Consider the following 61,013-nt stretch of genomic DNA (forward strand, 5'->3'; position numbering starts at 1 on the left):
TGGTTTCAACTCTGTCATGGTATTTTATAATAATGTGTATTTTATTTGCTGTACTCCTTTTGCTATAAGATGTGCATTCTTTACTCTATTTATTTAAAAAATTGGGGGGGAACTTCCGGTCAAGATGGAGGAATAGAATGTAGAAGGTGATTTTGATTTAACTAAATTGATTTAATGAAAATAAATTGAGGATGGAGAAAATTTGGGGGGGGGGTGTTTAGGAAGGCTCATGTGTTTGTTCTGGTGGTTCCCTTCGCACTTATGCCTTTTTCTTCTGCAGTGTCTAATCTGCTATTAATCCCATCCAATGTATATTTCATCTCTAGAATTTCCATGTCTATCTTTTTTCTATCTTCCCTTCCTCTACTTCATACATTCAATCTTTTCCTTCTTGAACATAATAGAGTTATATTGTTTGTTTTGTCTATTAATTCTATCATCTTGTCATTTCTGAGTGTGTTTCTATTGATTTATTTTTCTCCTCACTATGGATCATATTTTCCTGCTCGTTTGCATGCTCAATAATTTTTTATTAAATACTAGAATTTTTTATTAAATATTGTATCTTGTTGAGTACTAGATATTTTTGTATTCTTATAAATACTGTTGAACTTTGTTGTGGGATGAAGTTATGTAGAAAGAGTTTAATCATTTTGAATCTTTTTTTATGTTAATTAGGTGGGACCAGATTAGTCTAAGGATAATATTATTCAATTAGTGACGCAATAACCTCCTCAGGAAATAGTTGGGTTAAATATTCAGTGCAAACAAGTCCTCCACATCTTGCTTTATCTATTAAGTGATTGAAAATCATGAGCTTCACTGAAAATAAATACTACACAAGATCTAAGGCCTAGAAAATGGCTCTCAGCATAAGCATAAGCTGAAGCAGGCGATGAGAAATCTTTAAATATCCTTGATTCTAAGTGAAATTACAGCCAAATAAATTTTCAGTGAGGAAAAAAAAAAAAAAAAACTTTAGGAAAGTTATTTTTTTCATTGAAGTAAAATTTATATAACAGAATTAACTACTTTAAAGAATACGATAAAAGGCATTTAGGAAATTCACAATATTGTACAACCAAAAAAATCGTTTTATTTTCACAGACCTTAAGACTCAGAATTATTCACCAAGTTTTAATACATGATTTCTATAGACTCCGGTCATTTCAGCTAAAAAAGGCCAAACATCAAATAGCTATTAAACAATGACAACTCTGTCTTTTCTGATGCCAACAGAGACATCCAAATCCCTTCAGCTAAAAAGTCACCAGAGATCAAAGGGGTCCTAATGTTACTGCCAAGAAAAACGTGTACTCTCTTCACACAATTTAATAAATCTGATGCCCAGTGACCTATAGGGTGGATAATGTTTCACATGCTTTTCAAGAGAGAACAGTCAGAATGTCCAGAGTGAATCTGATAGGTGTTAGTGACATTAGCGATAATGATTCCATGCTGATGTTTGTATTTTTGGTACTGTGTAATCTCCTCTTGCAATTCCTCCATCAACTAGCAACTTCAACTACAAGACCCAAATATCTGGAAAAGGTGACCAAATGATATCTTATTCTCCAGTTAATTTGAACATAGACACTCTGGAACACTTAAGAATTTCACCTATTGAAGGAGCACCGTTGCCCACTTCTCCTATGGTGGCACTCTCATCGTGCCTCCCCTTGACAGAAACTGACAGGAAGTCAGCTGGTGAGAGAGCCTAGGACTCCCAGATCCCACACCCAGAGAGAGTTTACAAATGCTCAGCCTCAACATGACAGAACCAAGTAGAAAAGACTGCAGATTTGAGAGACAATCGGCCACTAACTGGCACAGCCCACCCCTACCACTAGTCATCATCTGTGCCCTTCCATACACATTTTAACATCCATTCGACAATAATAAACCCCATGCTTCCACCTTACAAGATGCATGTATACCTTGTAAAATAGAGATACTCTCACTTTCTCCATGAAAAGAGGAGATTTAAAGTCCCATCAGCCATTCTATCCCACTCTGGCTGATACTAATTTCTGCCTGTTTTTGTGGGGGCACACACACAAAAAAATGTTTCCTCCCACCTTCTAAATCCTTCTAGCTGGGTTAATAATCAAATTAACATGGAACAAATTAACAGGAGAAAATGTCCAAAATTGATTACGGATATACATGTAGGTGCCATAAAAATATGAGACCGTAAGATGACTTGAGTAGTTGAGGTTTATATGCCATTTTGGGCAAAGGAGAAGGGTGACAGGGGTCTGGGATTTCAAAGGGAAAGTATGCAATTTATAGATAGATAAAAAAGAGCAAACATATGGTAAACAAATTCTTGCAGGGCCACCAACAAACAATGGGACACAGAAATTCAACAAAGAGGCTTTGCTAGATTTCTCTTTGTCTGCCACATTTAGTTTATATTATGATGCTAAGTTGATGCTCTCTTCCTTTAAGAAGGTTTTTCTATCTGAATTCCTTTAGGTAGGTAAGGGGGAAGGTCAAAGTTTCTTTCTGAGTCTTTTGTTTCTTACTAACCAGCCTAAAATTAACACCTCAAAAGGCATATTTTTGGGGTGTCAAAAATTTGGTCCCCCTCATTCTGTAACCCAAAGACCACTTATATAGTTAATCACCACCAGCAATCCTCATGTAAAATGAAGGAGAAAAGAAAATTTTAGTTAACACAGATGACTATATAAACAAACAAGGAAGTGAATGTAATAACCGAATAACCACTGCAGTCCTTGTTATATACCAGGTCACAAGGCCACAGGTGATATCCATAACTTCCTTCTTCCATCATCCGTTTCATGTTTCTTTTCATCTCAGTCAGCAGTTCAGGTGAGGTTCACTACCCAGAGTGACCCAAACCTTCTTTCTTGAAAGGTCTTGTTCCTTAGCAGGCGTACCTTTATTAGTCCCTATAGCTTTCCATTACATTTTACTAAGAGGTGTTCCAAACACCTTCATGTTCCAGGAGCCCTTCTCCTCTGGATAGTCAAGATTAATCACCCCCAGATGACAACCTACCTGTTGGTTCAAGGGTATGAAGAGCCCTTATGGTCAAATGCCAGTCCCCTATAATAAACCTGCCCACCAGGTGGATGGCTGATCTCTTTGGGAGTGGCGCCACATTAGGGACTAAGCATTGGCATGTTTTTGGCAGATCCAGCACGCAATAGTCACAGTAGTGGGACCAGGCTTGTGAGAGGAAGTAGTACAAGTTGTTGAGTGCATGTATTACCTACATTCCCACCTGCATTGGACAAAGATGGGGTGATGGGGAAAAACGGCCTCCTGACATGCACAGAATAGGGCATTTTGTACTTCCGATGATTAGGGGCCTCCTCTGCTCCTTGGTGAGCATTTACATGAGATATAAATATCTTCCCAATTTGCCCATTCCAGGCTATCTATCCACCTTCTCCCTTCCCAGACCTCCTTGTCACCAGCCTTTTCTTTTCCAGTCTATCTAGGCAAGCCATTAACTATTGTCTATGAATCAATATAGAATGTCTCTCCATCCAGGCAGTTCTGCCCAGGATTTCCCTTCCTTGTTGTCTTTCAGGGTCCCTTCTGATTGATGCCACAGTGCTGCAGCTATCTACTTCCAGCTGACGGCAGCATATATAAACTAAACCCAAGCTTGTTTGTGTTTTCCCTCAGTGAACTGGTCGTAGAAAACTCCCCATTAGGATGGGTTATGTGGGCTGTAACATAGCATCTCAGAACGCTTAGAGTCTTTCTTATCAAGATCCTGGTCAATTTTTCATCTTAGTACGCTGTTTCCCTGAAAATAAGACCTAGCCGGACAATCAGCTCTAATGCGTAATTTTTGCCCCAAAAGACGCATTACAGCTGATTTTCCGGCCCAGCCAGGTTTTATTTTTGGGGAAACACGGTACTTGCACCATTGTGCTTGGTAATTGATTCTACTTCAAAGAAGAAAAAGAGAAATGAAGCAGATTCAGGAATCATATCTTCACAGCAGCCGAAAGAAGGGATCTGATTCAGGAATTTCCTTAAAACACCTAGAGCTTACCTGAGAAATCGTGAGAACCCAAATGAGCTTCAAGAAAATCAAGAGACCATCGAATCTGAAGAAAATTAGTCTCTTTCCCCTCCCTAATTCATTTATTGATTAAAAATTTTTTTTCAGCTTGTTTATTCATCTATTCTAACATTTGCAACAAATGTTGACTGACATTTATTGATTGTCTACTTTATGCCAAGCACAGAGTGGATTCAAAGTGAACAAAACAGAGCCCATGCCCTCATGGAGCCTCTATCACAGTCACATTATTATGAGAATTAATGAGTGTTTAGAATAGGCCTGGCACATATTAAATAGGGAGGAAATGTTCATTCTTCTTACATTCTATTTTCTACCCATAACTTCTCACAGAAAGAGAAAAATTGAGAAGGGAAAGGAGCTTTAGGGGCAGGTAATCCAACATCTTCAAGTTACAGACATGGAAATGGAGGTCCAGAGAAGGTCCCACAGGACATAAGTGGTGAGGCCCAAGTCACAGTCCGAGACCAAGGCGAGCCTTTGGAAGAGTGATTTGAGAGATCCCAGTCCAGCATTACTGAGTGAGACAACTGAGTATGTACCAACCCCACTGCTCCCTAATTATAACTCTGGGCAGGTTCTGTTTCCTCATGAGGAGGAGGATCATGAGAGGTTCATTTAAGACACTGAATGTCACAGTGCTTTTAAAGGGAAAGGTGCGGTCCACTTGTGAGGGGATAAACTTTAGTGTTTCTTTGCTGTCCCTTTCTGGTTTTGTTTTTAAGGGACTCTCCTGAAAGATGGAATGCAATGCAACCAGTGGAAACCACCTCTGCTTATTAACTTAAGTAAAGGAAAGTCTTAGAAGGCTTTGAGGTTGGCCATAGACTTGAGAGAAAGCCAAAGTTCCTGGCTCCTTAAGGATGGAGACAGAGGTTCCAGAGGTCTGCTGCAGGAGCCACAGGAGGATCTCTTGAGTCTTAACTTCTGAATGAATGCTTTCAACCATTTCCAGTTCAGGTTCTGGGAGAGAGCCCCCCCTTCAGTCTGACTTGAGTTACTTGCCAATCCTTGAGCAAGGGAGAGGAAGCACCTTGAGTGACTCCCATCAAGACTGTATCCAGTGTAGAAGGCTACTTCCACAAAACTGAGTGGTGGTGCTCCTGGCAGAAGAACAGAAGCACCCAACAGATGTCCACTACACTTAGCTCAGTGTCCTGCTCACAAGACTATGCTCCCCAGTCAAATCTTAATTCACTGAGACTGTCCCTTTGTCTCCTTATCTGTTAAATGGAGAAGAGGAAACATGTATGTGATGATTAATAGAAGTGTCAACTTGAATGGACTAAGGGATGCCCAGATAGCTGGTTAAAACTATTTGTGAGTGTGTCTCTGAGAGTATTTCTGGAAGAGATTATTAACATTTGAATCGGCAGACTGAGTAAAGAAGGTTGCCCTTACCAATTCAGATGGGCATCATCCCATCCATTAAAGGCCTCTTAAAAGAATAAGACACTCAGGGCAGTCCAACTGTTGTTCACAATCTTAGCTGTAGAGGGTGCAGCTTACTGGCCCATGTGGGAATTGAACCGGCAACCTCGGTGTTAGGAGCACAGCACTCCAACCACCTGAGCCACCTGGGGAGGCGGAAGAAGGTGGCGGGGAGAGAATAAGTTAGAGGAAGGGTGAAATTTCTCTCTTTGCTTGAGCTGGGACATCCATCTTCTCCTGCCCTCTAACTTTGGTGCTCCTGGTTCTCAGACCTTTGGACTCAGACCAGCACTTATACCATTGGCCCACCCAATTCTCAGTCTTTTGGACTCAGATTGGGACCATCAGCTCCTGGAACAAAGAACAAAATATATATTTCTTATTATGTCCCATTCAGCCTCTTCAGTGGCTAGAGCAATGCTGTGGAAACTCTCACCTACCATCAGTCCCTCTTGGCCTCTGGGCTCTGAGTCAAAAAGGTTCTTCATCAGTCCAGGTTCTTCAAGAAGCTGACTCCAAGATGAGATGAATGGTGCAAGAATTTTATTATGCCTGTGAGAGGGGAGGGAGCTGAGTAAAGGTTGGGAGTAACATTAGACCCCACGCAAGTTTGATCCCAAGTGAAGGAAAGAGGGAAGAAAGACTGGCTGGAGGTTCCTAGACCTCTGTGTGATATAAGGAACGTCCTACAAGACCAATGGAGAGCCCTCAACAAAGTCAGTCATCAGAAGAAGTGGTCCATGTCTCCAGGAATTGCCTTAGCATTTCTGACTAAAGCACCTGTCACTGGCTAGGAGCAGACCAGCAGTGGTGGTCAATTAGACCCCTGTAGTTTGAGGTCTGTGAGATGCATTCTATGGCCACAAGTTCACGGTCATCTATCCCTAAAGGAGTATTCTGCCCAGAAATACGAACTTGTGAGAATTTAGGTCTGTTGACTATAAATGTTCATATAATATCTAAATGATGATTAATTTTGTCTTCTACCTTCCTTGTAGGTATCTTTTTTTTTTTTTTTTTTTTTCCAGAAAAGCCCATTTCCTCCGCTACTAAAACATTGGATACTTCTAATTGAAGAGAGCTGTACAGTGCATACTTCTTGTCTTAATGGCCTACATCTGGGCCATGGGGGCAGCAGCTGGACACTGAGGCAAGAAGCAGCTGGCGGCGCTTGGGGCGCGGTAGGAAACCGGGTGCATAGCTGGTGGGGATTGGAGGGGGGGCTGCTGTCCACCCCGCCCCGCCCTCCACCAACAGGAAGCAGAAACCCAGTAGTGGCCACCACCTAAAGCTGTGGAAAACTGTAGAGAAACAGGAAATGGCTGTTCCACTCACATCCCGCTGCCCCTCCCCCCTCGGAGGCTCAGGGCAGGGCACTCCCCTGCCATTTTCAATGTCTCTTCTCCATTCTCTTGCCCTTCCCAACCACTGCTCCTTCTTCCCCCAAGGTTAAACCTAGGTTCCCAAAGGTTAAACCACGTTCCCCCAAGGAGAACCTTGCTAAAGGTAGGTTCTCTCCCTTCTCCCTTCAAGTCCGTGGTGTCCCCTGCTGAGCATCTCAATCCTCTGGCCCCCTAATCATCTCTGCACAGTCACCTCTCAAATTAGGAGGGCTAGACCTCACCTCTCTCTCAAGTTGCTGACCTACATTGTCTGTGCACATTTCTACTTGGATGACTTGCCAAGCACCTCCACTCAATTCAAGCCAATTCATCACCTTCTCACCAAACCAGTTCTTCCTGCTGCCTCCTCTACTTTGGCTTGGCACCGTCATCCTTACAAGTACCTTTCTTTCCCTCGTTCATACCTGAGCAGTTTTTTTCCCCTCAAACTTTTATTTTAAGTGTGTTTTTCCAGGACCCATCAGCTCCAAGTCAAGTAGTTGTTTCACTCTAGTTGTGGAGGGCGCAGCTCACACTGCGGGGGTCAAACCGGCGACCCTGGTGTTACGAGCATCTCACTGTAACCAACTGAGCTAATTGGACGCCCCTTGAGCAGTTTTTAAGACCTGTAAATGTTGCCTCAATCACAGCTCTTTATACATCATCATTCCTTTCAGGTCTCACTGCTACCACCCTGGTTCAGTCCTTCATTATTGGTTTGTTATTATTTAAATAACATCCTAATTAATCTCCCTCACTCCAGTCTCTTCCTCTTCAGATGCCTGCTCCTCAAAGATATGAGGTTAATTTTTTAAATCAAAGTAGAACCATATCACTTCCTGATCCAAAAATGTCAAAGGGTTCCTATTGTCCACCAAGTGGAGGGTAAACTCCATGGTATTGAATCCGAGTCCTTTATAATATGGCCTGTAATACTTTCTGACCTTACCTCACTCTAACTTCTACATCCCATTTTTCATTCAAAGTTCACTACTTACTGGTCTCTGAACACAACCACTTTCCCACTTCCAAAGCTTTACTTATACTGTGTCCTACCTCAAATGTCTTATCTTTTCATCCTACCCACTCCATCAAAATATTGACCATCGTTCATAACTCAATTAAACAATGGGTAGAGGACCTGAATAGACTTTTTCCCAAGAAAATGTACAAAGGACCAACAAACATATGAAAAGGTGTTCAAGATCACTAATCATCAGGAAAATGCAAATCAAAACCACAGTATGATATCACCTTACTCCTGTTAGAATGACTATTATGAAAAAGGTAAGTATTGGCAAGGGTATAAAAAGAACACTGCTGGTGGGAATATAAACTGGCGCAGCCACTATTGAAATCAATATGGAAGTTCCTCAAAAAATTAAAAATAGAACTACGATATGATCCAGCAATCCCATTTCTGGTTATTTATCCAAAGGAAAGGAAATCAGTGTCTTAAAAAGGTGTCTGTACCCATGTTCACTGCAGCACTATTCACAATAGCCAACATATGGAAACAACCTAAGTGTCTGTCAATTGAAGAATAAAGAAAATGTGAGATATATATATTTTAGCCATAAAAAAAAAAAGAAAATCCTGCCACTTGTGACGACATGAATGAATCTGGAGGACATTATGCTAAATGAAATAAGCCAGACACCGAAAGAAAAATACTGTATGTAAAATATAAAAAAGTTGACCTCGCCCAAGCAGAGAGTAAAACAGTGGGTTGCTATGGGCTGGGGGTGGGGAAAATAGGAAGGTGGTGGTCAAAGGGTACAAACTTTCAGTTATAAGATGAATAAGTTCTGGGGATCTAATGTACAGCAAGGTGTACAGATCTAATAAGACTGTGTCATATACTTGAAATTTGCTAAGAAAGTAGATCTTAAGTGTTCTCACCACACACACACAAAAGGTAATTCTATTAGGTGATTGATGTGTTAACTTGATTGTGATAATTATTTCACAATGAATAAGTATATCAAATCATCACATTGTATACCTTAAATATATACAATTTATTTTTTCTCCCTAAAAAAAAAAAGACCACAACCATCATTCAAAGTTTGGTTTAAATTCATTGCTTCCATGAAGCATTGCCAGATTTTTCCACTTGGAAGCTCTCTCATTATTTGGAGCTTCTTACAGTACTTACTACAATTTATCTAGAAACAAGTCAGAAATCTGAACACCTCATCTCTGGTCCTCAGTTGCAAGTAACCTTATGCCAAACTTACCTTTGTATCCCCTCATACAGTGCTTCACACAGCAAGACCTGGTCCACGTCATTTAGCCCACTGCTCAGTCCGGCTGAATTGTTTTCTTTTCATATCAAGATTTTTTAATTTTTAATTTTTATTTTGTTCTTTTATATCAAAGACTTTTTCGATAAACAGTAGATTGATTTATACTCTGGCACAAGCTGCTTATCTCATGGCATACCATTAAAAAACAGTTCATTGACTGGTACCAGACCACAGACCACACTTCAAGTAGTACTTGAACACAGAAACTTTCAATAGATATTTTAAATGAGTAAGTACCCTGGGCATGGGGCAGTCTTACCCTTCTCTATTAAGTCATTACCAATGAGCTTATTAACTAACTAGTTCCCAGTTATTGTCACCTGCTAGGCCCTATCAATAATTCCCTACCAGTCTATATTAGTTTCCTAGAGCTACTGTACAGGTTTTATGAAGTAGGGCAATTAAGTTTGCAAATTTGTTGCAACGATGTCGCTCACCTTTTTTGCTATCAGAGGGATTATTCGTTATGAATTTGTACCAACTGGACAGTTAACCAAGTTTACTATTTGGAAGTGCTGAAAGGCTGCATGAAAAAGTTGGACGACCTGAACTTTTCACCAACACTTCATGGCTCTTGCATCACGACAAAGCACCAGCTCACACGGCACTGCCTGTGAGGGACTTTTTAGCCAGTAAACAAATAACTATTGGAACACCCTCCCTACTCACCTGATCTGGCCCCCAATGAGTTCTTTCTTTACCCAAAGATAAAGGAAATATTGAAAGGAAGACATTTTGATGACATTCAGGACATCAAGAGTAATATGACGACAGCTCTGATGGCCATTCCAGAAAGAGTTCCAAAATGGCTCTGAAGTGTGGACTAGGCGGCTGCGATGGTGCATAGCTTCCCAAGGCGAGTACTTTGAAGGTGACCATAGTGATATTCAGCAATGAGGGATGTAGCACTTTTTCTAGGATGAGTTCACGAACTTGATTGTCCAACCTTGTAGTCATCATTTTCCCCCCATACATGTATTTATTAGTTTCAGGTGTACAAAACAATGTAATAATTAGACATTTACACCCCTCACAAAGTGATAACCCTCCTCCCCCAATCTATTACCCCTCAGACATCATACATAGCTGTTATAATTCCATTGACTCTATTCCCCACGCTGTACTCCACATCCCGTGACTCTCTATATATTTAATTATAGTTGATATTCAGTATTATTCAGCTTCACCTTCAGGTGTGCACTGTAGTGGTCAGGCTCCTACACCGTCCATGAAGTCGTCTCCCTAATAAGACAAGTGCCCATCTGACCCCCTACAAAATCTTTACAACATTATTGATTATATTCCCCCAACTGTCTTTCATACCCCATGGCAGTCATCATTCCTTAATGCTAGCAGTGTTCAGAAGACTGAAGAGGTAGTGAGTAGGTGTAAAAAAAAAAAAAAAAAGCTAGGCTACTGTGTAAAGTGGTGCCTAGGCCTGGGTATAATTATAGTTTGATTCAAGAGCTGGAAAAGATGTTTGATGATATTCTAGTTCACGGCCTAATGACTGACATTACCAAATTACCCCCTTCCATGTTTCGGCACCATATTTATGGGCTCTTTCATGAACATTTATTTCAAATAGTGATTGAAAAGTTAAGAGAGGCCTCAAGGCACTCCTAACCCATAGTAGAGCCTGGTCCACTCTGGAGCCACTGTAGGCCTAGATTTAGACTAAGATGATCCTAGAGAGAGTTCTTCACAGGAATCAACTTGGATTTTCTAGTTTGAATCGAGTCCGGTAGACAGTCAGCCTGGGGCAGGTGCTTCTGGGAACTCGTAGATCCATCCGGGAGGTCAAATGGGCAATGCCTTTAATACACACTCACCAGGGACCCTACCCCGGTGTCTTGCCTGCACTCCTCCCTCAGCACGCACTTACACACCCCAGACAGAACTCAAAAGCTTTTGCAGACCTAACAACCCAGGTTTTGTTTAAGCTTGTAATGTTTATTTTATGACCAATAAAATCATACAAGTACATTCAAGAAAATGTCTAAAATAGGGAAAAGAATTTTTTAAATTCATAGTGAAATGAAATTACATTTAAGAAAGTTCTTATTTCCTCAGAGTATTACCACACCAAGGTTATTCCACTATGTACAATTACATGTTGTCCATTCAAGTTCTTTTTCAGACATACTTGTGCGAAGGTGAGTATATGTGTGCTTTTAATTTTTAATAACTTATAATTAATTCATTCATTCATCAGTGCTTATTTGGGCATACAAATCTAAAAGCCACAGTTTCTGCCATCAGAAACGTCCTTTGCCTAGGATAAGGGGTTTTAAGCTTCTTTAGAATCTTTTTTTCAATCTCAATGGAATTTGAATGTGCATATAGTCCACATATAGTTCAAATAAGTGATTTTAGTAGAACCTAATTTCATCATTTCAAATTGGTAATATGTATTGTGAAATACTAATTTGTTTGTTCCCCTCTCTCTGCCCACATCATTCCACACCCCTCCCCAATTCAAGCAAGTACATGGCTTCATGTTTCTTTGCCTCAGGAAGTTTTGCAAAGTGGATACCAGAAGCTGTTCCACCCTTTGAAGGGGTCCTTAACGAAAGAGGAACCTGAAGGCTTCTTAGAAATGTGAATTCATGGGCCCCACCCAGCTTCTGGAATCAGAATCTCTGAGGGTGAGGCCCAGGAAACTCTTTTAACAAGCTCTTCAAGTGATGAGTACACACATTAAAGTGTGAGAACCCCCGGGTTAGAGGAGCATTACAGAGGCAGAGGGGTGAGTGGTGCGCCTGTCAGGATGAGGAAGAGAGGAAGCCAGTCCCAGGGGCAGGCAAGTCTTCAGGGCCACACAGGAGGGGCTGCGGAGATCTCAGGAAAGGGGGTCCTGGGAGTCTCTTCCTGCCCCCAGGTCCGGCAAGGAAGCAATGTGTAAAGGGACTTCAAGGCACCACTCGATGACAGTGATGGGTCATTGTGTCCAGTGGGAGCCACGCCCCAGGCCCAGCCCTAGATTCTGGACCCCACTGGAGCCTACCACATTTTGAGGGACCCCAGTGCTGACTGACACACCCATCATGGGACAGAGCTCACAGTCTGCTTTACTTTTATTTAAAACCAAAACCAAAAACAAAAAAGCCACCACCCAAAGGAAGAAAGAACTGGAGGATTCTTGCATACCTGAGATTGCAAAAAATTGGAAACTGGGATTCTTCCCCACCACATGCACCATAAAGTCAACAAATGAGACAAAGAACCATTTCAGTGAATACAAAAATTTTAATTAGGGATTATGAATGACACTTCAGTCTTCTATCAGCCTCAACCGCTACGGTATTTCTTTATTAGGGATTTTTTTGTGCACTATGAAGGAAGTCTTCAATCACACTGATAGCTAGCACTGGGTTCATTTGTACAGTGTCATTTGAGTAGGCCTAATGCAGAATTACAACTTCTCTAATTAATATCATTTTGAAAAAGTTAACATATGTGTAGCGGTACCGAGGTCGTACCTCCAGACCGTCTGATTCAACGAGTCTGAGGTAGGACCTGGGTCAAACCCTGTTAGGGCTTCCATGACCATAGTTAGGCATTGGCTCAGCCCTGGGCGCACATTTGCAACACCCAAGGTCCTTTTAAATAATATCTAGGCCTGGCTCCACTCCAGACCACTTATCACAATCTCTAAAGGAAGTGGGCCTTGGGTTGTTTTTTTGTCTTTTGTTTTTAATTAAGAGACTTTATTTCTTAGTGCAGTTTTATGTTTACAGAAAAATTGAATAGAAAGTACAAAGAGTTCCCATATACTCCCTCCCCGACCCTCCATCCCTCAGACTCCCCTACTATTAATATCTTGCACTGGTGTGGTCTATCTATTACAACTCCTAAACACTGATGAATTGATGAATATTGGTACGTTATTATTAACTAAAGTCCATAGTTTACATTAGGGTTCATGCTTTGTGTTACACAGTTTCATGTTCTGCCAAATGCAGTGTCATGTATACACCATTGTAGATACACAATGGTTTCAGCCTTGCTATTTTTAAAAAAACACCACGGGAGATTCATAGGTACAGCCAAGTTGAGAACCGCTGACTCAACAATTATCAAGGACCAGGAACAAAATAACTGAGAACTTTTCCATGTTTGTTATTTTTTAAAAATTCCTCAACTGGTTCCCAGTAATGATCAACAGCAAAGTAAAAAGGGACCAGGGGGGTCAATTTGAATAAAAAGCAATAAAATGATGCATACCCAAATAAAACCATTCTGATATTATTTGCTGGTCAGATCGGCAAAGGTCTAAAAGTTTGCTAACACACTACATTGGAGGGTACTCTCTGACACTACTGGTGGAATGGAATTTGGTACAATTTCGGTGGGGGAGCATTTTGGCAATCTCTACCAAAATTACAAATGCACTAACCTTTGCAACCATCAATTCTACTTCTAGAAATCTATACTATAGATAAATGTATAAGGGGCATATATGCAAGGCTTTTTATTGCAGAATTGTTTGTAATGGCAAAAGATTAATAATAACCTAAATGTTTATTAATTGGGGACCGGATAAATAGATGATGGAAGAGTCACACAAGACACTATATAGGCTAAGAAAGGATGCTCTTTATGAACCATTAATACAAAGATCTTCAACAAATAAATAAGTGAAATATGCAAGGTACAAAAGAGTGTGTAATATTCTACTATTTGTGGAAAAAAAGGAGAGATGAAAAGTAAATATACAAATTAACTTGTTGTATAATTATATAATTATGATCCTATTGGAACAATCTACAAGAAACTAGTAACACTGTTTGCCTCGATGTGGGGTAGCTAAGACAAGGATTGCAAAGAGTATACTGTATTTGTACCCTCTGTATTTTGAATCATGAGAATGTATTATATTTAAAAGAATTTTTTTATGTGCCTGTCCTTGGATCCAACAATTTTACTTTTTTTTTTCTTACGATTTTATTGGGTAAGGGGAACAGGACTTTATTGGGGAACAGTGTTCCAGGATTTTTTCCAAGTCAAGTTGTTGTCCTTTCAATCATAGTTGTGGAAGATGCAGTTCAGCTCCAGGTCCAGTTGCCTTTGTTAGTTGCAGGGGGCGCAGCCCACCATCCCTTGTGGGACTCGAGGAGACAAACCAGCAACCTTGAGGTTGAGAGGACCCGCTCTAACCAACTGAGCCATCCGGGAGCTCAGCGGCAGCTCAGCTCAAGGTGCCCTGTTCAATCTTAGTTGCAGGGGGCACAGCCCACCATCCCTTTGGTGGGAGTCAAACCGGCAACCTTGTAGTTGAGAGCCCACTGGCCCATATAGGAATCCAACGGGCAGCCTTCGGCGTTAGGAGCTCGGAGCTCCAACCACCTGAGCCACCAGACGGGCCCCAACAATTTCACTTTTAAGAACTGATCTTTTGGGGGAAGAATGAAATGATTGTGCAAATTTTCATAAATATTATCAATTTTAAATATTATAATGTGGTATAAATTATAAATATTACAAATTTTGTAAAATTTTCCATAAGTTTTCATTTATAATATGGAAAAATAAGAAACAACTCATATGTCCAAAAACAGGAACTGATTATAAAAACATGCAACTTTGAAATGATGAAATATCACGTTGCCATTTATATGATCTGGGAGAAGTACATTTGTGGTATAGAAAAATGTTCATGAGACTTTAATGAGTTTTTAAAAAGCAGATAAACAAATAACGTGCATTGTATTTTTTCATTTAAAAAATATTTATTGGGACATAGCAAAAAGACTGGAATGTGGTTTACCAACATTTGACAGTATTTCTTTGGTATAATTATGGCATTTTTATTTCCTTTCAATTTATCTTTATCTTCTGATCTTTTTTTCTTTTACAATGAGCATGTGTTATTTATATAATTTTTTTTTAAGCCAGGGGACAGATTGTAGTCTTTAATAAAAGCATTTCCTACTCAAAAAACAAAAAGTTCTCTAGAGAAAAGGCTGGTGCTCCACTGACTTCAGAAAGCAAGGAAGATATCTAAGAGGTCCATCAATGGGAGAATTTGGGCTTTAAAAAGAATGACAACAAAGGACTGCATCTTAGGAGGGAGTTAGGGATTCATTATTCTGAAAACTGATAAATAAAAGAATTAAACATTTAACCTGGGTCTTCTATACAAATTGTACCTTGGGGTAATCACTATTTGGTGAAGGGTAGTTTGTCTTTATGGAAGTATTCCGGCTAATAAATGAAGAAGCAATGATAGAATTAGAATATTACCATTTGCAAATCCTTCATGAAATAATAGATTTAGGTAATGATCATTAATGGCCACTAACACTACAAAAAAGAAAGACATCCCAACTATGATGTATCTCCAGATGGAAGTACCCAGCACCACCTCTTAAGTATTCTTGCCCAAGAACCCAAGATGGATCTGATCAGACCTCTTGACCTAACTACCTGTTCACAGGAAATACAGGGGACAGAGGAATATGCTAAACTGTCACCAGCCAATGTAATCCGCCAATTACAGAATGTGGGAAATTATACAGGACAAATCATCCAATTTATTCAAAAAGAAATAGAAAAGACAAAAAACTTATTAATAAAGGACAATTGAGAGACATGCTGACCAAATGTAATGTATGAATGTTTGAGCCTTGATCGAAAAAAACTAACTGTAAAATACCATTCGGGAGACAATTGGGAAATTTGTATGTTGACTGGATATTCAATGATATCAAAGAACTATGGAGAATTTTTAAAAATTGTGCTAATATTGTTTTTACTTTTAGAGGTACATATGAAAATGTTTCAAATAAAATGATATAACGTGGTGGGCAGAAAAACAGTTTTCTTTCTATCCTTCTAAATTCTCCTGGCTGGACTAATAAATTAACATGAGACAGATTAACAGGAAAAAATGACCAAATCTATTATGTATGTACATATGAGGTTCCTTAAGAATATGAGACCCAGGACACACTGGGCAGTTGACATATACATGCCTCTCTGGTCAAAGGAGCGGGAGGCAGGGGCTTGGGATTTCAACAGGACAGTAGGCAATTCATAGGTAGATGAGGAAGGGCAAACATGGTAAACAAACGGTTGCCAGGCCACCCAGAAACAGTGGGACACAGAAGGGAGTCTAACAAAGAGCCGTGCTTGCATTCTCCCTGTCTGCCTCACCTAATTCTTTCATACTAAGGGTTCCCTTCCTGAAGCAGGATTTTCTATCTGAATTCCTGTAGGCAGGTAAAGGGTGGGGGGAGTCAAAAGTTCCTTTCTGAGTCTTTTGTTTCTTAAAAATAACCAGCTTAAAATAATCAATGTTCCAAAAAGGCATACCTGGGGGTGGCAAACTCTGTTTTCCCTCAATGTCTGGGATTTCCTTCAAAATAATCCAAAAAGGGCAAGTGGAAGTCACTGAATGTATACTAAAAGGAAACTAGCCATGAGTTGGTCATTGTTGAATCTGTGATAAGTGCTTATACTAGTCTCTCCACTTTGGGAAATATTTGCAATTTTCCATAAAAAAAACTATTAAAAGATAATGACATCTGCCTCACTCCTATCCCCCTGCATAAAGAATGTGGTGGGGTGAGGCCTGTCAGCTTTTCTTCTGAAATAGTAGGGAAGGGGAATTGAAGAGATTGAGTGGCACATGGCAGCTAATATGGGGATGAAGGCCCTCAGGGTTTGAGTCACTGGTGACAGCTTTGGATGATGGATCCAGCTGAGGCCTGGAGCTGGTAATGAAAAATAAAAACGAAAAGCTGGGGTGGGACTCAACAGATATAAGGCTTGTTCTATTAGCCTGCTGCACTTCTCTGAGCAACAAGCTTGTCAACATCATGTGTTCTTAACTCTGAAACAGTAAAAAGAGCGATTTGCTCATTTAACAAACACACATGACACTGCTAGCTGAAGCAGGCTTATGAAAACAGCAAAGACACAATTCTGGCCGTCAGGAAACTCACAGTATCATAAGAAGGCTAAAAACCGTATTTGGAACGCAGTACTGCTGGTACACATCAGAGAAGCACCCAAGTTTGCCTTTTGGAACCAGGGAAGGTTTCATAAAATAGCTTTTGAGTTAAAATTTCAGGACTAAGTTTGTGTTTGCCAGGATAAGAGCCAGGAGCAGAAGGATTTCAGGAAGAAGGAAATGAATTTGCAAAACAGTTTCATACTGTAAAAGGCTTGCTCTGGGAACTACAAGTATTTGCTTTGTTAGAGCACAAGGTGGGGGTCCTAGGACCTGTTCCCTAGCCTTCCAGGACCACCATACTTTATCTTTCTTATTCTAGGCCAAGGACAGGGGAAGGTTTTAAGCCCGGGATCCTTTCAGCCTTCTAAAACTAGTTTCCTGATAGGAAAGGGAGAGGACATTCCAACTTCAAGGAAAACTTATGGTAACAAACAGGGAAAGTGAGGGTTTAAGGCCCAACAAAACTACCTGGTGTGAATGGCAACAATTTACTTCTTACAATTATAGGTCCTTGTACAATGAAGAAAGACGAACCAGAAATTTTCTTAACTTCCTGCAGCAGTAAGGCTTTGTGTCCAGGGCAGGTTTATAGGGACTGTCTATTACCCGTATTTACTTCCAAACAAATCCTTCTCTCTTTTTATTTATTTATTGCTGTACAATTTGAGTTTGATGCACTTATTTCAAAACTACAGATCATACATAAAATATATAATAAAAAGGGTGTGAGTATACTACTTGAGAGAAGCCATAAGGAATCAATTAAGATTACAAAATTGTAAAAACATATCTGGAAAACGTAAGTAGCTTTGGATTTTTAAATGTTTCAGACAGCAAGGCCTTTGCCACGTGCCTTGCACAGTAGGAAATTCTTCGTGAACATCCACTGAGTGGTTTTACACAATCGTGTTCCCACGCCTCGCGGAGAACCTACCTTCCCGTTTCTCGGGCGGTCACTTCCCCTGGCTTCGAAGGGGCCAGGCCATGGGTCCAAAGTGGCGCAAGCATCGCGTGGGCTACCCGCCACCAGCTCTTCGGTTCGCGGGCTCTTGGGGTCCCGGGACCGCCCAGCTGCGGGTCCACGGGAAACCGTCTCAAGCACTTAAGGGGGAGGAGCCCGCCCGCACCTCGTCAGGGGTTGGACGGAGGAGGGGCCAGGGGCCCCGCCCCTCCTCCGTCCCGCCCCCTTCGCGCCGCCAGGTGCGCGTGCGCAGCTATCGCGTCGCGCTCTTTCCGGGCTCTGAGGCGAGCGGTCGCTTCTTCACCTTCCTCCGCGTTCTCACACGCGCGCGCCCTCAGGTCCCCGGGAGTCACCGGACCCCAGCCCGCCCTGCTCCTCATCAGCCCGGCGGAGGGGCCATGGCGCGGCGGCGGCGACGGCCTGAGGCCGGCTGCGGGGCCCGCGGCGCCCTGGCGCTGCTGGCGTTGGCCCTGTGCGCGCCCGGGTCTCGGGGCCGGGCGCTCGAGTGGTACTCGGCCGTGGTGAGCACCGAGTACGTGGACCCGCGGACGAACCGGACGGTGTGGAGCGTCTCGGAGAGCGGCCGATTCGGCGACAGCTCGCCCAAGGAGGGCGCGCTGGGCCTGGTGGGCGTCCCGCACACGGCGGACCGCGACCCCGAGGGCTGCGCGACCGACACGCGCTTCCTTGTGTCCCCGCCCTGGGTCGCTCTGGTGGCGCGCGGGGGCTGCACCTTCAAGGAGAAGGTGTTGGTGGCAGCGCGGAGGAACGCCTCGGCCGTGGTGATCTACAACGAGGAGCGCTACGGGAACCTCACCTCGCCCATGTCCCACGCGGGTGAGCCGGGGCCCCGGACGGTGGAGTAGTGGGGTCTTTGCAGCGCGGTCATGGCCGACGGCCTTCTCGTCCTCCACTGGACCTTCTCCTGGTGGTCCCTGGCGGTCCAGAACTATCAGGGAAACACTAGATTTGCTCGGTGTGCCCTCTGGGGAGCTGCTGTTAGGAGGGCGTCCCGCCTACCGAAAAGATTAGATCTTCGCCTTGGGCCGTTTAGGTGAAGGGAGGTGCCCTCCAAAGGAGAGAACGAGAGATATTAAAACCCACGGAAGGAGCGGTTGTGGTCGTAACCTGGAAAGTCTTATGATAGCTCATCATGGGTTCGTTTGTACTCAGCGTCTCTCAGTCAGGTGGGGTAGGAACCCAAGTTCTTAACCAGCACGCTCCAGGGTCCGGCTGTCCCTTCACCAGAGTCAAGTGGTGGCTTGGTGGCACTATGGTTTCTTGACTTCCATAAAACATGTGTGAATATTCTAAACTGCGAATCAGAAAATTTGGATTTAACTCCTCAGTCAGAAAGCCTGTATTTAAATTCAGGTATGTTGCCTCACTAAATATAAAGGTTATAATGCTGGCTCCGCTGCCAATCAGATTCGTTTAGTCTGGAGTTTAGATGAAATTTTTAAAGCTGTGTTCAAGAAAAGATCTTGCTTTGGGCGAGGTGAGCCTTCCTACCTACACGTATTCCAAGGCAACAGGTTACATTTTCAAGCAGTGATGGTAGTTTAAAAGTCTTGTTTTGTAGGATAGCATCCTCAGAACTGAATTCTGAGTGCTGTACGATGAGCACACAGCAGAGAATGTATTTCTGTTCTGCGTTCTAAGCTCATGACTCATTCTAAACTTACTGTTATTAAAATCTCTCTTTAAAGTGCCTGCGGTTGCAAGTCAGACACCCTTTTTCCTGTACTTTTGTTTTTCATTCTGTTTTGGCTTCCTGAATGTTAGTTCGGAACCCAACAGTGAAACGAGGACAGAAAAGTGACTTTGAATTTGACTTATTTCATCAGAGTGATCGGAACGGAAGTCAGTTGAGAGGTGAGGAAGTGGAGGACTGTTAGAACACTTCTTCCAAGAAGGTTGACTGGCCGGGTTTGGAGGTGCTGAGAATCCGGCAGAAACTAGGGCCCGGGAGGATGGGACGGACTGGTGGCACATATTTGAAATTGGATGGGAATGATATGGAGAGATCTCGGAGAGAAGAGGCAACTGAAAGAGTCAGGCCTTTGAGAAGGCAGGTGGCAGTGTCCAGGATACTTATGGAGGGACTGGCCTCAGATAGTAGAGGGAAAATTCCCCAGTTGCAACTGAAAGGAAGTGGATTTGGAGAGGAAGTGGAACATGTCCATGTGATAACAGTCGTGCAGTTATTCCAATGATTACAAATCTACCTAATTGTCATGTCAACCCAAGCCATGTTTCCACAAAATTCTCATGAAAATCCTGTCAGATTTCACATAGCATTCCAGATGCATCTTATTGCTAGTCTTCCCCAAGTTTGGTAGTTCTGTCCAAGAAAAGAGGTTGGTGTGTCAGGATTCTCTGATTCTGGGTCCTTGCAATCACTTGTCTACAACATCTTAATGTAGACCTTTTCTTTCCAGTAGCAGGCCTACAATTTTCTAAATCTGTTCACTGATTTTTTTGATAATGACGCTAACATCTCCCCAGGCTCACAGCGCTTATTCTGACCGTGGTTCGGCAACCTTTCTTGCTTATGTTATTGACATATAGAGTTTATCCAGGCCCAGAAAAACACCTCATTGGTGTTTATTTTAAATCCTCTCATTGCGAGCTTCTGTTCCCATTATCAGTGTCTATTCTAGCTTTTTTACCGTGAGAAAAATTCTTTCTGAGAATAAAGACAAAAGTAACCACCATTTTTTAAAAATGTGTAAAAATTGTCCAGTGCGTAGGCACTGTGCTCGGTATTCTCCATACAACAGCTCGTGTTATCCTCCTAACAGTAACAGCCCTTTTAAGTGAGTACTTTACCTCCATTTTACCAGTGAGGAAACTGACGCTCCAAGAATGTAAATGACTAGCTCAAGGTAACAAGTGATGTACAGGCCAGAGCATTGTTTGTTGTGGGAGGGGCTGTCCTGTGCTTTATAGGATGTTTAGCAGCATCCCTGGCCTCTAATCACTAGATTCCAGTAGCACTTCCCCAGTTGTGACAACCAAAAATGTGTCTAGATGCTGCCAGATGTCCAGGAGGAGAGGGGATGACAAAAATCCATCCGCCTTTTTGAAGTGCTGACTTTAAGGAAGATTAATCTGGTAGCACATTGACTAATGGATTACACAGAGGAAAAGCTGGAAACAGAATCCAGTAGACGGTTGGGCTAGTCCAAGTAGAAAGATAAGGGCCAGTACTATAGCGGTGACTGTAGAGGTGGGAAAGAATGACCCTCATGGACGTGGCCAAATTGGGGACAAGGGTGCAAATGCATCGTGATTTTTTGAGAATGGACTAGAAGTATGAATGGGATTAAGTCAGAAGAGGAACCAGCTTTGACAGACATGAGTTTGAAATGTTACACAGGCCCTTTATGGCACCTCAGACAGGCTTCTCGGATTTTGCCAGGATGTGGCTGGAGCCACAGGAAAAATCTCCAAGTCAGTGCTTCTCAGTGTTCCTGGGTCACACTGGTGCCCTACAAACTGGTAGTGACTCGGGGAGAATCTCTCCGGTTTTCCTTAAACCGGTTGCTTGACTACTAGAATCCAGGGTAAAATATTTTGGATTAATATCTGTAGTTTATCGTGGCTCTAAAATAAATCATGACTTTAAGATAATACTGTCAGAACAAGGGCTGTTACACTAGTGCCGGAGTTGATTCCCTTTAGCAAACAGATATTGAGCCAGGTGTTGTGCCTGCTCAGGGACAGACAAGCCTGACACCAGCTTGCCTTTGAGTAATTTGCGGCCTAGTAGGAGCGAGAAACAACTTTCCAGACAATATGGTTTGGCCCTCGACAGAATTATATGCGCAAGTCGTTAGGAAGCATCAAGGAAGGACATCTGATGCAGATATTATATTACAAGGATGGCTAGGAGTTTGAACAAGACGGGTAAAAATTGACACGAGTCAAATAATTAAAAAAGCTTTCCTAGAGTATTGGCCTTACTGTGGTTCTTGTTGATTAATAAATAGGATGGTTCTATAGCTGAAATCTTGGCATAGCCTTTTAGGAATGACACTTCATTCTGCGAACAGTTGCTTACTAAGTGCCACGAGCTTGGATTTGAATTTAGAGTGTATTATATTTTGGTGCTGTAGAAAGACAGAAATGGCACCCTACAGCCTCATAGAAGGCGGAATCAACTAGGACAGTTGCCAGAATGATTGAGTTTTGAAGGACAAGCTAAGTTATGGAGACGATGTCTCTGGGTGTGTGTGGTATGCGGTGTAGGGGTGGCTGGTTATAGGACATTCTGGGTGGCACATGGGCACTGCAAAAAGGCTGAAGGCCCGAGATGAAGTAATGCATTTAGGAGAACTGCAAAGAGTTCTCAGTAAGACTGTTGAGTAGTATATTCAACAAATACATATTTTTGAGCAAGCCAGATTATCCAAAACGTAATGTTTTGTCTGCTCGCTCGCAGGCCATGAATGAATTCACGAGTCAGGTAGAAATGTAGAAGGAAGATTTATTAAAGTAAGAGAAGGGTCAGCTGGGCGGAGTCTGCTGGAGACTACTGCAAACCGCCTAGAGTCTTTGGTCTCAAGTGTTATACTTTCTAATCAGGATGTAAATTGCTACTGCCTGTTCAGCTTTGGGGTGGGAGAAGGTAGTCATTAAGCTGGTTATTGCCACCTTTGCATATGTTATGTTGCTTTAAGGTGGAGCCTGGAGTGGATCCCATACAGATGCAAAACTTCTCTCAAGTCCCAGGGCCTGTGAGTCCGAAGTAAACAGAACCATTGAAACTGCACAGTAAATGTGTAGGAAGCAGAATCATTAACATTTGGCGGAAAGGAAGCAAAGAAAGAAAAAGCTTTCAAAAAGTCCCAAGCTAAATTACACTTGTTAAATCAAATTACACCAGAGATCCAAATCTCAAAATAGAAGATTTAGTGCCACCATTACCATCCCCCGTCTTAACACATAATTTTAAAATTCCAAGAAGAGACTCATTTATTTTGGGGTCCTTTTCACTCACCCCAGCTAACCACAGAAGTATTATGTTCAAATAGCTTCAAATTTCAGAGACATTTGCATTCATATTTAGTGTATTATTTCCCCTGCAAAAGAGTCTGTAATATTCTCCTTGTTGGGTCATTTCAACTATTAATACTAGAAGATAAGCCAATTTTTCAGATTGATTCATTCAGAAACCCTTCTGTGGGTCATCACTGCGTGACGCTAGGCTACAAAAACTAAAAAACTGGCAGTACTGGTCTAGTGAGGGAGAGAAACCTGTAAAGAAACTATAGTAGGTGTATAAAAAGAGGTGTACCTCGGAAGCATTGATGCATTGCATGCGCAAAGGGGCAGGTGGTGTTGAAAAGCCTTGGGTTGAGCTTCTGCTGAATCTTAAAGATTTAACTGGGAATTCTCCAGGTTGGGGGGAAAGGTGGAGAGAGTATGGAAGTTAAGTTAGTGGGGGGAAAAAAGAAACAAAAGTTCTTGGAATTCTCTTGCTGGAACTTTAAAATGTATTTCTTGCTGCCCGAATTAGTTTTCTAGAACAGAAATCTTATCCACTACTTTAAATATTTCAGTAGTTCCCACCTCCTCCAAGACAATGTTGAAATCTACTTTAAATGGTTGCCTTGGTAGGAGAAATGGTACACTTAGACTCAAATGTCACCCTCTAGAATGTTGACGCTATTGACCAAAACAGATTTTTAAAAACGTTTTATTTGTTTTTGTTTTTGACAAGGTGGTAAGAGGTACATAGAAATTTGAAAGAAAACAATACATGCAATTTTTTTTTGGCATAGAAGAGGTTTATGGATAATTTGGTTTGCTAAAGAATACTATATTTGATGTTTATTATTATTTGGCATTATTATTTGGTGTTTATTATTTTGATCATGTACCTGCAAAGACCTTGTGCTAAGTAAGAGAAAAATAAAGCAAACTGACTCAAGGAGTTCTTCTGTCTGGTGCTGATGTGTACAGATTCTTTGGGGGAGGAAGGGGTGGTGCCCAACATGACTTTATTTAGTCAAACTTGATTGGTAGCAGTTAAGGCCTAGGGAAGGAAAATAATTCTAAGGGCTTTTTCTCACCCATCCCCAGTCTTTGAGTGTGTTGTGCCTTCTGTGAAGAAATCCAGCTGTTTAGTTTGGAAATAAGCTGTGATGTGCTGTCACATGCCACTGAGGCTCTCTGGGATTGGCGGTGATGCATCAGGAGGAAAGGGCGGGGCCAGCACCCCTAGGGGTTGTACGTGCAGTGACCCTGACCTAGTGCGTTTTACTCAACTGCCCTGCCTCCTGTTCATCCCAAAAAAGTGTCCCTGAAAAGCAAGTCACAGGATAGAATGAGTCTTCATTTTGAGTTTTATTAATTTAGTTCCCAGAAGCAGTCTGGCTGCTGTAATTACAGTACATACAGCAAACACTTTAGCCTTCACCCTAGGCACAGGATTTTTAAAAATGATTTCTTTCCATTCAGTAAACTAAGATTCATTCCCTAGGTGAGAAATTTCCGATTACTGTGACAAGTGGTTTCAGCTCAGGGCAGCCTTCTGAGTGCCAATCACTGTGGCAGTTGCCCCGCCGCTCCCCCACTTGAGATTTTAGATGTTCAAGAACCTCTCATCTCAGTTCACCTTCCACCTCCCATTCACTCATTCATTCAACAAGTATTTACTAAATACTTACTATGTGCCAGCTTTTGTGTGAGGCACTGGGGATAATGAGATTACGTGTATTTTAGTCACTAACCAAACTGGAACAGTCACCATCCCAAACCTGTTTTTGTGATGGTTTCATTGCCTAGAAAACCTCCCTTCCTTTGCTTGGTAAACTTCCCTGTCCTCCCGAGATGTGGCTCAAACGAGATGTAGCTCAAATGTACTTCGTAGGGAAAGAGTACCTCCCACCCCAGGCAGAATTATCACTTCATTTCTGCAGCCCTTTGCATCCCGCTTTCTTATTAAATAAATGTCCAAAATGGAAAAATCCTTATCTCCATTTTATAGCTGAAGTAATATTCTCAGAGAGGATAGATTCTCCAGACTCACACAATGGTAACTTACATGACATTTGAACCCAGTCTGAGGCTCGGAAGCCTGAGGCAGGTACGGGAGGTTCATTATATTGCTTTTCCTACCTTAGTATGTTCCTGAAAATTTCCACAAAAAGGAAGTTTATTAAAAAAAAGCTTTTGGCTTGTGAATTGCCATATAATTATAAGTGGTATAAGTTGTTTCTCTACTTGTCTCTCTTAGCTACTCGATGTTTATTTTCCTGAAGGCAGGAAATACTTTATTTCTTATTGTGTCTCCCTGACGTGGTCCATTGTGTGAGAGCTGAGACAACTTCAGTTCTTGCTAAGTGAAACTTTTCGGCCTGGGTCATAGGATCGGCTTCCAGGCAGGAGTCACCTTAGAAGGGTGCCCTTCTGGTGTTTCAGTAACTTAGTCCCCACGGCTGAGGGCCACAGTGGATTTGCTACAGATTACATTTCTCCCTGTGTTAAAATAGTGTGATGTGGTTTTAGTGTAATGCCCAAGAACATTCTTTATATGTATTTTTAATTAATTTTTGAGTAGATAATATGTGTACATGATACAGAAGTTTTACTATGCCCACCTCCTCTCACCAAGGCAGACTGGGTCCCTAGTATCTGTTTTCATAGGCTGACTTACAGAACTTTTCATACTGATGGACGTTTAGATTGTGATTGCAAAAACTTAGGAAAAAACATTAGCAATCAATATCTTCACAGATGCCTCATGTATACATATGTATGTATATCTGTGCAGTTAAGCTCTTGGATGTAGAATAGCTGGGTCGAAGAGATGTGTGTGTGAAATTTTTCTCATAGCCATCCTCTGCCCTCCACCCAGATTGGAATATTATATAATTCACCCCGTCCCATGCGCAGAACAGATTTGTGCTCATTCTTGCCAATATAATGTATAAAACGTTTTGATCTGTGCCATCTTAGAGATAATGTTTTCATTTAAATATGACTTTTCATATGTTTAGATTCCATTTGTTGGAGAGTGACCACTAATGTATACAGCATTTGTTTTGGGGGTGATGAAAATGTTATGGAATTACATAGTGATGATGGTTTCACAACCTCTGAATATACTAAAAACCACTGAATTGTACCCTTTAAAAGGGTGACATGTGAATTCTATCTCGCTAAAGCTGTTATTTTAAAAAATAAAATCCGTTTGTATGAACTTTCTGCAAACTGAGTTCATTTCTTTTGTTTTTCTGTTCTTTTTCTCATAGGAAATTAGTTTTGTGTTTTTGTTGTAGTACATGTATTTTTCCCAAATTGGCCATTTGATCTCGATTCCTTGCTCTCTTTTAGCCATGTAGAAATTTTTCATTTTCATATGGTTGGTCAAATTTTTCTTTTCTTTTTTTAGAAACTCTGAGGTGGGTTTTCATACTTGGAAAGATTTTTCTTCAATATTACATATTTTTAAATCCCCATATTTCTTCTGACTGTTATATTTCCTCTTTTATATATATTTAAATATTTGACTTAGTTGTAATTTATTTTGGCATGAGTTTTAAGAAAGGGATACAGTTTTTTTCCCCTCAGATGATACCCAGTTGCCTCCACACTTTTTTTTAATAAGCCATTTTACTCCATTGATTTGAAATTCCGCTTTTATCATTTACTAAATTATTATAGGTATTTGAGTTTAATTTCTGGACTTCTTTTCTGTCCCATTCTTGTCATATTCATGTTACTATCACACTGTTTTAATTACTTCAAATATAAAGGCTAGTCCAGGTTTTACTGTTTAAAAACTTTTCCCAATCATTCTTGATTATTTTTCCCCTAAGTGAACTTCAGAAGCAGCATTTCTTCAAGAAGCAGCACTTTTAAGATTTTTAAATCCTATTAATATTTTATGGTTATTGCATTAATTTATATATATACTATATATATATAAACATATATATATATGTTTGGTGTATTTGCCCATGCCTTCAGAGCGATGGTAAATACTAGTGATCGTAGTAGAAATTCTCAGATTGCCTCCCTGAGTGTAATGGGCATCCTTTAGTCATAACGTATTGATATTCATAAGTGAAATTGGTCTGCATGGTTCTTTTGCTTGTTTTTCATTACATGTTTGGTTTTATTGTCTTAGAAATGATTTTAAAACTTATTTTCTTAATCTTCTGTGGAACAGTTTAAATATCATTGGTGTTACTCATCCTCAAAAGGTTTAGTGGTAGAATTCACACGTGAAACTAAATGGAGCTCTTGCTTTTTTTAAAAAAAGATTTTATTGGGGAAGGGGAACAGGACTTTATTGGGGAACAGTGTGTACTTCCAGGACTTTTTTCCAAGTCAGGTTGTTGTCCTTTCAATTTTAGTTGTGGAGGGTGCCGTTCAGCTTCAAGTTGTTGTCCTTTCAGTCTTAGTTGTGGAGGGTGCAGCTCAGCTCCAGGTCCACTTGCCGTTGCTAGTTGCAGGGGACAGAGCCCACCATCCCTTGCAGGACTCGAGGAATCGAACTGGCAACCTTGTGGTTGAGAACCCGCCCTCCAACCAACTGAGCCATCTGGGAGCTCAGCGGCAGCTCAGCTCAAGGTGCCGTGTTCAATCTTAGTTGCAGGGGGCGGAGCCCACCATCCCTTGCGGGACTTGAGGAGTTGAACTGTCAGCCTTGTGGTTGAGAGGACACTGGCCCATGTGGGATTCGAACCGGCAGCCTTCAGTTAGGAGCATGGAGCTCCAACCACCTGAGCCACCGGGCTGGCCCCGGGACTCTTGCTTTTAAGGGGATAATTTCTTAGTGATTTATTCTCCTTCTCATGTAATCAGTCTGTTTTCTCTTTTGGACCAGTTTTGGTAACTTATGCTTTCCTTAAAAATTACCCATATTATTGAAATTTTCGGACGTATATGCATGGATGAACCATAGTACTCTTATGTTTCTCTTACCTTTTTCTTATTTTGTGTTCTTTCTATTGATTTCTTTGTTCTTTCTTACAGGAACAGGAAATATAGTGGTCATTATGGTTAGCTACCCAAAAGGAAGAGAAATTTTGGATCTGGTGCAAAAAGGAATTCCAGTCAAAATGACCATCGGGGTTGGCACGCGTCACGTCCAGGAGTTCATCAGTGGCCAGTCTGTGGTGTTTGTGGCCATCGCTTTCATCACCATGATGATTATCTCATTAGCCTGGCTAATATTTTACTATATACAGCGTTTCCTGTACACCGGCTCACAGTTTGGAAGTCAGGTAAGTATGGATAACTCATTTTAACTTTGTTTTTAAAAATACTTCTGAAGTTTTTCCATGTGTATTGCTTGAAGTTATACTGGACCCTATTCTGAATTTCATTTTCACTCAATATTTAAGCATTAATATGATTTTTCTGAAAAGAACTTTTTAATTAGAATATATTACATTTTCTGTTCTGTGGGAAATTGGATACCTTTAACTCGGGGACACTTTGCACATTTTGCTCCTGTAAAAACCCCCTTTGTCCTTTTCCAGACATAAAGGAATGGCAAAAAGGCACGAGGTAGAGGGGACCTGGTTCTGTGTTTATAAAGAGAACCCTGGCCCCCCAAGGTGAGGAGCAGAGTAGAAGGGGCTTCTCTGTCTCCATCATGGAGCAACTTTCAAAGCCATTTCCTGCAGAGAAACACTGTCCCAGTAACCGCAAAGAGGAGGGCAGGTGAGCTAGAGCCTTCCAAAGGCAGGCCTCTTGAATTTCCCATTGCCCTCTGTTGTCTTGAGAAGTTGCCCTTCCTGGCTTTGTATGCAGTAGGTGGGCGTTTCTGGGTCATCTTCTACCTGGTGACTAGGAAGCCTCTCTCCTGTTAGACGTTAATAGATGAGTGTATGGTGCCCCCAGCCTCAACTTACTCGTTTCTTGCCAGTATTTAAACCTAAGAATCGGAATTGGGTTCTTCTTTAGACATGGAACTGAAACTAAATATTCTTCTTTTTTTTTTTTTAAGGACATATTGCAGGGAGGCATTTCTCAAATCTTTTTTTTTTTTTCTTTTTTTTAAAGATTTTATTGGGGAAGGAGAACAGGACTTTATTGGGGAACAGTGTTTACTTCCAGGACTTTTTTCCAAGTCAAGTTGTTGTCCTTTCAATCTCAGTTGTGGAGGGTGCTGTTCAGCTTCAAGTTGTTGTCCTTTTCAGTCTTAGTTGTGGAGGGCACAGCTCAGCTCCAGGTCCACTTGCCGTTGCTAGTTGCAGGGGGCACAGCCCACCATCCCTTGTGGGAGTCGAACCGGCAACCTTGGGGTTGAGAGAATGTGCTCCAACCAACTGAGCCATCTGGGAGCTCAGCGGCAGCTCAGCTCAAGGTGCCGTGTTCAATCTTAGTTGCAGAGGGCGCTGCCCACCATCCCTTGCAGGAGTCAAGGAATTGAACTGGCAACCTTGTGGTTGAGAGCCCACACTCCAACCAACTGAGCCATCCGGGAGGCAGCTCAGCTCAAGGTGCTGTGTTTAACCTTAGTTGCAGGGGATGAAGCCCACCATCCCTTGCGGGACTTGAGGAGTTGAACTGGCAACCTTGTGGTTGAGAGCCCACTGGGCCATGTGGGAATCGTACTGGCAGCCTTCGGAGTTAGGAGCATGGAGCTCTAACCGCCTGAGCCACCGTGCCGGCCTCAAAACTATTTTTGATCAATACTCTTAAGTTATATGTGGCTGTTTTATACATTAAGCCTTAAATGGTAATTTTTAGAGTTATTTTTATTGTAGTCATTTAGCTTTGCTTTTTAAATGAAATTTTTTTCTATAAGCTTCCTTTAACATAAAATTTTCAATAATAATAATTTTTTTCCTACCTAAGAGCCATAGAAAAGAAACCAAGAAAGTTATTGGCCAGCTTCTGCTTCATACCATAAAGCAAGGAGAAAAGGTAATATTTTCATGGTTTTTTGGGTTTTGTTTTTGGTTTAAACTAGTCTGTATGTCTGTTTGTGTGTCTAAGTAGTGCTTTGCAGTCTGCTAAATTCACAGTATCGAACAGGACTGCTGGCTAGTTTGAGTTAGTACTAATTTTTTATATGTGTTCATTTTAAAGCTGAGTTGTCTGAAATCATTCTGTTGCATGTGTGACGAGCCTTTCAGACCTGCACTGTCTGACTAGGGCAGCCACTAGCCACATACGGCTGTTTGAATGTAAATGAATTGAACTTAAAATTCAGTTCCTCCCTCACACTAGCTGCATTCAAAATGCTCAAATAGCCACATTGGCTGGTTGTTCCCGCCCTGGATGGCGCCAATATGTCTGTCATCAAAAACAGTTCTACCTGTTGGTGAGATCCATATGACACTAAAGAAGATAAAGAGTTTCAAGTCTCCACCACAGACCCTTGAACATTTAAATTCATCTCTGTTGAATCTGAGACTGTGTATGTCCATTCCCTCTGATTCCCTTAATTACAGAGATAAACTATTGGGATTTGTGGAGAAGGAAAGAAAAAAATGTTTTTTAAAGGTACTTTTTTAAATAAAAGAAATGATTTGACAAGGCCAACCTGAGACTTAAAAGGCCCAAACCATACCAGAGCATTTTTGGAATAGGACAGATCCTGAATTTAGACCCTCAGAGTCTTAGAGGGTAGATTCCTTCAAAGGAAAACAGTTGCTAATGCAGTAGTGTTATTCTTTTAATAGTCCATCTTCTGTGCTGTGAAATGTTGATAACTATGTTGACATAGCTACGGGTTGGTTCAGTTGTTTTGATTTTCATTTTATTTCACTAAGTTGTTGAGACTTAATCTATTCCACCCTCTAGTCTCCCCTTCAAAACAAGCAATAACTGCATTATGGTATATATTGCCTCCACTGACCTACTTAAAGAAATAACACATTAAATTATAGACCTTCGATTTGATAACTTTAGAACCTGATATTAATGGTTTATGTGATGCCTTTAATATTAAGCACTCCTAGAATGATGTTGTTGGCTGCCATCCCTTCCCTAATGCCTTTACAGTGTAGGTACAGTTGAGTTGTAACAGCTTGTGCAAGGTGTCCTCTCATGCAGATATACTGAACTGAAAAAGTTTTAAAAATGTTTCCCATCTTATGGGTTAAGGTTAGCATCCGATTGACAGATCAAGGGTCCGGGGAGAGAGTCTCCAGTGAACGGCAGTGACAAACTTGGCATATGTTTGGTGTAGCCAGTGACTTGACAAGCATTATAGTTCCACGTTTCTCTGGGAATGGGTCTTCTACTCTCTGAAGCAGGAAACTTCAGTCCTTAAATATGAGAAGACGTAGATTCATATGTATAATTTGCTGAACTGAGTCAGTAATTCCGAATTTAAGTAAATTGATATTATTCTCTTCCTATACAGAACATTTTTGAAAATACGCTTCCACGGACTGTTTTTTGATAGTTGTCAAAATAATGGTTTAAAAAAGAGGATCCATAAATGGTCCATGAGGTATATACATAGATTTTTCTGGCGATTTTGTTTTAAACTTACACAGAAAAATGTTGTCTTCTTAAATCTACATCTTGTCTAGTCCTGGGAACTAGTGTTTGTTTTCTAAGTTTTTTTTCTTGTGGACTCATTCATGGTAATGTATAAGCTTGTAAACCATTAAGGACTTTAAAAATTATTTCATCACTCTTGCATGGCATACGATAAATGACTGGTAATAATTACAGTAGTTGCAACATATAATTTTAAATGTTATAAAGTTCATTTTAATACAATCTTTGATAATATCTGCATACTCATATAAAATCCATTTTTATTGCTTGCTTATTGACAAGTGATGCACATGGCTGAATATATTTTTTAATAATTACATAAGTATGGTGTAGTTGAGTTCCATAAAATTATCTTGCTAAAGTTGTAGCTGCTTGTGGACACTGATTGGTGGTTCCTGAATCCCCATCCCAGAATCCTGGGAATGAGTCTCATTGGCCTGTTTGCATCAGATGACCACTCTGGCCCTGCTGCTTTGGCTGCTGCTGTGAGACCAAATGGATAGATCTGGGAGGCACCCAGAAAAGTGGTGGGGGAAGGTTGACCCCCACCAAAAAGGTCTATGACCTATACATTCTTAGAAGTGGAAATTTTGTCACAAGACTGCTTTTTCCCCTGCAATTTTTGTTTCTTTTTACCTTGTTAATTTGATATGTGAAAAACTATACCTTATTTTAATTTCTAATTCTTTTATCACAAGTGAGGTGAATATTTTCAAATATTTAGCCATGTATATTTTCTTCCTTGTAAGGTGTAACCGTGTTCTTTAGCCAGTTCTGATGAACATGCTCTAGTTTTTTTTTTAATGATTCCAGAAAACAAGCAGCTTACTGGATATTCATTCTCTTTGTAAGTTTTATGTTTGAAAAATATTTTATTGTAGTAAAGAGGCATTTGTGTTTCTAAAGTCCTTAAAACGTGAACACTTAAAAAAACACAACATAAACACTAGCCTAGTATGTAAACACTATTCATATCTGATTAGGTAGACAATGAAATTTTTTCCTTTTCAGCCAGATTCTTTAAATATTTTTTTGATAGTGGTAAAAAGTAAATACCGAGTAGAAATTGTGTGTTTAGTTTTACATTGTACCACCGCAGACTAGAATTCATCATTGTTTTACCCAAGATGCAGTAAACTTTACCCAGGCTAGTAAACTCTTTCCTGTTTTTTACAGGGACTTGATGTCGAAGCTGAGAACTGTGCAGTGTGCATTGAAAATTTTAAAGTAAAGGATGTTGTCAGAATTCTGCCATGCAAGTATGTTCTCGTTACCTCCTGAGATGTTAAAGGTTACTTGACAGGCTTCAGGTTTCCAGCAAAAGAGTTTCTTGTCTTTAGGACATGAAGATCTTGCTATAGTTTTGATCTCGTTCTTTAGAAAAGATGTTTCCAGTCTCCAAGTCTCATGTATTGTATTGCTTTAAAATTGCTTTGCTTAGGAGACTGTAGGTGACAGAGACCAAATACATATCTTTGTCATGGATTGGCTTTTTAAGGAGCAAGGAGACTGAAGCTTGACTGGTGAAGGCCCCAGGAGAGGGCCAGAAAGTAGGTTGGGAGGGCGGTGGTTTGCTGTTATTTGCACCCTGGGATTGTGTTCTTTTGTGGGTTGTGAAAAATAAATACTCCTCCCCTTACTCTCAGTACATTAAGGACTTTTTTTTTTTTAGCAACAGGAAGTTGTGTTTTCTTTTTAATAATGGAATAGTTTAACTTTTTAAAAGAATTGCTTTGTTAGAAGGGTGCACAAATACTATAATATGTTTAAGTCTGATCAGTCTTAATTATACTTCACACCTGTTAGAAGCAAGTCATGATTTCATGTTTGCTTTATGTTTGCAAAATACTTTAGTATATATACAAGTACTTTAGAGTAGATTAAATTCTCAGTAATTGTGAAGGAAATGAATAATACCAGAATTACGAAATAAAAAGTTTCCTGAATAAAGATACGTAATTTAAATCTACAGGCATTTACAGGGCATTGGTGTGCTGGGTGCTTAATAAATTGGAGTCAGTGTAGGTTGATCATATACTGTAGAAAATTATTAAAATAGAAAAGAATTTTTGCTCTAGGCTGGTTTAGGGCAAGGCTTTCTGACTTAAAACAATGCTTAAGATGCTGCACCAAGAAGCCACTTGAGGCTCATTTCTTGTCATACATAGGACCAGATATGTCCTGATGGCTGAGCTGGGTTTTGCATTTGACCCTCATAAGCAGACTTGTGATGTGTACACATTTCCTGGTCTCCTTCATAGGGGTTTTGACCCCCCCACCCCCATTTCTGTGTTTTATTGAACAAATTTCCCAACGTGTTTCTTTTGTTTTTGTAAAATAATTCCTTTGGGTGCATCAGTTTCAGTGTGAAGATGGAAAGGTCACAAGAGAAGCTGGACTAGGCTGTGTTATATAATTAAGTACTGTTATTTTTAGCTGCACTCGCAGATTTTTGTATGATGAACAATTACTAAGTACTTCCTGTGCCTAGCATTGTTGTTAGCACATTACATGTTTGCAGCACAGCCTGGGGGGTGGGTGCAGAGGTGAAGGAACTAGTTCAGTGTCACAGCATCAAGTCACACAACTAGTGCTTGAGCCCAATCTGTCTAGCTCCAGTGCCCATGCTCTTAACTCATCTTCAACAAGACAAGTCAGTAAGAGAAGAAAATACATATGTGATTTTTCTGTTTTTGATTCTGAAAGGTGTTTGTTACAGAAAAATGTAGACTACACAAAAATACGTAAAGACAGAAAATAAGTGTGTTTTTTAAGCCTACAACCCAAATTGATTTGTTAATATTTTGCTGTATTTCCATTTGAGTCATTTTATGGACTTATATAAGATGCTATCAGTTTAATATTAGTTAATTACTGTTAGTTCACTCTTGGCTTACTTAGGCCACATTTGTTCTCAAAAGGTTTTCAAAAGTACATAAAAATATAACCTAGCATGAGCTAAACATAAGCTATGCTATTTTTGTGGAGTGAAAGGGTAATTTCCCGTTAAGATTCTGTTTAACATGGAAAATAGAATAGATATGTACTTAGGGTAAGTGAATAGACTCGAATGTTGATTTGACGTTATTTAACTTGTAATGAGAAGGTGGAAGAATGTGTTATTTCCTTTATAAGATATAAACATTTATTTTAAAACATTAACACATACTTAATTTTTTTAGGCATATTTTTCATAGAATATGCATTGACCCATGGCTTTTGGATCACCGCACGTGTCCAATGTGTAAACTTGATGTCATCAAAGCCCTGGGATATTGGGTTTGTTACATTTTTGTTTATATTCAATCTTTGCCCCGGTTCTTCCTGAGGGATACGATTTCATTACTGACCAGAGGCAAGAGGGATGGACGAAATACTCCTAACGTCCTTGAGGTTCTCTGAAGAAATTTTCATCTTTATTAAAAAAGAATTCCAAAGACATTCCCAAAACATTAATGAACTAAATTGGTGATTATAGAATAACATGCTAGCTGTTTCTCAGAAAGTTTGTAGTTAATTACTTAGAGCAATATATTTTGGTGTAATACTTCACAGACTGTGTGTGTGCTAGTGAGTCTCGTATAAACAAGAATTATAAAATGTTTGAAATGGAAGGAGCCGCAGACATTTTCAGACTCGAGGTGCACATCTTACACATGAGGAATCCATAGCCAACGCTTCCTGACACCAGCCTCCCAGTTCCTGGGTGTCAGAATCAAATACTGCTGGGAAAATTTGTCCTGCATTGAATTTACTTCTGTTAGTTTGATACTTAATGTGGCCCTAGGACCTTCCTAGGGAAACAGACATGAGGGCAGAGTGAAAGCGCATAGTGGTCACCAGCCATGAGCTAAGGGCCGCAAATACAGTATTATATTTGCTCCCACAGCCCTCTGTGATTTAAGGACATACTGCTACTATCCCTGTTTTCCTAATTAGAAACTCGAACTTAGGAGACGCTAAATAGCTCACCCAAGGCCACAGCTAGTTAATGGGGAATTGGCTTTCAGATACAAGTTTGCTTAATTCCAGGGTCCAAGCTCTTAACTACTACCCTACCCAAAGGGGGGAACACGGAAGGGAGAAAAGAGATATTTCTAGATTGTTATATTTTTTATTGTTTTTAGAGTCTTCATATACTCTATTAATGTCTCAAAATATTCTTGATTAAATAGTTTTGGAATAAAGATCTTTGAAAGAAATAATGTCAAGACAATATCTTTTTCTTGCTAAACATTTTCAGTTTTTTGTAGCATTTATGGTAGTTAGAAACTAGGGAAGGGTTTTTTGATGATAATCCTTTTATGCAGTGTAAAGCCATAATGGCCCTCAAGACTGCAGGTCTGCTGAAAATGTTCTCTCATCTTCTAGCTTAGCATATCTGCAAAAGATAGTGGAAAGACCACTACCTTAAGGAGCAGGATAATTTTCTATGAATCTTATCTTTCAAGTGTGAGTTCCAGAATGCCCTTATCATTGGCAGGCAGAAAGGGGGCAGGTCAGCATTCAACTGTCTTACTGAAAACTAATTTGCTTTGATTTCTAAAAAATTGTCCTTCCTCTAGAATTTCTAACATTCACTTATTCAGTTGTTAATAATAATGGCTCTATATAGCAAGTTGTCACATGCTTTCTTAGTGAACCAGGCTCGTCCCCTCTGCTCCAGATAAGAGAACACGCCTTCCTGGGACAGCAGGTAGCTTGACAGATGTTTTCTTGGCAGAGTTTTCCTTCTGTCTTCCCCTTTTTATTCCTTAGATACACTTTGAAACCCATTTTAAGTTATGCTGTTTATTAGTCAATAATTTTAAACCTGCTTTGCATTTCTAAAAATTTGTAGAAAAGGAATTTCACTGACCTTAGCATTGAGACTTTAATCCTCATGAGTTTTATTTTTGGAAATATATCTACATACATATTTCATATATAAAAAAAAATCAGGATTCTTCATTTAATTAAAATTTAAAAAATTTTTTCAATTACAGTTGACATACAATATTATATTAATTTCAGGTGTATAACACAGTGATTAGACATTTATATACCTTACAAAGTGATCACACTGATAAATGTAGTACCCATCTGCCACCATACATAGTTACTACAATATTACTGACTATATCCCCTGAGCTTTACTTTATATCCCCATGGTGATTTTGTAACTGCCAATTTTTACTTTTTATAGGAGTCTTCATTTTACATTACATAAGGTTGGGTTGCTTTCTTAGAATCTTAATTTCAGAACGCTAGAATATGTATCCCCAGACAGCTTAATTTATTTTTTGAAGACTAGAAACCTGTAGTAACTTTAAATCAAACTAATTACCTTGCCTTGCCTTTCTTTAAATCTTGACAAATAAGCCATTTTCTTTAGGTCCACTGGCCCTTCCCATGTTGGATTTTATAGTCATAACATGCTCTCATGTAGTAATTATAACTTTCTGATTTCCAAGAAAATGGCCACAGTGGGAGAGCCACCAGCACCTCTTCACATAGACGTCATAGGTGGTCCTTTCATTTGCAGCTGTAACCACTTTGATGTGCCATTTCTCAGTGTTTTCATTAATTTGGCAAGCATTTGTCAGGAATGCTATCTAAGGTTCTGGATCTGAACTTGGCTCTGAAGAGAGAGATGAATAAGACACAGTCCTTCTGCTCACAGACTCCTGGGATTTCACTGTCTGGACTGGTGGGGACCAGGGCATGCACCCAAACACAGCAGGGCAAAAGAGCTGTGGGAGCACAGAGGAAGGAGGATTTACCTGCAAATGGACGGGCATGGGAGGGGGTAGGGAGCAGTTTTTGAGAGGGCAGTCTGAGCTGGGTGTTAAAGGGTTTGTCTTAACAGATGAGTATATTGCAGGTTGAGAATGTGTCCACGGGTGTGAGCGTGTGGGGTTTGAGACTGGCAAGTAGGTATGTTGGCAGGTATTTAGATAAATACCTGGAAAAACCAATTAGGGTGGGATTATGGCAGCTCTTCACTGAACACTTTGTCGCTCAGTGTGTCAGGAGTTCTGTTCAGGTACCCGTGAGAAGGGGGCAGCGTATCACGTCACATTCGGGAGATGGGGGCCCCAGAACATGGAGCCTCAGTGCCCTTGGCCCTGAAAGGCCAGAGGATAGGGTGGGCATGACTGCAGTGTTGTCACTTGAAGTGGAGGTGACAGTCTCAGTCAGCCAAGCTTCACAGTAAACCCAAGGGACCCCTCATTTCATACGTCCTGTTACCAAGCAGTAGGTTCATCTAATCACACAAAGCTTCGACTTGAATCAAACAAGGTTTCTGGATAGCCCCCAAGTTTTGAGACTTAATACAGTAATGGCTATAGAGTCTCAGCCCTCACTTGTGTTATTTTCTTCTTTAAAGCAGCAAATGGGGGATGGGGGGAATGGAGTTAGAGGTAAACTGACAGCTGATGTTTTCACGTGAACCAATACCCAGCCTGAAGCTCTATGTTGTTCAGAAACCTTGTTCACCTCTGAAACCCTGGGGCCTCGCTCTGCAGCAGTAAGGCAGTCAGAGCAGGGCTGAGACTCAGGATTCCCAGCCTCTGTTCCAGGCAGGAAAGTGTAACAAAGCTTCACTTTCTCTCAAATAGTTTAAAAGGTGGCGTTACTTATATCAAGGGAAAAAGTGGTTTTTAGAATAAAAAATGTTTAGGTCTCAGAAAGCTGCTTGTTGAGAAGTAATTCATTTTTCTGGTGATGCTAAATAAAGAAGACATCAATGTACTTTTTGCCATATTCTATGTATAAAAGTAAACATTTTGTATGAATTATGAGCAAAAGATGATAGATAAGCTTTGGTCATGTTACTTACAGACGACATTTCTTCTGTAACTCAAGGGAGAGCCAGAGGGTGTGCAGGAGATGCCCGCTCCAGAGTCGGCCCCTGGAAGTCTTCAGGCTGCAAATCTGATTATCACCGTACAAGACGAGGCCAGACGTGATGGGGGCAGTTCACCCTCGTCCGCCACGAATGAACCCGTGCTACAGTATGATGCCAGTTTGAAAGAAGATGCAGGTGAAGACACAGCCTTACTAGGTAAGTAGCTGGCACATCGTAACAGACTGATGTTAGCAGTGGTTGAAAGAAAATGAAGAAATACATAAAATGCAGAAAAACATAAAGAAAAAATAAAAACCATGATTTCACAATACCTGGAAAGACCATTTTAACATTTTGATAAATTCCTTTTCAGTTTTTTCTGTGTTTAAGGATGGAGAGAATGTCATTTATGTGCTGTTAGGTAACCTGTTTCTTTTCTTACTGTGTGAAGTTCTCTGTATTGGTACGGAGATGATTTTGTATAGCTGCATACATACCGTGTTTCCCTGAAAATAAGACCTGGCCGGACAATCACCTCTAATGCATCTATTGGAGCAAAAATTAATATAAGACCCAGTCTTATATAATACAATATAATTAATATATATAATACAATACAATATAATACCGGGTCTTATATTAATTTTTGCTCCGAAAGATGCATTAGAGCTGATTGTCCACCTAGGTCTTATTTTCGGGGAAACATGGTAAGAGCTGGCGCTCTAACCAACTGAGCCATCCGACAGCTCATTGTCTTCATTCTAGTTGTGGAGGGTGCAGCTCACTGGCCCATGCGGAAATCGAACCGGCAACCCTGTTGTTAAGAGCTTATACTCTTAACCAACTCAGCCATCCAGCCGCCCCCGAATTGCATTTTCTTGATTATTGATATTACTTTTCATATTTTTGTTCATTTATATTTTATACTTAGCCCATTTTATCCTTAGCTTATTTTCCTATGGAGAAACTAATTGTTTCATACTGATTCTAAGAGCACTTTGGTCTGTCATAGGTACTATGTCTCCCCCATGTCAGTATCCTTTGTCTTTGATGTATTTTGCTTAAATAGAAATTTTAAATTTTTATCTAGTTCAGCTTCTCATTCTTTCATGATTCTGCCTTTGATAACATGCTAACTTAGAAAAGCCTTTCTCATCTCAGGGTTATAAAAATACTAACCTATGTTTTGCTAATATTTGTGGTTTTGTATTTTATATTTAAACCTTTAATCCACATAGTTTAAGAGGAGATTTAACTAACCTATTTTTTCCCCCAAGTGTTTAACTAATTGTCCTAATATTGTTTAGTAAATAATTATTTGTGAATGCTTTGGTATTTGCAAGACAATGCAAATTCCTTCATCTTTATTCTTCTTTTAAAATAATTTCTGGGCTATCCTGCATTTTTAAGATTAATTTAAAAATCATTTTGCCAAGTAAAAGAAAGTCCCATCAGAATTTTTATTACAATTCATGTACAAATTACTTTACAGATTGATTTTAAATTTAAAATCTTTTAAAATCTTAAAGTTTAAAATTTAATTTACTAATTTTAAAATTTGCCATCCTGGAAGAGGAAGTATATTTTTCCAAATCTGTAATACTGAAACTGAATCCTTTGTCTTTTTCACATGTTTAAGATCTGTGAGGCAAATAAAGACAGAAATATTAGAGCTTAAGTTTTAAACGGATACAGAGGAAGGAGTGCCCTGTGGAAGAAAAGGGAGACTGGACTTCAGAGAATTAGAAAGTTGGGAGGGTGATCTGTCCTAGGGGGTTCTACCAGCTCTCTGGACAGCTCTCCCACCTACTGCTGGAACTAGACACCCCTCCCTCCACAGGGCAGCGCCTTCCTTCAGACCCAGCTCTTTAGGAATTCCACTGTATTCAGCCACAGTGCATACTGATGTAATTTTTGCAGTTGCCCTCAGTCTCCACAAAGGAAACGAAAAATTTGCTTTCTCTACTACTTGACCATTCTTGAGATGTTTAAAAACAGACAAAACTCTTATCCTGATTAAACATCCTTCAGAAGCAGTCTCCAGATTTTTCTGCATTCTTGTTACCTGTAGTGCATTAGTTTTTGTCAGCGTGTCTCCTCAAATGCTCTCTTGAGACTTAAGATAATATAATTTCAAATAGAGGATAGAAATAAAGGTGTGGAAAAAGAAGCGGGGATACAAAATAACAGTGGTAGACCATCACTGGAGAATGTTTCCTGGGCTTCTGCCGTCATCCATTTGACCTTGTACGTACTTAGCTCTAATGTAGATGAGTTTTTCTGTATTTAAGGCAGTATTCTGTTACTAGAAGAAACCTATGGGGCTGAAATTATTTTGCATTCCTCTTCCTATAATATCAGACTGTCTGAATTAGAATACCAGTTCCTCTTCCAAGATACTTCAATCTCCCTGCCTCAGTTTCTTCATCTGTAAAATGAGGATAGTAACATATAGTCTCTATCTCGTTGGGTTGCTACATATTGCCCAGTAAATGCTAGCTATGGTCTTCCTGGGAGGTAACACCATCATCACCACAGCTACTTGTTTTACTTTTAAAAAGTACTCTAACATCACCACCTCAGACTGCATCTCTTTATAGCACGGTGCTGATCAGATTAATGTTGATGAGGCTCATACTGAAAGGCCTCACACTGGATGTGAGGAAGATGTTTATGTACTTTCCATGCCTGTATGGAATGGGTTGCCATTTTCACATGTATGTTTCATTTAAAATTTTCTGCTAACTTTTTTCTTGAATTATGATCTCCAGATGAGCAACAATGTTTATTTAATTGAAGTTCAGAATATACCAACTGGCTAACGGTGGCTTTTCTCACTTTGTTGCAGAAGAGGGCAGGAACAACCTTCGTGGAGGACCGTCCCCCGCTGCACTTCCACTAACAGTGGCCCGGACAGAGCTTTGAATCAAAGGACATTTGGGTTTCCTTTTTTACTTTAGCACAGTTTGTATATTTGAAAATTATGTACATTCTTTTACCTTTCAGGTTCTGATTTGATATACAGAGGGCTAAGATATTCTTAGAGACTTTTTGATTAGTCGTCATATATTTATCTACTAAAATATGTTGTTTACAATGAAAAATGTTATTTCAGACTATTACAGAGGAGACGAATAGGGAAGGCACGCTAATGGAAGGGACGGCTTGTGTTTCTAGATTCTAATTGGCTGCTATGGTACTGTAGAAACAAGATTAATTCTGTCTCTCAAGGATGGTTTTAGACGAAGCACACTGAATTTAGACTACTTGAAGTGGAATTGTGTAATTAAATTCAGTAACTGATCATATCAGTTTTCCCTGGAGGAAAGACTTTAGAACATTAAACTTGTAAATGAGAAATCTACAGCTTTCTTGCACCTTGGTTTTACGAGTATATATACAGATTTTAGAACCTGACAACACTTCTTTGTTGTTTTCTATTTGGAATTAGGAGAAAAGCACTAGATGACCTTAGGATTTTCGTTTTTCCCTTTTATTACCTAATTTCTTGTGACACCTTGATGGGGACAGAAATTTGTTCATTTATTTCTATAAATAACTCTAAGATTCTGTGTTTCACATGAGCATTAAGTTCTTCATCACTTTAAGGGAATCGAGCAGGCAGACTTTTGTGTGTGTGTGTAAATGAATATATTGGTTCCAACTGCAATTTAATGTTTACAATGGAAAGGGTGAAAGATGGAGAATTTTGATTGTTGTTGTAACAAAATAAACAAGTAACCAGTTTTCTTGGTTAATTTTAAAGCAAACTTAATGACCATGACCTTATTTAATCATCTATCCTTTTTACTTTTTGTTTGCTTTTCTTACTTGTAGGTGAAAGGACCCCAGGCTAATGTAAGGCTTTTGGAGCCCACTCTCTCAGTTTATAAAGTGATTAAATAAACCACCCCCCATCCCTTCTTCTGTAATTTGTTTGAAGTGGAAGTTGAAGAAGATGAAGGAGAGTTATTTTTTTAGAACTTGAAATTGTAGTCCTTTGTTGCTTCTAAACTAGTTGCTGTGTATATCTTTATTTTGTGGGTAAAAATAAAGGTTCATTGAGAAAAATATATTTTAAATTTAAAGAATTTATTCTTATAGCTGTATCTAAGATAAAAAGTTTTACATAGCTTATTTTTTTCCAAACTGTTTACCACACTTTGATTGTAGCCACTCATAGTTCTGAAATACTTGGCGAGTAAATAGTTTTACTGAAGTAAACTGTCAAGTTGGTGGCCAGATCCGATTTGAGGAGCTACTAAAATAGAAAATATGTCTTACTTGGCGCTCTCATTTGAATAGCCTTAAAGTAGGTTTCCATAATAGCCATTAGCTTTGAAATCTGCCTTCTGTGGTTCATTGTGAATAGGAAAATATGTCCTGGATTCTATACCAAGTAGATTGTTTGCTTCTTTGTATTTTAAGAAAAATACTAGGGAGAAATGCTTTAATTAACAATTCTTCCCAGTAGCTAATGAAGCTGACTTTTAAATACTATGACTGATCAAGCAAGGTCAGTTGTTTTTGATAATTACAGAACTGGTTTCCTAATCAGGGGCTGTCAAATGTAGCTTTCCTTAATTCAGAAGTTTGAACACTAAGTTATAAATAAATGAGATTGGAAGAATTGTAATCTCTTCTCTAGAAACGTTAAGTCTTTAATAGCAAAAAAAGAAATTAGCAGAAGATAGAAAACTCTTAAGTACTTCAAAAGGAAAAAGTTTCATTTGATAGGTATTTTTAAGGTGGAAATAAATATGATAAAGAAGAATCAAAATTACAGAATTTTGGCTGAAACCAAGTTGATAAAATGCCGGGACTATGGTGAATGTACACAAAGACAGTATACGAGTACGAAATCAGATTTAGTTAAGGTTAGTTATTTATGGCAGTGATCATTTTCCTTCTAACAGTTGTAATAGAAGCCATTCACAAATAATGTAGAAAAAAAGTTTTTTTAACTTTGAAAGTTCGCAGGCAGCATGTGAGAAGCAGTGCATCCGTGAATGTGAATCCGTAAGCTGCTGCCTGCCGGGGCTGCTTCTGGGGCTCCCATCAGAAAATCAGGCCGATCTGGAAGAGAGGTGGAAACGCAGCACCGTGTCAGGTAATGCTTCCTTGTATGCTGTCTTTTTAGGGATCTTGAATATACAAAGCCTTTCCTGAAAGACTGCTCCCTGTGGTTACTGAGGAATGATGACAATAAAAGGCCGAATTGCAGTGCGTCCATCAGCAGTTTGCTCTCTTTGTGGGTGCACGATGACAACATCTCCTGAAGCGAACCATTGGTCTGACCTCAGTAACATCAGGACTGAAGCTTGGGACCTTGGGCAAGCTTTCGGCATTCCAAGAGAGCTCAGCTATACTTAGGAAAAAATAATCAGTGACCCTTGGACAACACTGGCCTTAAACAAGTAGTAAATGCATACTTTGTACTTGCTGAATCAAGCACTATTGGAATCAAGAGAGACAAAAAGTAGTAATAGACCTTCAAGAACAGTTGTGTTCCCATTTGGATGAAATATCCAGTGTAACCAAATTCCCCAGTGAAGATAGCTTAGTCTGGCAACAGTTTCTTCTTTTGAGCACATTAAATTTTATTTGCTCAGTGAAGGCTGAGATTAAATCAGTAGATATCTATTGCTAACTAGAATTTGAGGTAATTATGTGTATTGGTCAAAAGCTGTTTCTTCGGGCTCAGTGTAATCCCTACTTTGATTTACAAAGCTAGTCTCGTGGTATAATATACGTGCTGTTGTACAATCACCAATTAGAAAAGCCACCTATACCTTTCGCAGTTAATTTAGTTTCTGAAGTTTTAAAAATATGAGTATTTCACTTTTAAAAATGTATGTATTACTAGTTACAAATGTGAAATTTCTGCAATGTCAGTAATGCAGCTAGAAATTTACCATTATTCTAACAGCCGAGTATAAAATAAGTTGTGAATTGGGAAAAGTAATTGCATTAATTTAAATTAGTATCAGAATAAAAAGTCAATCCATTCTTTTTAATGAAATGTAGGTTTGTGTATTATGGGCTAATGAGAAACCTGGGAACACCATTACTTCTGTGGGCTGACTGCAGGTACTGACTCCCAGGGTTATATTTCATACTTGCTTTTGGAAGCATCTTGTGGATTTCCCTGAGAACAGTGACTGCATCAAATGATCAGACAGAAAATGAAATCAGCAAAATGTCTTAGGTAGCAGGCGTGAGAATTTTAAAGAATATGTTCCTCCCATGCATTTTCTAGATACTTAAAATGTTATCTTAAAAGGGTAGCACTCAGAATATCATTTAAAATAGGTATGTGATTCATCATTCTCCATAGGAAGGTGAGTCATTACAGAATGTATGAAATGGTGTGCATGCTGCTGAAAATTACGTAAAAATGTGTACGTACTTTATAAGAATAAAGTGATGCTATTTTTAAAAAATTGTTTAAATGAATAATAAACACTGTTAAAGAGAATTATTTGAAATAGTTACATTTTGGGATCCCAAATAGGCTTTAAGTAACTTCTCTTTCCACCCGAAGATATGACTTGGTACTCTCTTCTTTTTAACAGGTGATTTGAAGACATTAAAGCTAGAAATTGGAACCAGAAAACCTAAAGAATTCAAGATGTGTTTTAACATGATGGTTAAATGGAACTCACCTGAGTACACTAAAAAGTTGATTGCACAGTTATTGAATCCCAGGATTATAGTTTCTTGTATTTCAGTTAAATTTTCTTCTGCTTTTAAACGTGTGTAATAAAGAACCTATCCCTGGTGTTCTAAGTCATGACTCTGGTTTTATACATATATATAATAAATATAAAATGTTCTCTAACCATTCTTTGCGATTTATTTAAAATAAATTTAAGTCTTTTCTCTTTTAGGTTAACACCAAGACTGATCTTGAAATTAGACATACTCTGTTCATAGAGCCCACGTTTGCAGATTTGCCCGCTAGTTGATTTGTCTGTCACCCTAAATCAGTGTGAGCTGCACTTCTGTACGTGCACAGAGAGTGATGAAAACTTGTAGTTGCTTGACATGCGTGTTCCATTTCAGCTCTCAAACTGCCAACATGTCCTTTTCATGGTCTAGTTAGTGACACATTTTCTGACATTCTGTACTTAATGTTGGTGATTTGTTTAAAATGGCCCCCAAGTATAGCTCTTAAGGGCTGTTTACTGTTCCTAAGTGTAAGGCTGTGATGTGCCTCACAGAGAAAATGGGCTAGATAAGCTTCAAGCTTCGTTCAGGCTCGAGTTCCAGTGTTCTTGGCTGTGAGTTCAATGTTATCGGAGAAATCAGTAGGTCCTGGACCCTAAGGTTGGGTTGCTTCCAACACTGGCAGTGGTTGAAACTTTGCCATTCCAAACAGTATTTGAATAATGAACTTTTGGTTTTTTCCCCAATGCTAATATGCAAAGCAGTGATACCCACTTTTAGGTATTGAGAGAAATCAAATTTGTTGCCATTATTTAAGATGTCTGAAGACACCCCCGGGACATCAGCTTGGGTCCTATGTCCTTTTAAGCAATTCCCTTTCATGAGGATACCTAAGATGAAATGTATTCTAAATCTACCGCTCTTATACTTAAAACCACTAGGCTGGACAGCAAAGGAAACCACCAAAACAAAAGGCATCCCACTGAACGAGAGAAGATACTTGCCAATGATCATCTGATAAGGGGTTAATAGCTAAAATTTATTAAACTCATATACCACCAAAAAAACAAAAAATGGGCAGAGGACCTGAAAAGACATTTCTCCAAAAAGGACATACAGATGGCCAAGACATGAAAAGATGCTCAATGTCACTAATCATCAGAAATGCAAATAAAAACTATAGTGAGGTATCACCTCATACCTGTCAGAATAACCAGATCAATAAATCAACAAAGGACAAGTGCTGGTGTGGATGGGGAGAAAAGGGAACCCTTGTGGACTGTTGGTGGGATTGCAAATTGGTACAGCCACCATGGAAAACAGGATGGAGGTTCCTCAAAAAATTAAATAGAACTACCTCATGACCCAGCAATTCCACTTCTGGGTATTCAGCCAAAGAAATCCAAAACAATTTGAAAAAATATTGCATCCCTGTTTACTGCAGCACTATTCACAATAGCCAAGATATGGAAACTGAAATTTAGCCAATATATGGAAACTAAAATTTGTGGTACATTTATACAATGGAGTATTATTACTGCCATAGAAAAGAATGAAATTGAAACCACTTGCAACAATATAGACAGACCTAGAAGATGCTAAGGGGAATAAGTCAGAAGGAGAAAGACAAATAACATGATCTCACTTATATGTGGAATCTAAAGAACAGAATAAACGAGCAAAGAAAACAAATACTCAGATACAGAGAACTGGTGGTTGCTAGAAGGGAGGGATTGGGGCATGTCACGGTGAGAAAGGTGAAAGGATTAGGAAGTACAAATTGGTAGTCACAAAACAGGGGATGTGAAATACAGTATGGGGAATATGGTCAATTATGTAGGGTGTCAGATGGGTATTGGACTTCTCCATCAGGGGAATCATAGGTTATATATTATACCTAACCACTGCGCTGTACTCCTGAAACTAATAAAATATACTGAATGTCAACTATAATACAGATATATGGTCACGACATAAGGTACAGCATAGGGAATCTAGTTAATGGTACTGTAATAGCTATGTACAGTGTCAGAGGGGTAGACGACTTAGTGGGATTATCACTGAGGGGTGGAAATGTCTAATGTTTCGTACACCTGCAACTAAAAAGAAAAAAAAAAAACCCAGTAGGCTGGTTTTCTTCAACTTTTTGCTGAGGATTGAATTGGAGTGTAATTCCTGTTGAACAAATTCTTTCCCTATAAAGTATGCTTTGAAAACACCTTAGTAAGTGAGGAATTTTCCATGATTTCTTCAAGAAAAAAATACCATCAGATAGTTTATTAAAAAAGAACTTTAATGTAAGGCACTGTTGTCCAAAGTTAAATGAGGGATAACAACCCACAGGATGCCCTCCTGCTCGCCCACTTCTCAAACAGGTCATCTGTTCCCCCACGGGTAGAAGGGTACAGATCCCGCCCAGCAACTTGACACGACAGTACTTCTCAAAGCACTGACTCTTGTTTTCCCTTAAACTAATAACAGAACAACTAATGAACATCTGGTGAGGAAAAAACCGGCAAACTACACCAGCCATTATAGCCCCAAAAAGGGCTTCTAAGAGTTCCCAGGTTTATAAGTGGCCCAAGAAATGCATTTATTCTGTTGCCTATTAAGTCCATGTGACAGGAAAAGATCAACGTTACAAGTATGTCCTTTGGTTCAAACTGCTTAATGAGAAGGTAAGAGCTATGTGCACAATGGGCTCGAGGCTCGAACTTCTGTTTGCCACCTGATTCAAAAGCACTCAGGTGGTTTCACCCCAGGTGCCATACGACCAACTCGTGAGAATGTCTTCATTTACTCTCATTAAATATATTTAACATTTGAACCTTAGGAAAACTGCATTCTTATCAGAAGCCTGTAATTTGTGCTTCAAACAAAAACAGGCACCTTGCTTCTTTGGTGCCAAAGACCTCACCTATCTTTTGCAATAATTTTTTTCTGGATAACCATCAGTAAAACACCTAAGACATATTTCTGCAAGTGCTTATAAAAAATTCTTCTAAAGGAAGAAGTCATCCAGGAAAGCCAAACTTTGCTAAAGTGTTGTTTATATGCATTACACCAAACAACCCACTCAGATTTTTAACAATTTTAAAAATTAAATCCCAGTCCAGCCGAACAATGAATGAGGTTGTGATGAGGTATTATTTTGACATTTTGGTCTCAGAAGGTGTTTCCCCAGTATCTAGTGTCTTCAACAACCGGAAAAGGCCAGCAGCTTCTCGTATCCTACTGAACTCAATACAGAATGCCTGCACTTCTATAAACAAGTCCTGCACATTAATAATTTTGTTACGGATCAAGGATTGAAGAAAAACACACACAAGACGTACCAGACGATTCTGAAAAAGAAAAAAAATTTAGTGTGCCCATTTTCTTGGCAGGTATTTATAAAATTTACAAAAATTTCTATTACTTACCTGCATATATTTGTCCTTAATTTGTTCACAAGTAGAGATGCAATTTGATATATAAAGGTGAATAAATTCAGGAGGTAGATCAACAGCTGTAGTTAGTCTGTTGCATGAAGTTAGAAAGTTAGGGCAGTTCATTTTATTTGCTAACATTAAAAAACCCCATTAACCATAAAATATAGAATTTCCTTTGATCATTTAGTGAAAATTTCTGATATGACCAATTACCTAGTTTTAAATATACTTAAGCAAATAAACCAAAGAGCCACACCCATTGGTTAATTAATGACATTTTAAAAATTTATAACGTCACATTGTAATTACTCATTAGGCAAATTTTTGAACACCATGTTCCTCATGGTTCTTGGTTGAATCATAATTCAGTTATTATCTTCTAAGCTCTAATAATGATTGGCAATAATTCTACTCATTTATTAAACCGATTACATGTAAATGCTATACAAGGCAGTGTGTCTGAAGGAGGTATAAGTTTAGTAACTAAACTGTGATACGTATCTAAATGCTGAAATTAGGCATTTGCAAAAAGTTAAGTGAAAAGACAGAAAAAAGTCTTAAAAGGGCCAATGACTTAAACTAATACCTAAGGAGAAATGACCTGAGTAGAGCTTGGAGTCGATGATTAGCATGGCACATTCAGGAACATGGGAAAGACTGGCTGCCATGTAATAGACGTGGTACGGTGCCCGCAATTTAGCGTCTCAAAGGGGGAGGCTGGTATTTTTCAAAGGACTCTATGGAATGTTTTAAGGGGAAAAAAGATGGGGTGGGAATTACATGCTCAGGGTATGCTATGCTAACTATACAGTATATGATTTCCAGAGAAAATTCTAAACTCGCTTGACTGGAACTTTTTCCCCGCAAGGCACTGAGGAATTAGTGGACCGTACTCCAAGGAAACTGCCATAGGTTGCCAGGGTCACCCCAACAAGTGTCCTTCACACTTAAGGGTGATGCACTATGATGGGGGGCAGGGGGGGGGTCAAGGAGAACAGACTTTGTCCTTGAAATTACCGAAAAAGATGCAGGTATTTTGGACTAAGTGCCAAACGTCTGGTAAAGACAGTAACTGCTCCGAGAATGGAGGGAAGCGGGGGAATAAATGAACTCTCAGAGCTCGGTCAGCCGAAAGGACTTGAACAGAATGCAGCCCCTGGAAGGGTGAGTCTTAACACAGGCGGAAAGGCTTCAACAAGGAGAAGGCAGAAAGCAGCAGCGTGTTTTTAACAAAGCAGCTACCCAGTTTTGCCAGTGAAAACCTACTTCCTCACAACCCCACCCAAAAAGGACACACTTTCGTACGTGCACACACACATTTGGAGATCACCTAGCTTCGGGCCAGGTGGTTTTTCACCACCTGATTAACTTAAAAGGACATGTTCTTTAGTACAACTACAAGTAGGTTACAAAAAAGTAATCCCCAACTTACAAACGAGAGATCAAAAAATGTACTGTCACTGAGGTTCAGTTGCCTGCCACCAGAATGGATTTGCCCACATAGCAGGATCATATAAGTTAGCACCAAAACGGCACCGCATGAAAGGGAACCCAAGGTGAGAAGCCCAACTGGGACCACCTCAGGCAAACCCGGACATGGGGCCACCCTAATATAACAGCTTAATAAAACAGGAGGCTGCCAAGCTACCCCCACCCAACAAGCCTATTCAATTCATAATTTACCTAAAACATTTGCAAGGCAAATAATACAAAAATGGGAAAACATTGCACAGAGGACACCAAGAAGGGGAATGCGCGGTGTTTGCCGGACAGCGCCAGCAGTAAGGAGGCTGAGAGGCTGGGGGAGGACTCGCAGGACAGCAGTCTCGGAATTCTCTGGGCTCTTCCCCAGGAGGTACATAGCTGTTAGTCTAACAAACGAGAATGTAACATCTGTATTTGTGTGCAGGTCAAGGATGAACAGCTATACAGAGAGAAATTTCAGCAATTTTCATTTATGCTTCTATTAATACTAAATATTTGAAATCCTACTCTTTGAGTTCTTACTAGTGGATGTTAAATTTACACACAGTGAACATTAAGCCTCAGATTATTTAGTGGGTTTTCTCAGGCTAACTATGTCAGAAAAAACAGACTTGCTCGTTTGTCCCTCCTAGCCGTTTAATCAGGATCTGTACACTCCACGCACAGTTGGCTCACGCACAGCAACTTACCGATTTACAACTTCCATCGAATGTAGAGACATGTCCATGTTGACCAGGACCGAGAAGTACTCAGTGATCTGGCTGGACTGCATTAACTTCAGCAGCATTTCTATGGCCACTAGAGGGTTGTTCTCCACTAGGTCAGGAAGTTTGGCTGGAGTGAGGCCAATATGATAAACAAGTTTGGGGTCTTTTTCCAACTCACCAAGGAGCTAAATACAATCACATTTAAAAAAAAAGAGAGAGGCTCTGGAGTCAAATTAGCTTTTCCTTTCCTGCATACAAAAATACATATTTTATACAAAAAGCTATAAAATTATCTGCACTGAACCAACTTTATAAATTTCTTCCTTCAAACCCATGATCATAATGACTTGATATTTTTCAATTTACATTTGAATTGTAAAGATATTAAAATACACACAGCTTCAGGGCAGTTTATAAATATGCCCGTGATTCCTCCTGGGCATTAAACCAGACTCAATATCGTCTGGTTGAACAACATACTGCCTGGATTGTAACATGCTTAGGTCCTCGGTAGGTTTCTTTTTCTGTCATCTGTTATAACCCAAAATAATCTTAGATACCAACTAGTTCTCCCATAAAGCAAAGGCCAGAGACTTGAAAAACACGAGAAATCCCTGAGAACGGAGCAGGATGGGAAGAAGCAGACCTGACCAGGTAGTAGTTTACAGTTACGTCCCACTCACACTTTGTAATTCAAAAAGGTCTCAAAAACAATCTTTTCTACCAAATAATTATGTTTTCTTTAAAATTTTCCATGTTCTTTCCCCCATCTACATGTACCACGGTGGACTGTTTCAGGCTGGTCTAGTAAGCAAATTGAATTACGAACACAGGTATTTACTTGACTTTGAAAATAGTATTTTTGGTGGTAAACTAAACTGGAGCCGTCAACATCTCCTGACAAGTCTTAATGTGAAAGTATGCAAACTGAATAAAAGTCCCCGACCAGAAAGCCTCCACAGGGTGTCTTTGCCTTCCCCCCAGGGGAGTCTTCTAGTTGGGCAGCAGGAGCTATTCTGATGCAAATCCACCACTAACAAGCTGTGGGATGGGGGCGACTTTACCCCACCTGTGCTTTTTTCCTCCTCCCGAATATGTTAATAAACCTGCTTACCCTCAGGAGTTACTAGCCAACTTCAGTGTAAGGAGGTAAAGTGTCCAGCTGCACACAGCAGGAGCCAAGTGCCAAAAAGCAGACCCTTCCTACCTTCCTCTCCCAGTGTCAAACTATCTCAAACATTTTTAGTTATCAGACTTCTCGCCCTCCCAGAGTGGAAGGTTCAGAACAGCTCCAGAGACCCAAAGCTCTGGATCCTCCAAACGGCCCACTATAGGCTCATGTTGACAGTATCATTTCATTGGTCATTTACCATGTTATGAAAAAACAAAAAGCTTGATGGGCTAAAGATAAAAAAAAGTTTGCAATAAATACATACCTGTGTTTGTTGAGGAGAAGATAAAGGGCTTTTGAAGGCTTTGGCCATTATTCGCTTGATCTCTACACCCGTGCTATTCTTCACACACATTGATTTGTCCCACTGGATGGAATGGTCAGGCTCTGTGGGATTGAGCCATGCCAGCTCGTCTTCACAGATGTGGAGTGGAGGTGGTGGGCGAATAAACTCTGGTCGAAAATGGCCTGTGAATGAGAGCAGCATCTGACCGCTTCTATCAGGAAGCTGACATCTGTACACATCTGTACCCATCTCACATTTAATGAAGAACACCTTTCTAATAAGGATAACATGACAAAACTCAGACTTCAAAACCAGAAGCAGAAATGATGTAGGAAATCAGAGTTTTATTCAGAATACAGACAAGAAAATGAAACACTGATATTATTATGCCAGAGACCAAATCTATGTATTTGTGGAGGGAGGAGAGGAAAACATTACTGCAATCTGACAACTTTTAATTCAAGCATGATCACCACCCGACAGCAAAAGGACACAACCTGTTTTATTGGTTAAAGTCTTTTGATGGGAAAAATGAAATACTATTCGATCTCACTCATCCTATTCTGAGTTGTCACTTTATTCAGAGACCACTATGACTTGTACCAGTTTTATCTTTGCATCTTATACCCTGAAGTGGCATATTACGTGGAGATGAAATGGCAGGGAAGAAAAAAGTATGGTTGACTTGGGACATTCTCAAGTGAATCTGGAAACTTTCATAAATCCCTGCATTCACAAATACCACATTCATTTTCATAAAACCATAAAAGTACAACAGGAAAATGAAGTGACTCAACTATTTCATAAAACAAGATTGATCCCTAAGTTATAAACCCACTGAAATAAATGCAAGCTGAGACTGCTGCAAACAAGCTTCACACTAAGGGCCAAAGACGGCTTGTTCCTATCATGGCTCCTACTCCAAATTAGAGATCATACTCCAGTTTAATGAAAACGTGTTTTCTGGCTAAGAATCGACACTTTATCTTAAACTACACTATGTCTTCACTTACATCACCAGAACTAGCATCTGAATCTCTTTTCAGACCATTTACAAGAAGAAATGACGTTTTTAACACTTGACGAGAAGGACCACTTATGTGACGAAGAGGAAGATCCGTGAGGCGGGGATGCCTGGTGTTTAGACCCACTTAATATCTGACTGATTTGCTTTCCGCAGACCTTCCCGTGGCCCAGGCAAGCCCAAGGTGTGCCTGACTGAGTATTGAATAAACCCAGTGTGTGCCACGGACCTGAGGCCAGCCGAGACTTCAAGTATTATTAAACCCAGAGGTCTGCTGTTAATGGTGTAAACAGTCAGTGTGAGTTTTAAACTTATGATGACACTATCATCTGGAGAACATGTTCTTATCCCTAAGCAGAAAGCGCACCTTTATCATTAAAACCACATAGTAGCCTATAAAACCAAAAGATGCAGCCATATTATTTCAAGTTCATAGGTGTTTGTTTTGAATTAAGAGCTATTAGATCAGTAAAACGTTACAATGGAGAAGGTAACGATAATGATAAGACTAACAGAGTTATAAAACAGAAAGGTAACAAGTTACAAAAATACTCATGTCAGTAAAATCAGAGAATTTATATCTTCAGATATGCTGATATGTAATAAAAAAACTTAGTATGTCATTTTATCAAATAGTGTAAATTACCAAGCATCCACTATGTTCTAGTCACTATACTAGGAATTTTCTCATTAAATTCTAGTTTAAGCAGCAACAAAAATAACGTTTCAGAAAACCAGAAAGTCTCAGGATGCTGATACAATAAAACCAAGAGTATAAAATTATGTATACCTACTTTCAATAGGTGGTTTTGGTCCACTGACTAAAGCTTCCGTGATCTGAGAGGCAACTGAGCTGTCAAATCCAGAATTCGAAGAATCCGGGTCTGGGTCACTGAGAATACTGGGGAAGCTCGCCTTACTTTGGGTTGGCAATTCAGACTGGCGTTCTGAAAATGTTAAAATAGGAGACATCTGAAAATTGAGAGTACCACAAGGAGAGTGAGAAGACAAGCTACTAACTAGGGAAAGCTATCTGCAACAAGTAAGCAAAAGGCCAGATTCAGAACACCTATATACATTTTTTCAAAACTCCTACAAACCAATTTTTAAAGCAGGAAAAAATGGGCGAAGCAATCATTTTATTAAAAAAAAAAAAAGGTTGAATGGCCACTAAACATCTGAAAATAGGTTCAATTCCATTAGGAACCAGGGAAAAATCGGTAAAAACACAACATACTGTTACACACCCACCAGATTGGCAAAAATTAACAAGCCTGACATCAAATCAGAAGAGGATGTCAGGTAACTCACACATTGCTAATGGGAATGAAAAACAGCATGGTAACTTTGGAAACAATCTGCCATTACCTAGTCAAGTTTTACATGTGCTTACCTGTCCATCTAGAAGAAACACTTTCACATGTATGCCAGGAAAATATACAAGAATGTTCATAGCAACAGTATGCCCATCAACAGTAGAACGGATGAAGAACCTGGTATTCCACTATATGGAATACATACGTACATACAACTCAATAGCAAAAAAACAATCCCATTTAAAAATGGACAGAAGATCTGAACAGACATTTTTCCAAAGAAGACATCCAAATGGCCAACAGGTACATGAAAAGGTATTCAACATCATTAACCATCAGGGAACTGCATATCAATCTCTGAACGAAATGTCACCTCACATCTGTCAGAATGGCTATTATCAAAAGGACAATATGATAAATGTTGGCAAGGATGTGGAGAAAAGGGAACCCTCATACACTGTTGTTGGGCATGTAAACTGGTGCAGCCACTATGGAAAACAGCATGGAAGTTCCTCAAAAAATTAAAAATAGAGCTACCTTATGACCCAGCAATTCCACTTCTGGGTATTTATCCAAAGAAAACAAAAATACAAATTCAAAAAGACATACGCACACGCATGTTCACTGCGCATTACTTATTTACAGTGGCCAAGGTATGGAAGCAACCTAGGTGTCTACCGATGGATGTACACACACACATACACTCACCACTCTGGTCCATGGATCCCACTGTAAAATCTGAATTCCAGACCTCTGCAGAGATCATCTATGTAGCTAGCTCCAGAGAAGATAGGTGTATTTACTTGTTTTTTTCACTTGTGAAATGAATGGATTAGGACACCTTCAATCTGGGTAGGGGAACCAGCAACAGCAAGTTTAGCTACTCTGCCAAGCTTCTCTGTCCTAACTCTAGTCACGTATTCTTCTCTGAGCTTGATGTTCTTTAAATCTCACAGGCTGACTCAAGTCACCTCAAGTTACAAGGGGGTCAGATTTCATTCTCCCTTTATTGAACACAAAGCTAGAACTCTCAGAATACACATCACTCCCGAAGATAAGGAATTGAAATTGTCTATCACTTCTGTACCCAGTTTTCATACTATCTTTGGTTAAGGAAACAATCATTTATTTATGTTAATAGATAAACTGTATCTGGCACTAGTGGCTAATAAGTACTTTTGTGTACCTTCAATCTTAAAAAGATTTCTCTTGGTTTCAGAAAATAACCATTATTATGTTAATACCCAGTCGTTAAAAAGTGAGGTTCAAAATGCTCCAAGGAAACAGTAGTTTATTGAAAGATGTCACCTTATATAAGCAGCCAAATGTCACAGGTGTGTTAAGTCTAAGGATGGGGCATTGTCAAAATTAATACTGCAGCTCATTTAATCACAAGGTCAAGGGTTCACAAATTTGGCTATATATTAAAATTTCCCTAATGAATCACTCTCAAGTGATAAGACCCACGCATCTGTATTTTTGCTTAGAGCAGGCAAGCAGACGGTGCCTCTTCTTCACTTCTTAGAGGCTGACCACCCAGTTCAAGAAGGCCCCCCTATTTTCTATCACGACACACTTTTGCTTCAAGACCATCCATTCATTTGCTTACCTGCGTAGCACAGAAGGTGCCAAAACAATCTTAAAACAGGGCAGAGAAACAAAGTGGAAATCTCACACTTTCTGATTTCAAAACTTACTACAAAGCTACCATAATCACAAGTGTGGTGCTGGAATAAAGACAGACATATAAACCAGGGTACCGAACAGACACCAGAAATAAACCCTCCCACATATGGTCGAATGATTTTCAACCAGGGTGCCAAGAGAACACTGTTTTGGCTATTCAGCATCCCTTGAGATTCCACGTGAATTTTATGATGGGTTTTTCTATTTCTGTGATTTTGATAGGAATTGCATTGAACACATGATCTCACTTTGAATAGAACTGACATAACAAAATTTTTTTTATTTTTTAAGCAGACTAAATTTTATCTTCTGAAAGTGGAAAAGCAATCTGTTCCACTAAAAACTCAAAATGAATTTATATGCCATATTAGCCAGGACCCAGTACTGAAGCTACGTTGTTTTCATGAAAGATACCAACCTTTTAGCACAGTTACAAAGACCTTCATTTTAAGTTGAGTACCTCAAGAAAAAACGCCCAGTGCCACCACACAAGAATGCCCAAGCCACCGATTCCTCCTTACCAGCCAAGGCCAGCTGAAGCCCGCTAATATCTACAGACTGGCCCATGTTTCCAACGTCCATCAGTGCAATCTGTCGCGGTGTCTTTTTGAAGAGTTCCCTTGGGGGTGCCAGCATCAGCTGGGAAAGAAAAAATTTTTCTGGTGGAGTTATAGGAGGTAAAAATCCTGTAAACAAAGATGTACAATGATTAATTTTTAAAATTTAACATGAATCTGGTAAAATTAGCATTTGCTACTTGCCGTCTCAATTCACATATTTTAAAAACAAAATTATAATTAAGTTCAAGTTTCAATTATAATTAACTAAATATATACTTTTATTAAAGGTAATTAAATACGTCATTGGAAATGCTATGATTTGTGGCAGTATCAATGAAACAAGGTTTTTGTAACTATTAAGAACTTTGTTTTTCACATGCCTCAATTCCTGCAAAGGCTAAAGCTTACATATGCAAGCAAAAACAAATAAGAGAACTCCAGCGCTTAGGAATGCTTTTCTTTCTTCTCTGCTGCTGCAGCAACTGCAGAGGTTGAAGAGAAGGAAGCAATCACCAACAACACAAATATACTTCACACACCTGCTTCAATACAGTGACTGGTCCCTTTCGCCCCGTATTAACTGCTCACCATCCATCCTCCTGCAGGGTCACCAGACTCCAGTGATTCCGTTCCCTCCTCGCTATCCTCTCTCCCTCCTCTCTTGCCTGGACTATGGGACAGCCTTCCTGGTTTCCAAAGCAACCCCTTTTGACTCCTGACCCACCCACGGTGCACACCCCCACTTACCATTCTACTATATTTCTAGGCACAAAACTGCGCACGTTACTTAACCTGTTTACACAGAATTAAACCCAAATTTCTGCACCATTTGAAACCTTTCGTAACCTGCTTCTGACCCGCTTTCCGGATCTCATCTCTTGAATTCCCCTCCAATGCCTGTATCCTACACTCCAGCTGCACAAAATCAGCTTCTCTGATTCTGGATTTCAAAACATCCAACATAGCAAGTTCTTTGAAGAATACCTGGCAGGGCCACCCCCTTCCCTCCCCTCCACCATCTCTAACAGTTACACACTGGGGATCTGCTCTGTGCTACCGAGCATTTTGTATGTGACATGTAGTACAGCCCTTACCACACTGTGTTATGACTGTTTATGTCTCCCCAACCAGCCTACAAGCTTCTTGGGCACAGAGAAGCCTTCTGATTTACTTCCAGATACATTCTCAACCTGGCTCTGCATCAGAATCATCTGAAAAACTTTTAAAAATACACTCATTAGACGCTCACTCTAGGTGTACAATGTCATAAGCTTTGGCACCGATATTCCATTTATTTTTAAGCACCATCCCTACCTGCTTTAATGAAAGTAATGACGATAATGGGTAATACTTATTGTGAATACTTTTATTCCTAATAACTCTACCAGCTAGGAATTATCGGCATTTTACAGAGGAAGAAACTGAGGCATAGAGAGGTAAAATAAGCCCTCCATGGATTCCTTCCCTGGCCCATTTGTTTACAATGCAGTCCACAGTCTAGATCTAGGTTTCGACTCATTGCATTTGAGAACGACAGTATATAAATCATGGTTCTTTTGTCTAACTCGTCCAAAGAATTCAAAAAGCCCTGTGACCTAAATCCCTCATTGTCCCCATCCTCTACACTGTATGGAGGTGGGTTTTGACCACTCATAGACATACTGCATTCACTTTCTGAGTATTCTCAAACTTCAGGACTGTACGCTAGGGGCATCTCCCAACACAAAAGTTGCCTCTCGTGGAAGGGCAGTGCAGGAAACAAACCAGAAGACGCTCTAGATCCAGAGGGAAGTCAGGCAGGACCACGGACCAGCTTAAAATGTAAAAGCCCTCCTGCACCATGAAAAACTACCTGGTATTAGCTGAAAATCTGCTGCCTTAGCCTTTTGACTCCTTGTATAAGCAGCCCTGCCTATAGAGTGATTTGCCCTTTTATCCACTGGTGAAGGACACCAGGTTAAGGACTGTAAGATCAAGCTGTTTCCCACCTCTAACTACCTAGGCTTCCCCTGTGACACTGGTCCTTGTCTAAGTTTCCCAGGTACCGTTATACTCGTCACCATCCCCTCTGTGCCTTTCTCCTCTCCTGGCTGCAAGTCTTCTCCCAAAGTCGTCTCATAAAGCATCTCTTGAGTTAAAAATAAAATTAAATAAGGGGTAGCCTCGCATGGGCCCACTGATCTGATCTCACCAATGTTGCACACATTTTACATAATGCGTTTTCTGAGCTAGGTGGTGAATTTGAGACTATCCTCTGTTCCCATCACATTATCCAAGGGCACCTAACAGTCCAACAAAGATGGCTGCAAAGTCCTTAAAAGCTGTTTAATGTGTTTCCACCCAAAACTTCTCCGGGTTCTGAACAATGGCCTCTATTTACTCGTCTGAGAGTTAAAGCCAGGGACAGATCGGTGGGTCACTAGTTACAATTTCACACCCCTCAGACTGGCTTTACAAGGCCGAACTGTATTTAAGGTACTAAAAATGTCAAGCCCCCCACTGCGCGGCATAATTTGAACGGCCTGTACTACTGAGAAAAATAATCTTCGGTGCCATGAATTTGTAATTTAGGTACCACTTCTCCATACTTTAAAGGTGGGGGAGGCAGAGACAATTTCAAAAGGAGACTTCATTTCACTCTCGGGGCAATTTCCGAAAGCGGAGGTGGGAAACCGACGAACCTAACTATGCACAACGCACACCTGGCTCCGGGAGCGACGGGCCGGCGCGGCGCTTACCTGAGAGCGGTGGCCGGTCCGGCTCCTGGCCGCCGCGGGCGGGCGGCGCGGGGTTGAGCAGGTGCGCGAAGCTGGCGGCGAAGGGGTTGGCGGCCAGCGGCTCGGTGCGGTACATCTCCCACAGCAGGTAGAGCGCCGTGAGGCGCTGCGCCGCGCTGGGCAGCAGGTCCGGCTGCTGCAGGAGCATTACGAGCACCGAGCCCAGGCGGAAGTGGTCAGCCTTGCTGAAGTAGTGGTGGAAAGCGGTGGACAGGCCCTCGAAGGTGGTGCCGCCGCCCGCCTCCTCCGAGATGATGCTCAGCAGGCTCGAGAGCTCCTTCGGGGTCAGGCTCATCCTGTCCGCAGGGCCCCCCGGGCCTCCACTGCCCGGCCCGGGGCCTCCTGCTCCGCCTCTGCCGCCGCTGCCGGAGACCCCCGGGCCGCTCCTGGACGCCGACCCCGCCGCTTCTCGGGCCCCTCTTTGCTCCGCAGCGGTGAGAAGCCGGCCAGACGCCGCGCTCGCCCCGCCACCGGGCATCAACCTCTCTCGCCTGTCCCGCTTCCCGGCCGGAGTGGCCCTAACGCCGGCTCGCTCCGTCCCGCGGCCGTAAAGCGCGCTGTTACACGACAGCGTCGCAAACCAAACTCGTCGGGGAAGCCAGAGCGCCGCAAAGGGCCGGGCAGCGCGGAGCGAAAGCGAGGCTGGTGGAGCGAAGCCAAGGAGAGGATCCGGAGATGGGGTGGGCGGGGTCACGGGGCCGGAAGTGGGGGCGGGGCCTACACGGTTCCGCTCCAAAACTGCGGCGGTCTACGTGTTGAGGAGTGAGTTCCCGGCGCAGTCCCGGGCACCAGGTGGTTCCAGTAGGTGTGGGCTACATTGTTTGGAAAAGTGCGTCTTAGATTGTAAATGGTTTTCTTAACATGACATACATGACTCTTCATGGTAAAAAAAAAAAATTAAGTGCAAGTAACTAAAGCCCTCACACATTACTCATAATCAAAGTTAATTTCCAGTTTTACATTCCTTTTTGCAGAAATGGAATCATATTGCACTGGAGCATTTGTACATCGTATTTTAACAAGATTTAGGAGGAATGTTTCCAGGAAATACTCATTTACAAAACTGTGCAACTTTTTACATAGTTTGCCGTAGGACGCTGATTCTGGGCCTTGGCTGCTTGTTGGAAGCCCCAGGGCGCCTAAAAAAGCTAGTGCCTGGTCCCACCCCCACATATATTGGCTCAGGTATTACAAAACAAAAGCAATCACCTCCCCAGGTGACTAGCATGCACTCTGGTCTGAGAACCACCTTGTGTTTCCCAGACTTGCCCAGCTCCTCCCTGGATTCACAGAAACCTACAGGCATATTTCAGGCATAAACAGGCATAAACCTACCCTCAATTCCCACCAGGTGAGTTTGGGAAATCCAGTCTGCACTAAACAGTGCTAGCAGTTTAAGAATTATTAAGTTAAGCACCAACTTAATTGTAAAGTAAAATTGATGGGAGAGACAGTGCTGCATCACCACCAGC

At 40.5% G+C, this 61,013-nt stretch overlaps 2 protein-coding genes and 1 non-coding gene across 4 annotated transcripts; 2 read left to right on the forward strand and 1 right to left on the reverse strand.

The window, feature by feature from the left end:
* The first annotated feature begins 18,354 nt into the window (after positions 1-18,354).
* On the forward strand, positions 18,355-45,270 carry RNF149 (ring finger protein 149). The gene is made up of 8 exons (XM_019753796.3): positions 18,355-18,949; positions 28,106-28,356; positions 29,939-30,007; positions 32,774-32,856; positions 34,780-34,876; positions 38,447-38,645; positions 41,278-43,539; positions 45,005-45,270. Exons 1-7 carry the CDS (start codon positions 18,511-18,513, stop codon positions 41,352-41,354), a joined length of 1,215 nt encoding a protein of 404 aa, XP_019609355.3. The 5' UTR covers positions 18,355-18,510; the 3' UTR covers positions 41,355-43,539; positions 45,005-45,270.
* On the reverse strand, positions 43,371-60,118 carry CNOT11 (CCR4-NOT transcription complex subunit 11). 2 transcript variants are annotated; one of them, XM_074332396.2, is made up of 7 exons: positions 59,503-60,107; positions 56,726-56,890; positions 53,997-54,149; positions 52,158-52,360; positions 50,704-50,906; positions 48,521-48,617; positions 43,371-43,505 (listed from the first exon to the last, which is right to left on the reverse strand). In XM_074332396.2, exons 1-7 carry the CDS (start codon positions 60,017-60,019, stop codon positions 43,488-43,490), a joined length of 1,356 nt encoding a protein of 451 aa, XP_074188497.1. In that variant the 5' UTR covers positions 60,020-60,107; the 3' UTR covers positions 43,371-43,487. The 2 variants fall into 2 exon arrangements, with proteins under 2 accessions (XP_074188497.1, XP_019609396.2); XM_019753837.3 differs by lacking the exon at positions 43,371-43,505 and adding an exon at positions 47,371-48,442 and having other exon boundaries at positions 59,503-60,118.
* On the forward strand, positions 43,618-43,733 carry LOC141571986 (small nucleolar RNA SNORD89). The gene has a single exon (XR_012497020.1). It is a non-coding gene; the product is annotated as a small nucleolar RNA SNORD89 (small nucleolar RNA).
* Positions 60,119-61,013: the final 895 nt, after the last annotated feature.

Source organism: Rhinolophus sinicus, chromosome 2 (genome assembly GCF_057876585.1).
Source record: "Rhinolophus sinicus isolate RSI-liver-muscle chromosome 2, RSI-T2T, whole genome shotgun sequence".
In the NCBI taxonomy this organism is placed as follows: Eukaryota; Metazoa; Chordata; class Mammalia; order Chiroptera; family Rhinolophidae; genus Rhinolophus; species Rhinolophus sinicus.

Bases quoted from the DNA above. Each gene is read 5' to 3' on its own strand.
- CNOT11 (XM_019753837.3), bottom strand. From the start codon at position 60,019: ATGCCCGGTGGCGGGGCGAGCGCGGCGTCTGGCCGGCTTCTCACCGCT. The intron at 56,891-59,502 runs GTAAGCGCCGCG...CTTTGTTTACAG, and splicing joins GGACCGGCCACCGCTCTCAG to GATTTTTACCTCCTATAACT. The intron at 52,361-53,996 runs GTAGGTATACAT...TCTCATTCACAG, and splicing joins ACCAAAACCACCTATTGAAA to GCCATTTTCGACCAGAGTTT.
- RNF149 (XM_019753796.3), top strand. From the start codon at position 18,511: ATGGCGCGGCGGCGGCGACGGCCTGAGGCCGGCTGCGGGGCCCGCGGC. The intron at 32,857-34,779 runs GTATGTTCTCGT...TAATTTTTTTAG, and splicing joins GTCAGAATTCTGCCATGCAA to GCATATTTTTCATAGAATAT. The intron at 34,877-38,446 runs GTTTGTTACATT...CTGTAACTCAAG, and splicing joins TCAAAGCCCTGGGATATTGG to GGAGAGCCAGAGGGTGTGCA.